Here is a 72,089-nt window from a genome sequence, read left to right as displayed (position 1 = left end):
GATTTGTATCAATGATCTTCCTATCACACTACCTCACTAGAATTTAACGTTTTTTTTATCAGAAATTGATAGAGGAGACAAAATAGAATAACAAAAATAAAATTAAAAAAGATTGTAACATTTTTAATTAAGAAATTAAAATAAAATATAAAATTAATTAAAAAGATTTAGTGACTAATTATATCAAATTAAAATAATTAATTTTATAAATAATATTTACTTTATTTGATATCCTTAAAGAATGTTCCCGAACATTAGCATGGCCCATTTTATATGTATTCATCCTTTGATAAATATCTATGACTGAACATTAAACCCAATATATATATCCATGACATAATAATAGTTTATTTATTGAACAACTATATAAAACTATTACAGTACATATTCATTAACCTCTTAATTAATGTGTGCTAATGCAAATAATTTTTTGCTACCTGTTAAATGAAATAAAAGATGGAAAATACCTCAACTTGCAGCCGCCCAAAATGAATATTGCATATGCAAATGTCAGCTTTGACACAAACTCTCCAACAACTAAAGAAACTATCAAAATTTCAATTAATCGTCGTAAATGGATCCCAATATTTACATATGGAGATTAAATAATATCATTAAAGTGTTCAACATTTTAAATAATAAGTTTTCAGAAAAGGGTTACTAGTTTTACTTATATGAACCTAAATTAACTCACGTATTTTATACGATTGAAACATGATGATTGTTGTTTGAAAGTTTTGAAAATTATCTAAAGTTATGCAAAACAATCGAACTACCGCGTCGCTTCTATAATAAAACAGCTCAACTCTATATTATATGATTATTATTTGTACGGTAGATAATCGATCTAGAAATACATCCTTTGATGATATAAAGACCATTCGAATATGGTATAAATACCACTCGTAATATTTGGTATAATGATCAGTCGTATAATCTCTCAAACCAATAGAAAATCCAATAATTCTCCAAAGAGAATTCAATAAGTTATTTGACCACTCAAAATGATTTCTCAAACAAAGAGAATTTCGAATAATTATCTAAAGAGAAACAAAAAATTAGACTTGATAAATTCTCAACTCAAACGAGGAGAAGTTAACATAATTCTCTAAAGAGAATTTAAGAAAATACTCAGAAAATTCGAGTAGAAAAAAATGGGGAGAAATTGGCGCTTCGACAATTCGAAAGACACAGAGTTATGAGACTAAGGAAGGAAAACCTCAAAATAAGTTTTTGGTGTATTTTGGAATGAAACAAGGAATTTCCTTATATAATGAAGTGAGGAAGTAAATATATAAATAATGTGTGAATAAGAAATTTTTTCAACTAACACACAATGTGAGACTTGACTTAAGAAACTTTTTCAAATTCATATCCCTATATTTGAATATTGACATAATGTTCCAACAATCTCCCACTTGAATTTAAAAAAGTGTTACAGAAGTATCGTCAAACGTTTATAAGATTGTGCATAAACAAATGTGTCTACGACTTGAACCTTTGCTTAGAAAGTAGGTTTCCGATTCAACAAGAGTGACATAATTGTCTTAAACTCTATCTTAGACATCAAACCCGAACACAACCTTTTCTTAAGGTGTATTATAATAGCCCGTGCTTTAATGGCCATGCACATGTATCCCGGTTTGGTGAAGACTCTAGGAATTCTACCTCGTAATTCCATAGGAACCGACCTAAGTTCCACAATCACATAGGTAAGTCTATCAAGAGTACTCCTATAGCATATGTACTCCCTCATACATAGGTAAGTCTATCAAGAATACAATATTTTCATCATCATTCTCAAAATTCAGCATTATTTCTATCAAGAATTCAAGGGTTTGGATCAACATTCATCAAGGGTTCAACCTTTCTATCCTATATTCATCAACATATTCATCATCTAAAGTTTAATTCAACAAAGTTTCAAGCATCATCAATATTCAACAATAATTCACCAAGGCTTTCCATTCAAGAATAATCATTATCATCCACAGTCATATGTTCAACAAGAGCTTGAAAAATAATTGGATTAAATAAGCTTATTTTGAAGTTTTCTGAATTTCTCATCGATAAATTCGTCGACGATTCTCAACACTAACCGGGACAAACCTCCGTTCCTTCGGTAAGATATTTCACCTCTATTTTCCACATTTTACGTAACCACTTATGAATTTGTTAAAACATTTTATCGAACACCTTGCGTGCAATAACGAACTATATATTTTTCTTCAATTTCATCGGCAAATTCTCATCTCATTTATCATTAGAGTTGCATGCTTACTGTTTATTGTGTTCGAATGAAAGTTTGCATCAAAATCAATCTCGAATCGCATGTAATTCGAAACGTAATTATGTCAACCCGTAAAGATATAAGAAATGTACACAAAAATCAGCATTTCAATTTCAAACTAAACCTAAAACGCAACTCTGAACCAAACCCGATGCTGAACAGAAATCTTAACTTCTGAACCCAAAACTCGAATAGAATCAAAATGTACCTAGAACCAAAACCGATTGAGCAGAATCCAAAAGAGTGTTGTTAATTGTAGCAGAACTGTGAGTTATCTCCGGAATTGCATCAGAGAATTACTTTTCCGTTGAGGAAGCACTTATCGTCCGCGATTTCATTGCACATTCATGCTTTTCTTACTGTTATGGTACTGACATGTTCTTTTTCTATTATTTTATTATATTAATTCTATGTTATTTAATTAACCACACTATCTACATACTATTATAGTACTGATATGTTACTTTTTCTATTATTCTTTCATAGTTATTATTATGTTGGTTTATATTATTTCAATTTACCATAAATTATGGTTTCCAGTGTGTTTACTAAGGGATACTCCTTAAAGTCCAAAATTATGGTTTTCAATGGTAGCATAAAATTGATGTGGCCGTATGCATAATTATTTGATTTTTTTTGGTTGGTTATACTATATAAAACATATAGACACGACAATGGATGGATCGGGAACAGTTTTTTACATCCCCAAATTTAAATTTAAATTTCAAAATAATTTAAGTTTTTTGCCCCAATTTTAATGGGAGATGGAAAATTAAAAGTCAAACTTGTCCCACACATATTCGGATTGGATTCGAGTGGCCCCGCCCTCGTCATTATTTATTTTATAAAATTAATTTTTAAAATAAAATATTTATTTTTTAAAAATGAAATTACATTATAAATAATAAAATTAAAAAATATCAAAAAATTTCATATATACATTTTAAATATTTTAAATAATATATCAAAATATTAATCAAATATTTAATATTCTAAATTATTAAAATTAAAATAATAAAATACATAATAAAATTAACCGAATATATTTGAGGTAAGTACTAATATTCCCGTTACTCGGTTCGTCTCCATATTTTATAATAATGAAAAACTCAAACTCAAATTCAAATTCAATCAAAACAAATTTTTTCGATTCGGAACGAAATCGAGCCGATATCCGTGAATATGAGTTATCTTATTATGCCTAAATACCGATTGGGAATAGTATCCTACTATAATGCTTGTCGAGTAGTCGCCAGGTGTATGTATATACCATTAAAACGATTTCATCTTCTAGACTACCTTCGAGAATGTTTAAAAATTAAATGTAGTCCACTTCAAAATCATCTTGTCCCAATTATGGTTCTCCGTCATTCTCTCTTTTGTTCTTTTTTATCCAATTAGCCACATGTCAGTTTTCAATTGGTAATTAAAATAAGATTAAAAAATAATTTTATGTATTTTCTGTAAAAATCATTATAATCATGCACAATTATTTTTAGATTTAATTTTTGTTTAATTTAGAGTCAATCTAATTTTTTGTAATAAAAAAAATTAGTTATCTTGATTAATTATAATTAGGCTTAATTCATAATTTTAATCTTGATTATTCATTCTCCATGACTTTAACTTTGATTATCATTTCTTTTCTAATTTATGATTTGGTTAACTTGTGAATAAAAATGTGTATTGAATAATGTTGGGATAGCATGAATAATCTTTCCCATCCTTGTTTGGTCAATTCACTAATTGACTGAACATGAATCCTTAGGAGTTTAGCTTTGATTAATCCTTTTGGTTAGTTAGTTAGATTTTGAGTTTATGGGCTAATTTCAGACGAAATCACATGATTTTAATACCCTTTTGGTGCTATAAAAGCTAACTTGCAATTATTTTTTGATGTTTCATCTACTCCTTTGCAATATTCATTCCTTTTGCTATGTCACGATAAGACTAAAATCCTCTTTTTAGAAATAAACTAAAATACTTAACAAATACGATGCGAATTGTGCGCCATGAGCCTTAAGAAGTGGAGAGGGATGAGAAGATGTATTCTTATCCTCATTCTAAATATCTTTGGATACGAGACGCATGGCCCAATTGTTCAAAGTATTCGCCTCCATTCATAGACTTTAGCGCAATTCAAATAAAGATAATTTTTCACAATTAAAGGAATAAAAAGGAGGAGGATGTAGATTCCCTCTCTCCGAACGTTAAGACACTACTGTAGAGCTCCCTGTCTGAATATTCGTCTTGATACTAAAATCAATCACAACCAATATAAAAAAAATTATATAATCATTCTCTCTTGGTTCCAATATAACTCCTCTTGGTTTTGACACCCATACTCTCCCTTTATCTTGTTTTCCTTGTTAATCCTCTGGTTTAGGCAAACCCTATTCCATTTTCCTGTTTGCCTTATTAATCCCCTGGTTTAGGCAAACTCTCTTCCCTCATCCCGTTTTCCCTGTTAATCCTCTGCTTTAGGCAAACCCTCTTCCGTTTTCCCACTTGCCTTATTAATCCCCTGGTTTAGGCCAACTCTTATTCTTCTTCACGTTTGCCTTGTTAATCTCATGGTTTAGGAAAGCTCTTATTCTTCTTTTCGTCTTCCTTGTTAATATTTGGTTTAGGCAAACCTTTACAATTCTTTATCCTTATTTCAAACACCACATTTACAATTCTTCGTCCTTGGTTCAGACACCACCTTTATAATTCTTTGTCCTTGGTTCAGACATCACCTCCTTGGTTAAGACACCACCTCCTTGGTTCAGACACCACCTTCCCGGTTCAGAAACCACCTCCTTGGTTCAGACACCATCCTTACAATTCTTTATCCTTGGTTCAGACACCACCTTTACAATTACTTGTCCTTGGTTCAGACACCATCTTAACAATTCTCTGTCTTTGGTTTAGACACCACCTTTATAATTCTTTGTCCTTAGTTCAGACACCACCTTTACAATTTTGTCCTTGGCTCAAACACCACTTTTACAATTTCCTATCCTTGATTCAAACACCACATTTACAACCTTTTATCTTGGGTTCAAGCCAAACAACATTTTGTTTTCATAAAAGAACAATTATAATCCATTCCTAAAGCAATCAGACTAACAACTTAGAGCATCCGAACCAGGATCAAACATCTAACATCAAACACTTCTAGGATATGATTATGACATCGTTCCCCTTAAATTAACCAACAAATACTCATTTTCTACCCCATGAACTACAGAGCTCTGATTTTCTACCCCATGAACTAGAAATCTCTGATTATCTCATTGCATCATGGGAATACGTAGGCACATGATTTCAAAATCTTGGCGAGCACATTAATTAAAAACTTATTTTCCCGTTAATTAAAACCAACCGCAAGTAACCTTTAGATAATAATACCCATATGCACAAAGAACAATCAAAATGGTTTCTGTTGAGTACAACGAATGTGAGAGATGCTAATATATTCCCCTTGCATAACCAACTTGCTTACCCATTTTCTCTTCCATTTGAGTTTTATTGATATTTTTCCTTTCTCTTAGAATAAATAAAACTAAATGGCGACTCTAGTGTATTTCGAGCGGGTGATGCTGTCGTACCCCAAAATTTTCCCTCCTTTTTTGCTTTTTATCTAACCTATAACTTAATATCCATCTCTACTCATTAACGCCTCATTCATGCGCATCATTCAGTCATGTCTAACACATGCTAACAAACATCATAGATTCAAGGTTCGCAACTAATGAAAATCTGGGGTTTGGCCTGAGGATTGTGGTATTACTCATCGTGTGGAGAGAAACCCTAATTTTTGGATTCTTTGGGACCTTGGCTCTTGTGGCCTACATCTTGACATTCATTTGTACATTCCAACCCTAGTCCTTGGCTTTGAGGTTTGTGAACCCTACAGTTTGCATTGAGGTAGTGGAAACCCTAGTTCTGGTTCATGGTATTGATGTGTCGCTTGAGTTGACTTCTCTCTTAGCTTGAGATTCTTGATTGATACACATATTTGAACTTTGACTTAGTAAACCCTAATTCATGGCGTTATGCGATTGATTCAAGGCATGTTTGCAGTTATGTGTCATTGACCTCATGGTCTCATGATCCATTTAATCCGAGTCTTATTTCATTCCCACTTCATCCATTACTTTCATTGTTTTATTAAAAGGTCAAGATTCATTCATGCTTTGATTTATAGTCCCATTGATACAAATTCATTTGATCAAGTCATTTTATGACCCATTAATTCAATTTAATTCATTCATTCAAAGAAAGTCAAGCCATTATGCCTCACACATGACCCCACACATCAAAACAAAGGCAAACACCCATTTAGTATGATAGAAATCGATTACCATGTTTGGGAAATCGATTTACCAACTCCAGTGGCCAAAAAGTACATTTTTGGATGATGGAAATCAAATACCATGGTTGGGAAATCAATTTCCCTGCTCCAGTAGTCAAAAAATGCATTTCTCGATGATGGAAATTGATTTCCGTGCTTGGTAAATCGATTTACCCTAGGACAGTAGCCAAAAAAATCAAATTTTCATGATGTAAATCGATTTACATGCTTGGTAAATCGATTTACCCTGGAATAGTGGGTCAAAATACAACATTTTTCAGCAATAATGCAGTTTCCTTTGCACTCAAAAACAACTCTAATGCTTGCATCAATACACCTTGAAATCTCTACACAATTATGCAGCAACCAACTATAACATTCATGCATTAAACCAAGTATTCCCAACACTTCAAATCATCAACTTTAAGCTATTTTAACATCCCTAACTATCATAACAGTCCCAAACCAAACCACATCAAACTAATTCCAAACCACATCAAACTAATTCCAAACCACATCAAACTAACTCCAAACCTCTTCAAACTAATTCCAAACCATTTCAACTAATTACAAGCCTCATTTAACTAATTCCAAGCCTCACAAAACTAACTCCAAACCTCCATTTGATCCAAACCTGTAACCTATATAAACACAAGGGGGAGCAAAAAATCAGAACTTGATCATTCTCAAATTACTCATTGCAAATTCAACTTTTCTCACTTCATCTTCTCCAATTCTTCTCCCTACACTAAAGCTCAAATCACCATTGGAGCAAGCTTCACATTGAAGTTTGTTATCAATTGAGCTAAACTTCTTGCACTCAACAATCATCCTTACATTCACATAATCAACATCAACAACAATAATTCAATTTAGAATTTTTCATAGTTGATTCTTGAAGAGGAGGAGTTTATAGTAGAGGTAGAAGATTAAAGGTTCAATAGAGCATACCTTTGGTTTTCTCTTCTTCATCTTAATCACCTCCAAATTTCAATAAGTTCCAAGACAATCCTCCGTCTTGTAGGTCGGTGAATCTTCATCTTTGCTTGTTTGTTGAATTTTTGATACCATATTGTAGCTTGTGTAGTGGAGAATCAAAACCCCAAGGTTTGATGGTTTGATTCTCCTCCACATCCATTTAATTTCAGATTTTGTGCTTAGGGTTCTTGACTTTAATTGCTCTCCAGAATTAATTAATTTGTGGCTATAATGGATGAGGGATTAGGATAGAGGAGGTTGAGAGGAGTAAGAAAGTGATGTTTTTTTCTTGATTCCGGCCAACTTCGCCGCCTCCGGCGCGATGGTGCCGGAGCTCCGGTGGTGGTTCATTTTTGACATGAAAATTGGAAGTTTATGTGTAGAGAAGACCAAATGAGTTTGCTAAATTTTTGCACTTCTCTTTGCAATTTCTGTTGAGCTTAACCATTAAGTCCAATAGTTTGCTTTCCACACCCCTGGTTTGCTTAATACTTGCTGAATCCAACTACACTTATTGTTATGTGGGCTCATTTTGTTGGGCCCAAAAACCCCTTTACTGGACTCTGCACTCTATTCAGGATCTGCACCCCCTTGGCCCAACATTTTAATTACCATTTTAATTACCTTTAATTTCATTTTATTTTGTGTTGATATTTTTGGTAATTATTTTGTTAGTATTTTAATTAGGCTTTAGATTTTAATTAGAATTTAGGAATTAATTGGAGTTTTGTATAATTTTTTAATTAGATTTTAATATAGTTTAGTTAGATTAGGAATTAGAAAATAGTTAGATTTTAGTTAATTTTAGAATTTAGCTAATTCTTGAACATTAGGTTAATTTTAGAATTTGGGGCTTAATCAATTTGTAGTTTTCAATTAAACTTTAATTATAAATAAATTTGTGTTCATGATTGGATATTTTTTTGAATTGACCATTTTACCCCTTAGGGGTTTATTTTGTCATTTTGACCATTTAAGTGTGTTCCCTTAGAAAATTTTGACATAGATTTTTAACTAAGTCTTGACTAACTATAACATGATCCCTTAGATTAGTTTGAATAATTCTAACCATTAGATTAGGTCTTACCTAGTTTCTTAAATCAAAACAAACCCATGATTAAATTGATCAAAAGCAATTTTGATCAATTAAATCCTTTGAACTTGTATAACCCCACAATCTAATTTGAGTGACCAAAAGATCCTTGGTCACTTAATATGACTTTTCTTCTAAGTTGTGGAGCTTGAAGTCACATGTCAAGATCTTGAGTCAAGGCATCCTCAGTCATACCAAGCAGCAGATTATACAAATGCTTCAAAGGTGGAAACTACAAAAGCTTATTAATTCAAAGTTGGAATTGTGTGGCATGAGCCTTAAGCAATAGAGAAGGAGTGGGATTGGAGTATTCCTACCCTCATTCTGAGTATCTTTGGGTATGGGACGTATGACTTAGCGCTCATCGTATTCACCTCTATTCATAGACTTTAGCATAATTCTAACCATACGATTGGCAAGTCTCTTTCTCTCTCTCTCTCTCTCTTCACAAAGCAATACAACAAAGCAAGGACTACGTCAACAATTTATCAATCATGAATCAAGTTGCACGATACGAGCCTTAAGCAATAGAGAAGGAGTGAGACTGGAGTATTCCTACCCCCATTCTGAGTATTTTTGGGTATGGCACGTATGACCCAGCGCTCACCGTATTCGCCTCTATTCATAGACTTTAGTGCAATTCGAATCGAACGATTGATAAGGTCTTTATCAACACAAGAAACAACTACAAAGATTCTCCTCTCTCACCTTGAAAGTTAAGAGGAGAATTACATGCCATGAGCCTTAAGTGGTAAAGAAGGAATGAGACTGGAGCTTTCCTACATTCATTCTGGATATCTTTGGGGGCGAGACGTTTGACTCATTGCTTATCGTATCCACCTTTACTCATAGACTTTAGTGTGATTCTTATCAAATAATTATCAAGTCTATTCTCTTTCCATTCATATCACTTCAATTTCAACCATTTAACACATTTTTTCTTGCCTCCAATCATCTTGTTTTCAGCCCTAGTAGGCTGAACTACGAAAGCTCTGATTTCCTTATTGCACTATAAGGGTACGTAGGCAGGAGAACCCAGTTTATTCGCGAGTTATATCTTATTTATCACCCAATCAATCATTCTTAATTCAATCATACCATCTTTTTGAGATCAATCATACTTCTCCTTGGACTCCTTGTCTATCCTCTTAGGACGATAATGACAGTCCACCTCATCAATCGAGAGTTGTTTGGCCCATAACCCAAACATTTAATTCATTCTTTTTCGGCTAAGACGCCACTTTTCTCTTCGATTAAGAGTCTATCCTTCTCTTGGATCCAAGATACGATCCTGATTTGATATCAAATTGTTGATTCCCCAGCAAGTGATATACTATTCTTTGTACTATTTAGTACTACAATCCTTCCTTGACGAGGTGTTTAGACAAATGTCTCTCTTTCTATTCTCGTAGTTCTGAACTACGATTGCTCTGACTTTCTCATTGCACGATAAGAATATGTAGGCACGAGGATGCGAGTCCTTGGCGACCATACTTCTAATTATTCCTCCTTCTCCTTAGGGAATCATTCACATCTTTCACAATCCATTATCTGCTTTCGATCATAAATCGTTCATCCAGTGACACTATTATTCCTTTGACATCGAAGTATACTTTCCTTGGAATTCCATATATACCCTTTTAGGATGCCTAACGAAAAGTCTGCATTTCTATCTAGAGTCGTTTGGCCCGTAACCCAAACACCTCTATGGTAGAAATCTCATTTCTCTTATGGATTCCAATATACTTTCACCTTTCGGTTTCAAATAATACTTCTTCAGTCACTTGTCACCAGATACCCAATTATGTGACTTTGGTCACTTCGCTCCACTCATCTCCATGATTCATTCATATTCTACCTTTATTTCACTCCACGTGATATACCTACTCTTTGAGCCAAATACACTATACCTTTGTGCACCGTCTTGTACCTCCTTGTGAACCAAGAGTTGTTTGGCCCTTAACCCAAACACCTAATTCCTATCTTTTTCGGTTGTTCTAATATAATGATACTGTGTTGTAGGCCCTCACTTGTTGGTTCATACCTGTTTACTCTTGGATTCACATTTTCTCCCCTTGTTGGAGTTCAAATCATACAATTCTTTGGTTCAGACCATACTTTGATCACCATTCTTTTCACCTCCCGCCTCTAGTTCCTTGAACTACGAAGCTCATAATTCTTCATTGCACTATGAGGATACGTAGGTATGAGGGCCCTAATCCTCACAGAGAACTTTATCTATTTCCTTTACCTTATTTCTTTTGCGAGTAATCTTTAGATAACACCTATTCGAACTGGAACAATCAAAACGGTTCCCATGGAGTACCATGGATGTTTGGGGTACTAATACCTTCCCCTTGCATAACCGACTTTCTTACCCAACATATCTCTTTCCCCCGGGTTTTATCTGAAATTCTGGTATCAGATATGAGATTTCGAAGGTAATGTCACGACACTAATATCTGAACAATATAAACAGGATAAAAGATTAAGAACAGTAATTCAAGTGACACAAGCAATTGTTAACCCAGTTCGATGCAAACTCACCTACGTCTGGGGGCTACCAAACCAGGAAGGAAATCCACTAAACAGAATTAGTTCAAAGACTCTCAGTAAACAACTTCAAGTTATAGTCTTTTCACCTAATCTCTACCCGTGTGACTTCTATCTAAGAACTCTTAGATATGAGATCCTACTCACTCCCCCTCAATCACAGCAGTGATGTAAAAACAAATATTACAATGAAAGAAGACAATCTTCAAGAACACATACTTGATCTTGCTTAAAAGCTTCAACCAAGTAAACACACACTCATGCTTCAAAGCTTAGAGTGGACAAATTACAACTCAAAAGTCAGTCCAATTCAATTATCTATGGATGAATGAATGGCTCACAATACACATTACCACACAAGACTAAAACCCTTATTCTCTCTCAATATTTCGTTCGTTATTTCTTATGTGTTAAAACCAGGTATTCCATGCCCTTTATATAGAAGTGTTTGGCTGGGCTTGGACATCATAAAACCCTAAAACTATTTTCCGTTTGCATCTTCTTGTGACAGCTGATTATATCTTGTTGGAAAATAAGTCAATCTGGTTTTAATTACTGATTGAATGGCGCGTTCAATCATCACATCAATCACACATAGATTAGCATAAAAAACGCAATCACACAATACATAACATTCATACTGAATGTTCTGTATACATATGTCTTGACATCGGGTCTGACATCTTAGCAAAATCCTGCACATCCACATTTTAAACACCCTGCAGGAACATGTTATCTTATGTCAAGACAACACTTGTGACAACTTGTGAACACTATAGGTTTTACCAAAATTAATGCCAACACATAGAACCAACAAACTCCCCCTTTGGAAGATTTTGGCTAAAACATACATCAGACCATTTGTTTCACAAGAGTATAATCACAATATCAGTTTTAGCAGCAGAAGTAATAAAACACACATTACTAGCTAAGATAGCAACTAGTAAACACATATTAAACACACATGCGCTTGTGCTCCTCCTCCCCCTCGGTCTGCTCAACACAGACACCACCTTCAACATCACCTGTAACATACACCTCCCTATTTGACATCACCTTTAACATTACCTGTACTAAACAAATTATCTCCAATATACATCCTCTTCAACATCATCTGTCATCTGTCTATAGTGTAGCATAACTACTTTAGCTACAACTACTTTAGCTACTTCTCCCCCTTTTTAGCCAAAAGAGACCAAAGAGACCAACGAGACAAAATAAATGTCTATTAGTCAAACAGAATGTCACACAAATTGTTAGGTGTTACAGATCCACAAACATACACAACTATACATGCTGAGATAAAAATCCAGAAAAACCAAAAAGAACCCAGAAAAGAATACATCAAGGCATCATAACATGATTGCCAAAAGAACCACCAGAACATCCATCACAGCACACCATCAGAAGAGTGGGGGACAACTTCAACAAAACTAGTCAGAGGAGCTTGCATCTTCATCAGCTTCAGAACCAGAACTGTCACTTGTTTCATCTTTAGATTCAGACCTCTCACTAGAGGTTTAGGCTTCTGTTTCCTTGGCATGTCCAACATTATCTCTATCAGCTTACTCCAAGCTTTCAATCAGAGCCTCCAAAGCTTCTTTCCTGGCTTTTGCCACCCTTATCCCTGTATCCAATTCTTTACAAGTTTCTTTCAGTTCAGCAATAAGACCACCTTGTGAGGTTGGCTTCTTCACAGCAGATGTCATGACAATGTCATTGACATGACTGCCTTCAAACAATTTGTAATGAACTGATAGAGGAGGTTTTCTTCTAATAGGAAGATCATTTGTGCTCAGAATTCCAGGTTGCTGGCTTAGGATAATCCCACAAATCATTGAGGGAAAAGCTATGAGCAGCTTCACTGCATTTGTAGAAGCATGTTTGACAATTTGTTCAAACATGAATCTACCATAATCAAATTTCAGCTTGGTTCCAATAGCAAAGATGAACCTTCCAAGGGCATTTGAGATTGTAGAGATGTGATTGGTTGGCACCCAATTTGCTGACCCTATCTTGTGCAGAATAGCATATTTCACAGTCAACTTCCCAGCAGGGAGATGCTTCTTGCTAGGCCACTCCTTGACCTGTCTTGCAGTGATTTTCCTACAGACCTCATTGTCTGTGGCTTCCAATTCACATGCATCTTCTGTTCCTCTTCCTAAAAACTTGTTAATCACAGTTGGAGAAAAATTGATACACTTCCCTCTTACAAACACCTTACAAAACTCCTTGCTTTTTTTTATCAGCAATGTCTTCAGGGATGTTGACCACAAATTCTTTCACCAGTCCTTCATAACACTGAGATAACCCAACAACAATTTTCATTAATCCAACAGTTTTAATAAGGTCCATGACCTCTTTGACTTCCACAACATCCTTGCCCAATTCTCTCTCCACCGCCACCCTCCTTTGGATTACAAATTTCTATTTTGGTGCTCCATCTTCAAGATGGAAAGAAATATTGTCCAGGTGTACAACATCAACTTTTGTAGGGGATTTCCTAACAGTTGTCCTCTTGACAGGGGAGATGTCAGGGACATCTTCTTCAACATCTTCATCTGAGTCAGAAATATCTCTCACTTTCCTCTTCTTTACCTCAACTTTGCTCCAAGACTTTGAGGGGTCTACACCAGTAGCCTTCTTAGCAGTTTTTGCTGACATCGTTTCAGCCACAAACCTTCCCTTTCTAGTCTTCATTCTCTTAGCTACACTAGGCTTCAAGTGATGAAGCAAGATATCATCTTGATCATCCGAACTATCAACTTCTAAGTCAATCACCTTCTTTGCAGAATCATGCTTCCTAGACTGTGAAGCATTGGCAGTAGGTGATGCCACAGATTTCTTACCAGACAAAGTTTGCCCTAATGAGCACAAACCTTCAGCAGCTATATCTTTTTCAGACCAAGAGGAATCATCATCCTTCTCATTGTGAGGTCTAAACTCAGGAGAGGGGTCCCTTCTTGATAGAGGAGTAGAAACTCCCTTTACAGAGTATCCTTCATTGAGAATCCTAGTGACTAGGTTTCTTATGACACGATCAGTGTGATGCATGTCGTCCTTAGAACTAGGAGTATAAGTAAAGCTGAAGGGGATATTGGAACTGTTACCTTGAGTAGGGCATGCAGTGGAGGATGAACCAGGAGCGTCGCCTGGAATGACAGACATGGGAATCACGTCCAAAATATCTTCATCAAGAAGGTCCATAGAAGGCGTTCTATCTTTGTGAGCAGGTTTGGTAGTCTTAGAACCATATGGTGAAGGATGTTGTGACATCTTTTTGTTCTTGTGGAAAGGTTTCTGTTGCCCTAGCAGAGAAGGCTGATGAAGTCGAAGGAAGGTGAAAATGTTTGAGTAGAGGTTGCGTGTGAAAAGGCAGTAGATGGAAGTTCCAATACTAGGTGATGATTTACCATAAATGGGGCACTTTATTTTAAGTGGGCAGACAATATTTTTATTACCTTTTCCACTCCAAATTAATTGCTACAAATTCTCATAGATACAAATCCCTAATTTCCCTCTTAGACATTCAAATTGATTAGCATCCAAAGCCTTTGTAAATATATCAGCTAACTGCATTTCAGTAGCAACATGCTCCAGGGCTATGATTTTATCTTCCAATAGTTCTCTAATAAAATGATGACGGATATCAATATGTTTTGTCCTGCTGTGCTGAATGGGATTCTTAGAAATATTTATAGCACTCAGGTTGTCATAGTATAATATCATGACATCTTGCGTGACATTGTATTCAGTCAGCATCTGTTTCATCCACACCAGTTGAGAACAACTACTTCCAGCTGCTATGTACTCAGCTTCAGTAGTGGACAGAGACACACAATTTTGTTTCTTACTGAACCATGATATTAAGTTGTTCCCCAAGAAGAAGCATCCTTCTGATGTGCTTTTCCTATCATCAGCACTTCCAGCCAAATCAGCATCACAGTATCCAGTCAGCATAGATCCAGATCCATGAGTGTACAACATCCCATAGTCACTGGTGCCATTGACATATTTCAGTATCCTTTTCACTTGATTTATGTGACTGACTTTTGGTTCAGCTTGATATCTAGTACAAACACCTACAACAAAAGCAATGTCAGGTCTGCTTGTTGTGAGATATAGCAGACTCCCTATCATGCTTCTGTAGAGACTTTGATCTACACTAACACCATTTTCATCTTTGGAGACTTTCAGATGAGTAGGAGCAGGTGTCCTTTTATGACTTACATTCTCCATGCCAAACTTCTTAACAATGTTTTTGGCATATTTGCTTTGAGATAGAAAGATAGAATCTTCCATTTGCTTGACTTGTAGCCCAAGAAAATAGGTCAGCTCTCCAACAAGGCTCATTTCAAATTCAGACTGCATTTGTTTAAGAAAATGTTCGACCATCTTATCTGACATCCCACCAAATACAATATCATCAACATATATTTGAGCCACCATGAGTTTTCCTCCTTCATTCTTAACAAATAAGGTCTTATCAATGCCTCCCTTCCTGTATCCATTGTCAATGAGAAACACTGTGAGTCTATCATACCAAGCCCTAGGAACTTGTTTCAAACCATAGAGGGCTTTCCTCAACTTATACACATGCTTTGGAAGATTTGGATTTGTAAACCCTTTAGGTTGTTCAACATACACTTCCTCATTTAAGTAACCATTCCAGAAGGAACTTTTTACATCCATTTGGAACAGTTTAAACTTCAGAATACATGCCACTCTAAGAAATAGTCTAATGGACTCAAGGCGAGATACAGGGGAAAATGTTTCATCAAAGTCAACTCCTTCAACTTGAGTGTATCCTTGTGCTACTAATCTTGCTTTATTTTTAGTAACCACCCCTTGTTCATCAGATTTATTCTTGTAAACCCACTTTGTTCCAATAACATTTATTCCTTCAAGTCTTGGAACCAGTTCCCATACTTCATTTCTCTTGAATTGGCCAAACTCTTCCTGCATGGCATTGATCCAGAATTCATCAGTCAAGGCTTCCTTGACATTCCTAGGCTCAATCTTGGACACAAAACAACCATGTGAGATCACTTCCCTTGATCTAATTGTGACCCCTTTATTTGGGTCTCCTATAATGAGATCTTTAGGATGATCCTTCTGAATTCTGATAGAGGGTCCCTTATTAATTTTGTCAGCTTCAGGTTCAGCTTGAGTGAGTTCACTCTCATTACTTTTGTCTGGGAAATCAGCTGGGGCATCATTTAGAGATGTCTCAACATCGTTTGTGACATCAATCTGTTGATCATCAACCACAACATTGATAGATTCCATCATTACTTTTGTTATGGAATTAAAGACTCTAAATGCTCTGCTGTTTGTTGAGTAGCCCAGAAATATTCCTTCATAACTCTTGGAATCCATCTTCCTTCTTTGTTCACGATCAGTCAAGATATAACATTTACTACCAAACACATAGAAGTATTTGACAATAGGTCTTCTTCCTTTCTAGACTTCATATAAAGTAGTAGGAGTCCCTTTCTTCAAGGTTACTCTATTGTGAACATAGCAGGTTGTGTTTATAGCTTCAGCCCAGAAGTGGTAGGGCAATTTCTTAGCATGAATCATAGCTCTGGCAGATTCTTGGAGAGTTCTATTTTTCCTTTCTACCACACCATTTTGGTGAGGGGTAATGGGATATGAGAACTCATGACTAATTCCTTCAGATGCACAGAATCCAACAAATTTGCTGTTCTCAAATTCTTTCCCATGATCACTTCTGATTCTGATAACCTGACTTTCTTTTTCTCTTTGAAGTCTTAGGCAAAGATCTTTGAATACCTCAAATACATCAGATTTTTCCCTTATAAAATTGACCCAGGTGTATCTGGAGAAGTCATCCACCACCACATAAGCATACTTTTCCCCACCAAGACTTTCCACCTGCATAGGTCCTATCAAGTCCATGTGGAGAAGTTCCAGCACTCTGGAAGTGGTGTCATGTCTGAGCTTCTGATGTGACATCTTTGTCTGTTTTCCAATCTGACACTCCCCACAAACTCTTCCTTCATCAATATTTAAGTTTCAGATTCCTCTGACAGCTTCAATAGATATAATCCTCTTCATTCCTTTAAGATGCAGATGGCCCAATTTTTGATGCCATAGCTTCACTTCTTCTTCTTTGACTAGAGTACACATTGATGAATAACCAGTTTCTTGAGAACTCCACATATAGAAGTTGTCCTTAGACCTGAATCCTTTCATGATCACTTCATTTTCTTTATTAGTAATCAGACATTCAGTTTTTGTGAAGTTTACAGTTAGACCTTGGTCACATAGTTGACTGATGTTGATTAGGTTTGCAGTCAGTCCTTTAACAAGTAGGACATTGTCAAGGTTAGGGACTCCAGGGCAGTTTAGCTTTCCAATCCCCTTGATTTTACCCTTTGCTCCATCACCAAATGTTACATAGCTGGTGGCATGCGGATTGAGGTCAATTAGCAGGTTTTTGCTTCCAATCATGTGTCTGGAGCATCCATTGTCAAAATACCAGTCTTTTTTGGCTGAAACTCTGAAGGAAGTGTGAGCTATCAGGTTAGTAACACCAGTCCTAGGAACCCATTGTTCTCTGTTGACAGGGATGTGATGTTTGGGTCTAGGTTGATGATGAGAAGACTAGGATAGTCATACAACTTAAAGCAGAATGGTTTTATGTGGCCAAATTTTCCACAGTAATGACATCTCCATCTTTGGTGTTTTCCTTTATGTTGTCTTTCCTTATGATGTTGTGACATATGATGTGACATCTTTGGTTTGCTACCAGTGTGACTACACTCAGGTTTGGATTCATTGAACCCAAGGCCAAACTTGTCTCCTGCCATTTTTCCAGTCTGGAGAATTTTGTCTAAGGTGTCAGATCCATTGTTTAGCATTCTGACATACTTTGTCATCTCATCCAGTTTGGAGTTCAAGAACACTGCTTCAGTCTTCAACTTAGAGATGGTTTCCAAGTGTTCTGTCTTTTCATTCTCCAATTGTGTTATCAATTTCTTCTGACTTTCCACTTGTTGACACACTTCTTCACTTCTGTGACACAACTTTCTATAGGTAGTGGCTAACTCATCAAAGGTTACTTCATCATCACTTGAGTCTTCATCAGAACCCCATCTTCCAGTCAAGGCAGTCACAAGATTTGCAGACTCTCCTTCTGTTTCACTTTCATCAGACCAAGTAGCAGCAAGACTTTTCTTATGTTTCTTGAGGTAGGTCCCACATTCAGCTCTAATGTTTCCATACCCATCACATTCATGGCACTGGACTCCTTTTCCTTGTTTGGACTTTTCATAAGATCTTGTTCTTCTTTCAGCATCATTGGACCTACTGATGTCAGATGAGATGTTCATGACATTAGACTTAGACCTTACATCCATCTTTTTCAGAAGTTTGTTGAACTGTCTCCCCAGTAATGCTACATCATTTGCCAGATCTTCATCAGTATCTTGACCAGTTTCTTCCTCTTCAGTGTTTGACATGAAGGCTATGCTTTTGACTTTCTTATCAGATCCATCACACATTCCCAACTCAAATGTTTGGAGGGATCCAATTAGCTCATCCACTCTCACATTGAAAATGTCTTGAGATTCTTCTATGGCTGTCACTTTCATGGAAAATCTCTTGGGAAGTGACCTGAGTATTTTCCTCACTAGTTTTTCATCTGACATCTTCTCACCCAGGGCTCTCGAGGCATTAGCAATTTCAAGGATATTCATATGAAAGTCATGAATATTTTCATCTTCTTTCATCCTCAAATTTTCAAACTTGGTAGTGAGCAACTGCAATCTAGACATCTTCACTCTAGAGGTGCCTTCATGAGTGGTTTTGAGAATATTCCAAGCATCTTTAGCCACCTCACAGTTGTTCACCAGTCTGAAGATGTTCTTATCAACCCCATTGAATATAGCATTCAATGCTTTAGAGTTTCCAAGGGCTAGTTCATCCTCCTCCTTGGTCCATAGTTCCTCAGCCTTCTTATCAGTTGTAACTTCTCCTTCCTTAGTAATAACTAGATGTTCCCAGCATGTTAGAACAACCTTCCAAGCCTTATTATCCAAAGATTTTAGGAAGGCTACCATTCGAGGTTTTCAGTAGTCATAGTTAGATCCATCCAAAATTGGTGGTCTGTGAACAGATCCTCTGTCTCTATCCATAGTACCAGAAAGTAACGTCCCTAGATCTCACCCAGAACCAGAGCAGGATGCCTGCTCTGATACCAATTGAAATTCTGGTATCAGATATGAGATGTCGAAGGTAATGTCACGACACTAATATCTGAACAATATAAACAGGATAAAAGATAAAGAACAGTAATACAAGTGACACAAGCAATTATCAACCCAGTTCGGTGCAAACTCACCTACGTCTAGGGGCTACCAAGCCAGGAAGGAAATCCACTAAACAAAATTAGTTCAAAGACTCTCAGTAAACAACTTCAAGTTACAGTCTTTTCACCTAATCTCTACCCGTGTGACTTCTATCTAAGAACTCTTAGATATGAGATCCTACTCACTCCCCCTCAATCACAGCAGTGATGTAAAAACAAATATTACAATGAAAGAAGACAATCTTCAAGAACACATACTTGATCTTGCTTAAAAGCTTCAACCAAGTAAACACACACTCATGCTTCAAAGCTTAGAGTGGACAAATTACAACTCAAAAGTCAGTCCAATTCAATCATCTATGGATGAATGAATGGCTCACAATACACACTACCACACAAGACTAAAACCCTTTTTCTCTCTCAATATTTCGTTTGTTATTTCTTGTGTGTTAAAACCAGGTATTCCATGCCCTTTATATAGAAGTGTTTGGCTGGGCTTGGACATCATAAAACCCTAAAACTATTTTCCATTCGCATCTTCTTATGACAGTTGATTATATCTTGTTGGAAAATAAGTCAATCTGGTTTTAATTACTGATTGAATGGCGCGTTCAATCATCACATCAATCATACATGGATTAGCATAAAAGCGCAATCATACAATACATAACATTCATACTGAATGTTCTGTATATAGATGTCTTGAAATCAGGTCTGACATCTCAGCAAAATCCTACACATCCACATTTTAAACACCATGCAGGAACTTGTTATCTTATGTCAAGACAACACTTGTGACAACTTGTGAACACTATAGGTTTTACCAAAATTGATGCCAACACATAGAACCAACATTATCGATGTTTTCCCTTTCCTTCTGGAATTAATAAAGTTTGATGGCGACTCTGTTGTATGTTCGAGCGTGTGATACATTCGGGTATATTTCTGCTAGCTTCAGCTGGCGACTCTACTGGGGACTTTGCTTGTAGTTGGGGGTATCTTCTTGAGCATCCCTAGCTTCAGTTGACGAATCTGCTGGGGATACTTCGCCACTTGGAGTACTTCCTAGTCGCTAAAAGGAGTCGAGCCTAGTTTAGGTTGTTCCCTCGCTAGTTTTAGGCGCTTAGCTTTATAGATTTACTCGCTTCTATTTATCATATTTTCTTATTGATTTATATTATGGATATTATCTATTATACTATTGTTGGGATGGGATAGACTACGTGAAAGGAAAGCTCCGTAATCGAGCTTAGTATACACATAGGTTAGACTCGTGGATAGTCGTGTACACCTATGTTTCGCGCGTTGGGTTGTCACGAGAACCACACCCAGACTAGATTCACTTGGGAGTACTTTTGTCCTGTGAGTATTCACTACGGAAGGGTATTTCCATTTCGAGTCGATGACTCTGGGAGGCCTTCTTATGACCACTTTGGAGAATAGTCCATACCTGTGAGGGGGATATGGGTTTTTCTTGCAGGAAGCCATAAACTCTACATACCTTTATTCTCATAGATGTCGAACCTTTGATCCTGCATCAGGCAGTATACGAAGATTATCCAGACTTCTGATGTTGTTAACCTACGTTATTGCATTGTTGTACATATGTTGGAGCTCGGAACTTGGGTTGCTATACCACTAGTCCTTTAAATCTATGGATACTGCATTATCATTTGTATTCCACCCCTAACATATGCATTCATTCATTTGAATTTCATGCATGTTAGCCAGAAAAGTCACCCTATCCATTCCTCCGTCAGAGAGACAACGATTCGCCGACACCAGTCATCCGAGGATCATGGAAGAGACTAAGAGAATTGACATAGCCGACATGGTTTTGGGGATATTCTTGGATAGCATGACAACATACTTCTCAAATCAGGTTGGGATTGATGAGCAAGTTGAAGACAGTCTGAAGCAAGATAACAAACAGAAGGTGGCTGCAAGCGTCCTGCCACTTCTTCCTCAAGAGAAACATTTACTACCACATCATAGGCCTTCCCAAAATAACTAGAAATTAAAGCAGAAGCAAATCAGCAAAGGAAACAAAAATCAAGAAGGGAAGTGTCCTCGCTATAATCCAATTCCTGTGAGTTATGCACATCTGCTACCTATACTGGTTAATGCTGGGGAAATTGTGCCTAAACAGACTGAACCTGCTAAGTTTTCCTACAGCCGTAAGCATGGCCTCATGCCACGTGTGGATACCATGCTGGATACGTAGGGCACTCTACAAAAGTTTGTCATGCCCTCAAGACCAAAGTTCAAGAACTCATCGATCGAAGTCTGTTGTGTTTTACACCCATAACTGCTAAGGTGCTCATGAGAAAGAGTTCAAATACAAGGGTCCTCCAATTCATGTGCAGGTTCCTCCACCTGAGGTTCAACCTGCTGTGCAGTGTCCAAATCAAGGATACCACTCTGGAATGTTGTTGGCCTATATTGGGGCATCGTCTACTGTTGTTGCACCTTACTATGTCTATGCTGGGGCACCCCATACCCCGCTTGGAGTTCATTGTGGCCATACTTCTTATCAGACAATCAATCCTGGCTTGGTGCATTATGCTCATCTACTCCAACCAATGGTTATTCCTCAAATTCATTCCCAGTATCAGATACTTTTGGTTCCTATGTCAAGCTACTCAGTTCCACCTGGTGGCACATCCCAGTATCAACAACCTCCTCGGGCTCAAGCTCCAAAAAATCAACAAGTTGTGCCACATAACCATCAAGGGCAAAGGCTGGTCAGACAGCTTGATAGAAAGCGTCATCAACATGATCAGATCCCTATGACATATGCTCAGTTGCTACCTTATCTTTTCCAACAAGGGGCAATTGTGCCAAAGGAGATACCATCAGTTGTTTATCCTTTTGGTCCAAAGTATAATCTTAATGTGTCTTGTGCGTTCCATGTCGGATACATAGGGCATTCTACTGAGGATTGTTGGAGTTTCAAAATTAAAGTGCAAAAGTTAATTGATCAGAAGGTTTTGTCATTCTCTAAGGCGGGACCAAATGTCATAACCAACCCGTTGCCAGCCCACTATGGACAGATTGTGAATGCGGTTAGCGGTGAGCATTTCTCAGATTCAGTTGCTGCTACAGAGGAGTATCAAGGCTAGCAATATCATAGTGATTCAATTATGTCTCATTTGTAATCTTTTCTTGTTTGTTATGTGTTGTTCATTTGTAAAACTTGTTTGGTTTTCATATGATAATAATAATGAAACAAACGTGCATGTTTTACTTAAATCCATTCGTGTTCACTCATATTTTATTTTTATCAGTATCAAACTGTTTGTCAACTAAAATCGAAAGAGAATGATGCAATTAAGAATACGCAAGATCGTTGCCTCTATGCTTATGAATAAGCCCGTGCTAATGATGTAAGGCATACTTCAATCCCTAAACACCAGAGATATAAGGAAGTTAGTCCCTAGTCAACCCCTTTGAGCTTTGAAGTAGGAGTTTCTTTCTTTATACATATAAACCCTCATGTTAAACCAGGGACAGGGTAGTCTTCAGTTAGTTTAGACTTGCATTCAAATTTCAGAAGGAGAATATCCCATTAAGTGATCAATCATATCATATCCCTCTCAAGAGGATGGAATCGCAAACTCATAATGGTTGTTCCTTACCCATCAAAAGGAGTGAGATAGTCACAACCTGTGCAAAAAATCGAGAAAGCAGTATCACAGTATTTGCTCAAGAACAAAAAGAAAAGATGAAACAAAATGAAAAAATCAAAATCAAATAAAAAGCCCGCTAAGTCAAAAACTTGAAAACAAGATTGACTTAGGCAAAAATTAGGGCACCCAGGTGGGCGGCCGACCCAAAGGATCAACCCAAGAAAAATCAGGGTAAACAAAACAAAAGAATCATAGAGTCAACATCAAAATCATCAACAAAAGAGCAAATCTCTATAACTGCAAACCAAAATAGAAGGTGAGTGACTGTCGCTCCAAATTCTCGTGGGTTCCTTAACCATTTTTGACAATACCCAAAATACTTTTCTGAAAGATGGACGCTTGTTATAAGCTAATTGTACGTAGGACTCGAGAACATCACGAAGAATGGGCGGGTTAAAATAGGTTTTGAGCCTTATATCCTTCCTATCTGAAACTATGAACCAATCCATGTTACAACCCTCAAAAGACCTAATTGAAGCATGGTTTATTTCGAAAGCATACTATGGTAAGATCGCGTTAAGCTGACTCTTAAAGATTTGCTTGTCATTCGAATTGATACTGATATGGCATTCTAAACAGTGATTCATTCACCAAACATCATAATCTTAGTGAACACACTTGAGTTTTCAAAACTTGCATGAGCATGACATTACAATTATCATTTTCAAAATGATCATTTTACATGCGAACAGTCATTTGACATCAAGGAAGATTACATATTGGGAGCATTGATCAAATTCCTGATATCCCATAGCTCAGATCTCTTCAAGTCTCATATTGGGGAAAGCTGCCCCAAGAGCACGAGAAGTCAATCCTTCCCAAGATGGTTGATTGAGGGAATACAATTTCAAGACGTTGGGGAAAACCAATTTGAGATACTCAAATGATGAGGCCACTCCATAACTTAGGACTGGGGTAGTTGGTGCATATATTCAGTGCATTAGGGAAGAGGTAGGCTACACAGGTACAAGCTCTCTCCAAACATAATTCAGAGGTGTTGTAACATCTTTTGAGCTTGCAGTTGGTGTCGGAGAATCACGTATGGATGACCATCATCCTAGCCCAAAATTTCCACCTCCCTCTATATGAGCATCTGGCATAACCATTGCATAAATCATTATCATGCATACACCATTCCGTTTCACTCACGCATAACATTCATAAAGCATAACATGAAACCGTGCAAACAAGAAAATCCCAAAATCAAATTTTATTGACTAAACCAAAGCCCAACCCTAGCTTGGTAAACCACAAAATTCTCATCACATTACATCCACTCTTAACGGGAAAATTTTAGGATACATTAGTATTTAATCCTCTTCTACCTTGAATACTTGAAAAGCTTCCGCAATTCTTGTATTCAGGTTCAAGAAGATTAAATAGGGGCAACTGTCGTATCCCAAAATTTTCCCTCCTTTTTTGCTTTTCATCTAACCTATAACTTGATATCCATATATACTCATTAATGCCTCATTCATGTGCATCATTCAGTCATGGCTAACACATGCTAACAAACATCATAGATTCAAGGTTCGCAACTGAAATTCTGGTATCAGATATGAGATGTCGAAGGTAATGTCACGACACTAATATCTAAACAACAAATAAAATATAAACAAGATAAAAACAAAGAAACAATTGAACAAGCGACACAAGCAATTGATAACCCAGTTCGGTGCAAACTCACCTACTTCTGGGGGCTACCAAGCCAGGAAGGAAATCCACTAAACAGAATTAGTTCAAAGATTCTCAGTAAACAACTTCAAGTTACAGTCTTTTCACCTAATCTCTACCCGTGTGACTTCTATCTAAGAACTCTTAGATATGAGACCATACTCACTCCCCCTCAATCACAGCAGTGATATAAAAATAAATATTACAAAGAAAGAAGACACTCTTCAAGGACACATACTTGATCTTGCTTAAAAGCTTCAACCAAGTAAACAAACACTCGTTCTTCAAAGCTTAGAGTGAACAAATTACAACACAAAAGTCAGTCCAATTCAAACATCACTAAGATGAATGAATGAGTCACAATACACAAGCTCACACAAGGCTAAAACCCTAAAACTCTCTCTCTCTTTATCGTTCGTCTCTTGTGTGTTTAAACTAGGTTTTACATGGCCTTTAAATGGAAGCTTTTGAATGGGCCTGGGCAGCATAAAACCCTAATTCTATTTTCCTTGCGTATCTTCTAAGAAACAACAACTAATCATCCCTTATTGGAAAATAGAACAATCTGGTTTTAAATCAAGTTACTTCTTGAATAGCATATTCAATCTTCACATAATCACACACAACTTTACATGAAAAGCGCAATATTAAGATACATAACATTCAGACTAAATGTTCTGTATACACATGTCTTAACATCGGGTCTTACATCTTAGCTAAATCCTACACAACCATATTTAAGCATCCTACAGGAAGCTGATATCACATGTCAAGACAATATGCGTGACAACTTGTGATAACACTAAGTTTTACCAAAATTGATGCCAACACAAAGAACCAACAAACTCCCCCTTTGGCAAATTTTGGCTAAAACATACATTAGATCATATGTTCATAAGAAATCAATCAAAGTATCAGTTCAACAGCAGTAGAAGTAAACATACACACATTGCTAGCAAAAATAGCAACTAGTAAACACACATGCGCTTGTGCTCAGAACACAACACACCACCCCTTTAGCTAGTCCACACCAAGCACCAGTCTGCTTCACACAGACAAAACACTTCCCCCTCTTCTCCCTCTTTGTATCAAACATCCAACATCATCTCAGAACACTTCCCCCTCTTCTCCCTCTTTGTATCAAGCATCCAACATCATCTATAGCTATAACTACTTCTCCCTCTTTTTAGCCAAAAGAGACCAAAGAGACAAAATAAATGTTTATTCAGTCATAAACCAAAATGTCAAAAGTTAAGGGTTACAAAACCAAGTACATATTCAGCTGTAAGCAAGCTAAGATACAAACCAACAAAACATGAATACAGCAAAACAAAATTGCCAAAATCAAGAAAATCCATCAAAACAACATCAAAAACCATCACATCAATAAACACCATCACATCACCAGGGACCAAAGTCAAATGAGCTAATCAGAGGAACTTGAGCTTGCAGCTTCATCAGCATCAGAAATAGAATTGCCACTTGTCGCATCATTATTTGCAGACCTCTCACTAGAGGTGTGGGCTTCAGCTTCCTTAGCATGTTCAATATTCTCACCTTCAGCTTGCTCCAAGCTTGCAATCAGGGCTTCCAACGATTCTTTCCTAGCTGTTGCTACCCTTATCCCTTCACCCAGCTCTTTACAAGTCTCCTTCAGCTCAGCAATAGTTCCAACTTTCGAGGCTGGCTTTTTCATAGCAGATGTCATGACAATGTCTTCGACATGACTGCCTTCAAATAGTTTATAGTGCACTGACAGAGCAAGTTTTCTTCTACTTGGTAAGACATTAGAACTCAGAATACCAGGGTGTTGATTTAGGATAATCCCACAAATCATAGAGGGAAAGGCAATAGGCAGCTTAACTGCATTAGTAGATGCATGCTTGATAATTTGTTCAAACATAAATCTACCATAGTCAAACTTCATTTTGGTTCCAACAACAAAAATAAATCTTCCAAGGGTATTATCAATTGTGGAAATATGGTTGGTAGGCACCCAATTTGCAGCTCCTATTTTATGCAATATTGCATACTTGACAGTCAACTTCCCAGCAGGAAGAAGCTTTTTAATAGGCCATCCTTTCACCTGCCTTGCTGTAATTTCTCTACAAACCTTATTGTCTGTAGCTTCCAATTCACCTACACCCTCAACTCTTCTTCCCAGAAAATTGTTAATGACAGTGGGAGAGAATGTGATACACTTACCTCTCACAAACACTTTGCAAAATTCCTTGCTGTTCTTATAAGCAATATCCTTAGGAATATTGACAATGAATTCCTTAACTAAAACCTCATAGCATTGAGAGAACCCAACCACAGTCTTCATTAACCCAACAGTCTTTATCAGGTCCATGACCTCCTTGACTTCAACAACATCCTTTCCTAACTCCCTTTCCACAGCCACCCTTCTTTGAATCACAAATTTCCATTTGGCAGCTCCATCCTCAAGATGGAAAGAAATATTATCCAAATGCACAGCAGCAACTTTCACATGGGACTTCTCCACAGGGGTCTTCTTCACAGGAGAGATGTCAGGGACATCTTCCTCGACATCCTCTTCAGACTCAGAAACTTTTCTAACCTTCCTCTTCTTCACTTCAACCTTGCTCCAAGATTTGGAAGGACCAACACCAGCAGTCTTCTTAGCTGTTCTAGCTGACATCAGTTCAGCCACAAATCTTCCTTTTCTAGTCTTTATACGCTTAGCCACACTTGGCTTTAAATGATGAAGTAAGATATCCTTTTGATCATCAGACCTATCATCCTTTAGGTCAATCACATCGTTTGCAACATCATGCTTCTCAGAATAGGAAGCATTGGCAATTTTAGATGCCACAAATTTTCCTTTACCAGACACAGTTTTCCCTAGGGAGCACAAACCTTCAGCAGCCATGTCCTTCTCATAACTGGAGGAATCGTCATATTTCTCACTATGTTGTTCAACCTTAGGAGAGGGGTACATTTTAGACAGGGGAGTAGAGACTCCCTTCAAAGAATATCCTTCATTAAGGATTCTAGTGACTAGGTTTCTTATGACACGATCAGTGTGGTGTATATCTTCCTTAGAACTAGTGGCATGAGTTGAGCTAGAAGGGATACTAGAGCTGTTACCTTGATTGGGGCATGCAGAAGCTGATGCATCCATGAGATGGTTCAAATCAAGGGCCTCGCAGGGAATACCTGATAGATGAACCACATCCAGAATCTCATCATCGTGAAAGTTCATGGAATGAGCGCTAACCTTTTGAGTGGACTTAGTAGTTTTTGAAGCAAAAGTAGTTTGGTGTTGTGACATTTTGACGTTTCTGTGGAAAAATTGCAGTTGCCCTAACAGAGGAGTGTGAGGAAGAAGCGGGTAGTTGGAAGAGTTAGAAATATTTATAGTACTCAGGTTGTCATAGTACAATGTCATGACATCTTGCGTGACATTGTATTCAGTCAACATTTGTTTCATCCACACCAGTTGAGAACAACTGCTTCCAGCTGCTATGTATTTAGCTTCAGCAGTAGACAGAGACACACAATTTTGCTTCTTACTAAACCATGATATTAAATTGTTCCCCAATAAGAAGCATCCTCCTGATGTGCTTTTCCTATCATCAACACTTCCAGCCAAATCAACATCACAATATCCAGACAACACAAATTCAGATCCATGAGTGTATAGCATCCCATAGTTACTAGTGCCATTGACATATTTCAGGATCCTTTTCACTTGGTTTATGTGGCTCACCTTTGGTTCAGCTTGATATCTAGCACATACACCTACAGCAAAAGCAATGTCAGGTCTGCTTGCTGTGAGATATAGCAGACTTCTTATCATGCTTCTGTAGAGACTTTGATCCACACTGACACCATTTTCATCTTTAGACACTTTCAGATGAGTAGGAGTAGGTGTCCTCTTGTGGCTTGCATTCTCCATGCCAAACTTCTTAACAATATTTTTGGCATATTTACTTTGAGATAGAAAGATAGAATCTTCCATCTACTTGACTTGCAGGTCAAGAAAATAGGTTTCTTCTCCAACAAGGCTCATTTCAAATTCAGACTGCATTTGCTCAACAAAATTTTGAACCATCTTACTTGACATCCCACCAAACACAATATCATCCACATATATCTGAGCCACCATGAGCTTTCCTCCTTGATCTTTGACAAATAAAGTCTTATCAATGCCTCCCTTCCTGTATCCATTGTCAATTAGAAACACTGTGAGTCTCTCATACCAAGCTCTAGGAACTTGTTTCAACCCATAAAGAGCTTTCCTCAACCTATACACATGCTTTGGAAGATTTGGGTTTGTGAACCCCTTAGGTTGTTCAACATACACTTCCTCATTTAAGTAGCCATTTAAGAAGGCACTTTTCACATCCATTTGGAACAGTTTAAACTTTAGAATACATGCCACTCCTAACAATAATCTAATGGCCTCCAGGCGAGCTACAGGAGTAAATGTTTCATCAAAGTCAACTCCTTCAACTTGAGTGTATCCTTGTGCTACCGATCTTGCTTTATTTTTAGTAACCACACATTTTTCATCAGATTTATTCTTGTAAATCCACTTTGTTACAAAAACATTTATTCCTTCAGGTCTTGGAACCAATTCCCACACTTCATTTCTCTTGAATTGACCTAACTCTTCCGGCATGACATTGATCTAGAATTCATCAATTAAAGCTTCTTTGACATTCTTAGGCTCAATCTTGGACACAAAACAGGCATGTGAGATCACTTCCCTTGATCGAGTGGTGACCCCTTTATTTGGGTCACCTATAATGAGATCTTTAGGATGATCCTTCTGAATTCTGATAGAGGGTCCCTTATTAACTTTATCAGCTCCAGGTTCAGCTTGAGTGGACTCACTCTCATTACTTTTGTCCAGGAGATCAGTTGGAGCATCATTCAAAAATGTTTCAACATCGTCTGTGACATCAGTCTCTTGATCATTAATAATAACATTGATAGATTCCATCATAACTTTTGTTCTAGAATTTAAAACTCTAAAGGCTCTACTGTTTGTTGAGTAGCCCAGAAATATTCCTTCATCACTCTTGGGGTCCATTTTCCTTCTTTTTTCACAATCAGCCAGGATATAACATTTACTACCAAACACATGGAAGTATTTAACAGTAGGTCTTATTCCCTTCCAGACTTCATATAAAGTGGTTAGGGTCCCTTTCCTCAAGGTTTCTCTGTTGTGAACATAACAGGCCGTGTTCACAGCTTCGGCCCAGAAGTGGCAAGGCAACTTCTTAGCATGAATCATAGGTCTAGCAGACTCTTGGAGAGTTTTATTCTTCCTTTCCACCACACCATTTTGTTGAGGGGTAATGGGAGAAGAGAACTCATGACCAATTCCTTCAGATGAACAGAATTCAACAAATTTACTGTTCTCAAATTCTTTCCCATGATCACTTCTGATTTTCATAACATGACTCTCGCTTTCTCTTTGAAGTCTTTGGCAAATATCTTTGAACACATCAAACACGTCAGATTTTTCCCTTATAAAATTCACCCAGGTATATCTGGAGAAGTCGTCCACTACAACAAAAGCATACCTTTTCCCACCAAGACTTTCCACCTGCATAGGTCCCATCAAGTCCATGTGGAGAAGTTCTAGCACTCTAGGTGTGGTGTCATGTTTGATCTTCTGATGTGACATCTTTGTCTTCTTTCCAATCTGAGATTCACCACAAACTCTTCCTTCACCAATCTTTAATTTTGGGATTCCTCTAACAGCTTCAACAGATATAATCCTCTTCATTCCTTTAAGATGCAGATGACCCAGTTTTTGATGCCATAGTTTCACTTCTTCTTCTTTAGCTAGAGCACACATTGCTGAATAGCTAGTTTCTTGAGAATTCCACATATAGCAGTTGTACTTTGACCTGACTCCTTTCATGATCACCTCATATTTTGCATTAGTAATCAAGCATTCAGTTTTTGTGAAGTTCACATTTAGACCTTGGTCGCATAGTTGACTGATATTGATCAGGTTTATAGTCAATCCTTTAACGAGCAGCACATTATCAAGGTTAGGGACTCCAGGACAGTTTAGCTTTCCAATCCCCTTGATTTCACCCTTTGCTCCATCACCAAAAGTTACATAGCTGGTGGCATGAGGTTGGAGGTCAATTAGCAGGTTTTTGCTTCCAGTCATGTGTCTGGAGCATCCACTGTCAAAGTACCCATCTTCTTTGGCTGAGACTCTGAAGGAGGTGTGAGCTATCAACTTAGTAGCACCAGCCCTAGGAACCCACTGTTTTCTGTTAACAGGGATGTGTTGTTTGGGTCTAGGTTGATGATGAGTAGGACTAGGATAACCATACAGCCTAAAGCAGAATGGTTTTATGTGGCCAAATTTCCCACAGTAATGACATCTCCATCTTTGGTGTTTTCCTTTATGTTGTCTTTCCTTGTGATGTTGAGACGCCTGATGTGACATCTTTGGTTTGCTACCAGTGGGACTACAATCAGGAGAGGATTCATTGAACCCAAGGCCATTCATGTCTCCTGCCATCTTTCCAGTCTGGAGGATTTTGTCTAAGGTGTCAGATCCACTGTTTAGCATTCTGACATACTTCGTCATCTCATCCAGTTTGGAGTTCAGGAACACGACTTCGATCTTCAACTTAGAAATGGTTTCTAAGTGTTCTGTCTTCTCATCCTCTAGTTGGGTTATCAATTTCTTCTGATTATCCACTTGTTGACACACTTATTCACTTCTGAAACACAACTTCCTGTAGGTAGTAGCTAATTCATCAAAGGTTAATTCATCATCTCTGAAGTCTTCATCAGAATCCCATCTTCCAGTCAAGGCAGTCATAAGATTGGCAAACTCTCCTTCTGTTTCACTTTCAGAATTGTCATCAGACCAAGTAGCAGCAAGACTCTTCTTCTGTTTCTTGAGATAGGTCCAACATTCAGCTCTAATGTGTCCATACCCTTCACATTCATGGCATTGAATTCCTTTGCCATGTTTGGATTTTTCCTCAGATTTTGTTCTTTTTCCAGCATCATTGGACCTACTGATGTCAAATAAGTTGTTCTTGACATTAGACTTTGACCTTACATCCATCCTCTTTAGGAGTTTGTTGAATTGTCTCCCAAGTAATGCTACATCATTTGCCAGATCTTCATCAGTATTCTGACTACTGTCTTCCTCTTTCTCTTTAGTGTTTGACATAAAGGCTATGCTTTTGACTTTCTTTTCAAATCCATCACTCATTCCCAACTCGAATGTTTGGAGGGATCCAATTAGCTCATCCACTCTCATCTTGCAGATATCTTGAGATTCTTCTATGGCTGTCACTTTCATGGAAAATCTCTTGGGAAGTGACCTGAGAATTTTACTCACAAGCTTTTCATCTGACATCTTCTTACCCAGGTCTCCTAAGGCATTAGCAATTTCAAGGATATTCAAAAAGGTTGAGAAGACACCATATGAGATATGGAGTGGTAAGAAACCACATATGTCTTACATGAAGATTTGGGGTTGCGAAGTTTATGTGAAACAACAAATTTCAACCAAGCTTGAGCCCAAATCTGACAAATGCTTATTTGTGGGGTATCCTAAAGAAACAAGAGGGTATTACTTCTACAATCCTTCTGAGGGCAACGTGTTTGTCGCTCGAACTGGAGTTTTCCTATAAAAGGATTTTATTTCCAAAGGAATCAGTGGGAGGAAAGTAGAGCTAGAAGAAATTCAAGAATCACAAAGCATTGATACACCTATGGAGGAATTAGAGCAGGAAACACAAGTAGTTGTGGAAGAGCAACCTGCTCAAGTAGAACAAGACCGGCGTAGGTCAAACAGGATACGTCACTTACCTAAGAGATATGGATATCTCATAACTGATCAAGGTGATGTATTACTCATGGATCAAGATGAGCCTGTGACCTACCAAGAGGCCATACCTGGTCCCGAGTCTGAGAAGTGGCTAGAAGCCATGAAATCTGAAATGGATCCCATGTACACAAACCAAGTTTGGACCTTGGTAGAGCGTTCTGTAGGAGTTAACCCTATAGGATGCAAGTGGGTCTTCAAAAAGAAGACTGACATGGATGGTAAGGTACATACCTATAAGGCAAGACTGGTTGCAAAAGGATATAAACAAATTCATGGGGTTGACTATGATGAAACCTTTTCACCAGTTGAAATGCTTAAATCTGTTCGGATTTTACTTGCTATCGCTGCATATCATGACTATGAAATATGGCAGATGGATGTCAAAACTGCTTTCCTTGATGGGAATCTTCTTAAGGATGTGTACATGACAAACCTGAAGGATTTGACATACCAGAAGAAGCCCAAAAGATATGTAAGTTACAAAGATCAATCTATGGATTGAAGCAAGCTTCCAGAAGCTGGAATCTTCATTTTGATGAAATAGTAAAACAATATAGATTCATCAAGAACGAAGATGAGCCTTGTGTCTACAAGAAGGTTAGTGGGAGCATGATCGTTTTCCTGGTATTTTATGTAGATGACGTATTACTCAATGGAAACGATGTCCCTACCCTGCAACAAGTAAAGTCTTGGTTGGGGAAATGCTTTTCTATGAAGGACCTAGGTGAAGCAGCCTATATATTAGGAATCAGAATCTATAGAGATAGATCATAAAAACTGCTTGGCCTAAGTCAGAGTACGTACATAGACAAAGTGCTGAGACGCTTTAATATACATGATTCTAAGAAAGGATTCATACCTATGTAACATGGCCTGTGTCTATAAAAAACACAATCCCCTTCAACTAAGGAAGAAAGGGATCGCATGAATAAGATTCTGTCGCATCCGCGAAAAACAACCGGCGGGCTAAAACAAAACAACACAGAGCCGCCACCGTGCGTTATTTATCCCAAAAGAGGGAAAGGAAACGCTCAGAGTAAACCTGGAAAAAGCATGGTCTCGCGACCAAAGAGAATGGGATCGGGAGTCGGTTACGCAAGGGGAAGGTATTAGCACCCCTCACGTCCGTCGTACTCGACGGGATCCACGCTCTAAAAGAAAGAAAAGGTTGCTAACCAAACATCACACACACACACTGAAAACAACACAGGTGGGAAAGAGGGCAGAGGGCTCGCTAGGATATCGCATCCTATGCCTACGTATCTCGTCTGGAACGAGAATCAGAGCTGCCGTAGTTCGGCTCACGCACGCCGAAACAAAACACACGCACAGAAAGGCAAACATGGAACCCGAACGCCAATCGCTGAACTTACATCAGCTTCCGAACCAAACAAACCCACACTGGAAACCAGATGCCACTTGATGGACTTATACCGGACTCCAAGCACACAACAAAAGGATACGGAGTGCCAATTGCTGGGCTTACATCCGTCTCCTACACACACAAGAAGAAACAAGCAACAAGCTACTAAGGAGTCGGGAACTCGAGCCTAGCAACTGTCAAGCAAACACACACAAGAAAACAAAAAGGGTTTGCCCGGAGAGATCTCGTGCGACCTCCTGCCTACGTACCTCATCTGGTATGAGGATCAGGGCAACGTAGTTCCCCTTAACAGGGGAAAAACTTTCTCCTAACCAGAGACCGGGAAATGACCAACTAAAAGGGAGACTGACTCGAGCCTAATAGTTATCATGTATTCCGCAATTGTCCTAGGTTGAGTTTTCTATCTACTTCCACAAGCAGCAAGCTAATCCTAACCAGGCAAAGCAAAGCATGCAAGCATAAACAAAACAAATCAAACATTCACAGTTAGCACACACTATATACAGACAGATGTGGCTCAATCAAGGGTTAGACTGCCAAAGCAAGTCAACTGTATCAGGGTGGTGTTAGCTCTTAACCCTGACATTGAGAGTCAGGGTGAAGCTGATGAAAGGTGAGTGAAGATCAGACTTCACAGCTCTTATCCCTGGCCAGGGAGAGCTTCAGACAAAGAAGTGTGGGTCCAGAAAGTGGGAACCCTTCTACACTTATGACTCTGACTCAACTGTACAACTGTACAAGGATCTTGGGTTACTATCCTCAAGGCATCAACATGTAATGTGAGCCAAGGGATGACTCAACAGAAGAGCAGGAGATGGATTGCACATCTCTTGTGTCTGCCAATTGCCTTATTCAAGGTCTTTTCCTGCTTGGGGACAAAGATAAACAAGCACAAACATCGCCTCTTAAGGAGGACTTCAGACAGGTGCCTGGCCAAGTAACAGGCCAGGTCTTCCAGACTACATGGAGAAAAGAAATTCTACCTCAATTGGTTAGCACAACCAAGCAACAGCACAAAGCAAGTTCACAAGGAACTATAGCAACTAAAGTACCTGAAATCAATCTAACATAGTCAGTACTCAGCTCAAACAGTTAAACAGACAAGTTAATGATTACACAGTTAACTGTACACAAGCAATGCATCAAGCAAAGCACAAGCCAATGCTCAACACAAATGACTTAGAAACCACCTACAAAACAAAATTAATGTTAATCAACATCATTCACATGAGCAACTTAAACCAAGTGCATTAATTCCTCCATTCCATTTGCCTTTTGTCCTGAAAACACACTTCAAACATGAGAAGCAAACCCCTAGGACAAAGCCTAGGGTCCAATAGGGATCAAAAATTCAAAACAGAACATGAAAATTATCAAAAATCAAGTTCAATCAATTTAGAATCATTTCCAATTGGTCTCATGCTCATATCATCAACCATTATCATTTCATGAGGCAAAGAGTACAAAGCATGCAATTTAGAACCTCAAAGGACCAAACAGAAAGATCCAATCCAAACTCAATCCAAAACAATTCAATAAATCCCCAAAAAACTCACAGCTAAACAGCATTCATAACATGTCAATCACACCAAATTTCAGGCCAATTGGACAATGGGAAGCAAGTCAATTAAATTCATCAAGTTAAAGCATGCTCATACAAGTCCAAACAAGGCACAATATCATGTATCAACTTCCAGAAAGCATAAAACAGTGTAGGAACATGATAAATGCACCAAACTAAAACCATGACAAACTTCAATGTGTCTATAATCACTCCACAAAATTTCAAGTCCATACAATACATATCCAGAAATTCACAAATCAATTAAAAACATGACTCACAAAAGGTCCACATTTGATCAAATAGAAAGGAAATTCTCAATCAAATTGGAAACACATCCAAAAATTCCATAAAAATTCACATGTGAACCTGACATTCAGAAGTATCAACATGCAACATTTCAGCTTATTTCAAGTTCATATGGCATGGTAACAAAATTCATGAAGTCAGACAAGAAATGGTGTGACACAAATTGTCACACCTAGGTTCAAATGATCATATCTCACAATCCAGGAACTCAAAAATCACAAACTCAAAGCCAAAATTTTCATTTAGGTCTCTAGAATAAGCATGCAAAATTTCAGCTCCATCCAGTTAAGCATCATCATTTCATGATCAAAATACCAAGCAAGGTGCAAGCAAACACATGTTCATGCAAACCCTAGGCCATTCCAAAAACCACACGTGCACAATTTCCACAAAAATCACCAAAAAATACTAGAGATTACAAGGATCATGGTGAAAAAAATTTCAGTTAATTTGGACAAGTATTCTGTGAGATATGATTTTTTCAATTGGAAGAAAAATTAAAAAATGATGTGAAATGGCATGTGAAATCATGTATAGCATATGAAGAAAAAATGCAAATGCCGTGGTGGAGAATCGAAGCGCTACAGTAGTTTATTTTGAAAAATTAGCGCGCCACTGTAGCACTAACACCAAACACATGCTGAAACGCGGAACTGAAGATCCAAGGCGGTTTTCTGGAAAATTTCACCACATTCATACGCGTGTTCATACATTCAAACACTCAAGAACAAATCCTCACCAAAATCAACAAACCATATATCATTGGAAAGCTCTCCTAATGTACATCAACAATATCACATTCATTAAGCCTAATTCATCCTAATTTAACCGGATCGATCCAAAACATAATCATGCATGAAAGTTCAAATCAACATAACTCTCTCATTTCTCAACGAAAATTAATGATTCAACTTGCAGAATTCTCTACTAAACAAGATCTATCCAAATCATCAATCAATTTCAAGAATTATTGAAGTCGAAAACTCACCTTAATTTGAGGACAGTTGCGAATTTGCATGTTTTTGGCCTTGGAATTGCAAAACAGATGCGCTATGACTCTTGTATAGGTGAATGGAACAAGTCTTGTTGCTCAATTACGCACGATCTTGATGAAATCTTGAATTGCCATTGTTGCACCTCACTTTAACAGTCCAAAATTTGGCTTGGAAATGAAGAAATCTTGCTTCAATTAGCTTCAATAATGCATGTAGATGATGAATTGATGAAGAACAATGCAAGGTTTGTGGAGATTTTTGGAAAAAAAGTGAGAGAGAAAGTGAAGAGGTTTTTGTGATTTCTAGATCTAGATCTTGATTCTGTTGTTGCTAATCAGAAAACAGTTACAATTATGTTTATATATGCATTGTTAATGATGTTAGTAATCATGATTAGTGAAAATGCAATGAATTAGTGAAAATGCAATTTCATGCTAAATGGCAATCTGGTCAATTCACCCACACATGTGCAATGCAATGTAACAGTGGAATTTTCTGGTTTGAGCAAGTTTCAAGTGGCATTTGTGAGCTGGTGCAAAAGGAATCATGTGAAAACAATGAATATTTTACAAAAACACCTTTTTCCCTCCATTTTTCAAATTAAGTCCACTTGAAAAATGGACTTTTTATGTGATGATTTTTGATGAAATGTAATGATGCAATGTGATAGTACATGTCAAATGGAGTTTGCTCAAAAAAGAATCACCCAATTTGGCCAAATGGTTCATGAGTTATGCCACTTTGAAGTTCAACTTTTCCTGAAAATGATTTGATCACAACTTGCCAACCACACATGAGAAATGAGTGTTCTTGGACTTTTTGGAAAGGTGAGAGCAAGATCTACAACTTTCATGTTGAACAAAATTTCATTTGAAACATTTTTGGACACGTAATTTTGAGGAGAAAAACTTTCCATTTTTGGCAGTTTTCCATTACAAGTCACTTTCTATTTTTGGAAAGTTTCCATCTGACTTTATTTTCTTCATTCTTGATGTTTGAAATGTCAAATGAAACTTGTTTAGACATGAATGAAGTGTCTCTAACTCTCTCCCACCTCCAAATCCATCATTTCAGGCACAGTTGACCACAGTTGACTTTTTTGACTGATAGATGAATTTTAGCTTTGACTGATCAAATTGAGCCTCAAACTCCTGATGAAATGGATCAACCATGAAACCCTAGCTTCCATAAGCTTAATATAATCAATAAATGATCTCCCATCTCAATATAGGCCCCATCTCCTTGCTAAGTCCTGATTGGCCCAATACAACTGATTAGGGTTGACCAGAGGTCAAAACCCTAATCTCAAGGTATCTGATCAATCTCTTGGTGATGACAAGACCATGATGATGATGATGTACCATTTCAACCAAGATAAAGCTCAACCCTCCTTGAGGAACCAAGAAACCCTAATTTGAATCACACATCCTCAGATGATTAATGATCAGTCCATGAAACCTTAACTTGCATCTTAACCTCTTTATCTTCTGATCAAGACTTAGGAGGATGACTTGTTCCATGTAACCACATGATATGCAAATATGCAATGACTAATGACCTAAAAAATGATATGCAATATGCTAAGCTAGTCCCAAGAGAGGAGGGCAAATTTTGAGGTGTTACAGCTGCCCCTATTCAATCCACTGTGAACCTGTCGATATGAATAGCCTCGGCTTTCAGATGATCAGGATGAAGAGTGATTGAATACCAAGAACAGACGAACAATTTGCACTCTGATGAGAAAATAATTAACAATGTCTGTCAGAATCGGCAAAGAAACAATCTTGAAGAAAAATCCGTCTGGTACGGCGAAAGTCGGCCTGATCACCGAAACAGAAACGTCGACCTGGATACCAAAATAAATGGTAACACAGGGATAACCATGGCCTGAATACCACATCCGCTGGGGATTATTATTACTCTTCTTTCTTTTTTTTTTGCTTTTCTTGAACCCCGAAAATTTTCTCTTTTTTCGTTTTCTTGAACCCCGAAATTTTCCTTCACGCCAATGACCCCGGATCACTGCATTTGAACCCCGACATCTTATTTGCCAAAATAATGAACCCCATTCTCCATTTGAACCCCAGTCGCCTGACGATAACTTGTGATCGCCATTGTGAACCCCGTTCTCCAGAAAATGCCGCAACATTTCCCTTTCTCCGTTTGAACCCCGCTCTCCAGAAAATGCCTCAACATTTCCCTTTCTCCGTTTGAACCCCGTTCTCCAATTTCTCGTGATAATTCCGTTGGCAACGTCGGAAATAACACCAAACACCACTCTGAGGGCGACATATCAGAGGGTACACCTTCACGAAAGGAAGGTAACATGTGCATCTCTTCCTCAGAAGACACCCCTAACGACCTCTATCGGCCTCAGCCAAAGTCTAAGGTGACACATGAACGGAAGATAATCCCGATGACCTCATCCCGGATATAATCTTCAACTCCAATCTCCATTTGAACCCCAGAAAATGCCTCAACATTTCCTTTTCTCCGATTGAACCCCGTTCTCCAGAAAATGCCTCAACACTTCCCTTTCTCCGTTTGAACCCCGCTCTCCAGAAAATGCCGCAACATTTCCCTTTCTCCATTTGAACCCCGTTCTCCAGAAAACACCTCGTGTCTCCTTTTCTCCATTTGAACCCCGATTGTCGCGCTGATCGCGTAACGTCCTTTGATTTCATTTCCATCTCCGTCTGACGGAAAAGTTTCCTCCAGTATCGCACTACTGGAAAACCTTGCTGATCTGACATCATGATGCTAAACTCCTCAGAGTAACACTTTCAACCAGACACTGACTAATGACTGGGAAGAAACTCGACGTTTACTGGACATCGAACAATGATGTTTACTTGACACCAAAGAAAACTCGACCAGACACTTACTGATGACTGGGATAAAACTCGACGTTTACTGGACATCGAACAATGATGTTTACTTGACACCAAAGAAAACTCGACCAGACATTAACCAATGACCGGGAGGGAACGCGACGTTTACTGGACATCGAACAATGATGTTTACCTGACACCAAAGAAATACTCGACCAGACATTAACTGATGACTGGGAAGAAACTCGACGTTTACTGGACATCGAACAATGATGTTTACTTGACACCAAAGAAAGCTCGACCAGACAGGGATCGACACGACACTTACTGGTATCGCAAGGATGACATCCACATGTCAAAACCAGGCAGACGCTTGCCAGGGACTAACTGGGAAATACTGCTGCTCCAAAATCATGATGTTGAACTCCTCAGAGCAACATCTTCAAACTTCCGTCTCGCACGACAAAAATCTTCCTCCAATATCGCGCTACTGGGGAATACCGTTGACCCAACGTCACAATGCCAAACTCCTCAGAGTATCATCTTCACTGACCGGCAAAACCCATTTTCAGATGGTAACCACGGCTTGAGTCGCGCTGATCGCGATCTTCATTTCCATCTCTGTCCGACGGAAAAGTTTCCTCCAGTATCGCACTACTGGGGAACACTGTTGATTTTCCAACTAGCGGAACCACTTCTCAAACGGTAACCACGGCTTGAGTAGCATCTTCACCCATGGGCAAAACCATATCTCAAGCGGTAACCTCGACTTGAGTTGCGTTGATCGCGATCTCCATTCCCATCTCTGTTCGACGGAAAAGTTTCCTCCAATATCGCACTACTGGGGAACATTGCTGATCTGACATCACGATGCTAAACTCCTCAGAGTAACATCTTCACCTTCGGGCGAAACCCATTCTTGGATGGTAACCAATGCTTGAGGTTAACTTATGCTTGCAATGCTAATGTTGATCTTCCAACCAGCGAAACCACCTCTCAAATGGTAACCACGGCTTGAGACTAGCTTATGCTTGCAATGATGATGCATGACTCTTTTTTTTCAGCGTAATGCTCCACAAGTATGGAAATGCTACGCGAGTTATTATGCGATATGCTATGCCTATCTACATGATGAATGTATAAAAAGTATCCCCCTCAAGGGACTCTCCTGGGGAGCTCGAGACACTCTACTGAGGAACTCGCCAATACTCCGATCTCCACCCCGCTGGGGAAATAGCACTGCTGCTGGGAAAAAGCAACCCTTGCTGGGGAAAAACCTCCTTTGCACCCAATCCGCTCGAGGAATTGCTGGGGATAAAACCACCAATGCACTCTGTGGGGAAACACCAGTCTTTGACTTGCTGGGGATGCAACACTCCCGACTCTGCTTGCGAAACCACCACAGATACCTCCGCTGGGAAATAACAACCTTCAGTCCTGGCGACTGGGGAAGCATCATTCTAAAACCTGCTGGGGATAACCATCCTGACCCTGCTAGGGAATCCACAGACCTTGAATCTGCTGGGGAATTAGTCATTCCGACTCTGCTTGGGGAGGAGGACAGTCTGGTACTGCACACCCGACAACTCGTCGAACCATGGTATTCATATCCAACTCCCATGTCAACTATCCAATTTTGAGAATTCCCAGACTCGTCTGGACCTTTTCTGCTCCATCATCTTGTATTCCCCACTGTTCCGCGCTCGACGGAGAGCAAACTCCTGGGATTTATACAAACTTTTCAATCTTCCGACTTTGAAGAGTCTTCTTGATTAATTCTCAAGGATCGTCGTACGTCTCGTCGTCTTTTCATCGTTCCTCAATTCATTCGTCCCTGACTGGACTCCGCGGGGATTCTTTTGTCAAAGCTTCCACATCACAACCTGCAAGTGAGTGAAAATATCTAACAGCACCTGCAAAAGAGATCGTTAGACAAAACCGTGCCCCAGGCGTGTCAATATTTCAACACATGGATCACTCAACCTTCCGAATAAGATTTCAAGTTTTCAATCTTATAAACATGCATTGGAAGGGACCTGTATGTCTTAAAATGCAAAGATTCTTTATCAAAATAATTGGATGTTTTTGCAATCAAAACGGTAATGAAAAACAAAAACAAAATTATTTGACTGAATATGCATTTTATTGATATGGAAAAGCGTGTGGCTCAAATTGAGCAATACAAAGGAAACAATTCCTGAAAAGAGGTAATTGCGCACAAAAGGAAAAATTTATCCTAATGGCAATGTGAAACCGCGATCTCATCGAATTCCAACTCGGTTACACCCCATATGTCCTCAGACTCTCCGTACTTTCTGCCTTCTGAACAAGACGTTTCCGACTGATCCCTACCGGGTATTATCCATGATGCTTTAACCAAAGCGCAAACGATCATGCCAGACGCAGTTGTTCGTTTCAATCCCTCTTTTGCCTGGACCGCCCTTTCGGGTTTTCAGTCCACCGGGATACCCTTTTTTGCCCAAGTCGCCCTTTCAGGTTTTCGACTTGCCGGGTGTACAGTTTTTCTTTTTTATCCCTAATTTTTGCCCGAACCTTTTTCATTATTTTTCTGGTTCGCCGGGATGCCCATTTTTGCCTGGACTATTTTATTCTTTTCGTCCAGCGGGTCTCTTTATACGAAGTATTTTTTAACTGCGTCCGCATTCACAGGGGATGGAAAATCCTCGCCATCCATGGTTGTCAGCAACAAGGCTCCGCCAGAGAAAACCTTCTTGACCACGAATGGACCTTCATAATTGGGTGTCCATTTGCCCCTTCGATCGCTTTGAGGAGGAAGGATCCTTTTCAGCACCATATCACCTACGTGATATACCCGAGGTCGTACCTTTCTGTCAAAAGCACGCTTCATCCGTTGCTGGTATAACTGCCCATGACAGATGGCTGCCAGCCTCTTTTCTTCAATCAGGCTTAACTCTTCATACCGAGTCCTTACCCATTCAGCCTCTTGCAATTTCACGTCCATCAGGACTCTCAAAGAGGGAATCTGGACCTCAACTGGTAACATAACTTCCATTCCATACACAGCTAGAAAGGCTTTTGCCCCAGTAGATGTACCGAGGTACAATACCCAGGACACAAGCTTCGTACTTAGCCACCATTGTTGGTGCATTCAAATGTTATCCGGGCCACAAAAGAAATATGGGACCTTTTTGGCGTGACCAAAACAACACCAACTCCCACCATTAACCCCATCAGACATCAGAACCCGTTCGGATTCGGGGTCAGGCCCCTCCTCCGGGATCGGTTACTCTCAATCTTTCGATTTGAGCACCTCGAGATGTCCTCATCAGGGAACTCAAACTTCCTTGGTTGATAATCCTCAATGGGTTGTTGGGTGAGGTAATCAGACAATACACTCCCCTTGATTGTTTTCTGAGCGGTATACTGTATATCACATCAGTCAGCATTCTTTTGCACTCTCACAACCCGTCCGGTCACTGATGGCTTCTCAGAAATGTACTTGATCAGGTCCATCTTGAAATCCACAAAGTGGTATGAACCAGCATACACTGTCTCGGTCGGCGAGCAGCCTATGCCAAAGTACATCAAGTTTTCTCGAACAGTGAATGTATTGTTTCACCGTCGGTAAACTTTTTGCTAAGGTAAATTGCATGCTCTTTTCGACCAGACTCGTCATGCTGCCCCAGTACACACCCCATAGACCCCTCGAGGGCTGTCAAGTACCAGATTAACAGTTGTTCCTTCCATAGGAGGCATCAGAATCGGAGGTTCCTCTATCCATTCGAGAGATAATAGATAGAGGAGATGTGAAAATATGCAGAGTACCTACACTTGACAATATTGTTGACCCACTGACAAAGCCTCTTGCGCAGCAGAAGCATGATGGCCATACTAGATCTATGGGCATTAGGGGTATGCCTGATTGGCTCTAGTGCTAGTGGAAGATTGTTGGTGTAAGCCCTAGAGGCCAATACTTTTGGTACTTGTATCAAATTATTTATTAATAATAAAAGGCTTTTTCTTTATTATGTTTGTTTAATAAGGTCCCTAGAATAGCTAGTCCGTTTAATGTATTTAAGTGTGACTTAATCATGGGATCACATTAAACATAAGGACACTATTCTTAAAGTATCCGTAGTCGAGCTTTATTGTGAAGTGGGATAACATTAAAGCATTAAGACTATTATGTATATAGACTGATGATCACATCTCATGGATCATGGATAAGGAGTTATCAAGTCTTAAACATAGGTATGAATATTAAGAGTAATATTTATACTGGATTGACCCGCTATGAGAATACTATATAGAATATTATGCAAAGTGTCATAAGTTATTCTCATGGTGATAATGGTGTATACCACCCTTCGACCTAAAACCACTATGGACCCTAGATGTAGAGTCGAGTGCCTTATTGCTGATCAAACATTATCAGTAACTGGATGACCATAAAGACAGTTGATGGGTACTCCACGAAGCATGCTAAGGTACATGAGTGACCTAGATGGAATTTGCCCATCCTGCGTAATAGGATAAATGTTTATGGGCCCAATATTGATCTGGACAAGGATGACACGATTTATGCCTTGTGTTCAATATAGGCATAAGGGCAAAAGGGTAATTGTACACATAAGTATTATCACAAAAGGATTTATCAAATCACATGACATTTTCGTGTCTTGGGTATCAGTGATGTGTTGCTAGATACCGCTCATTGTTTATTAGTTTAAATACGTGATTTAATATAATTGTCAATGCCACGAAAACCTACAGGGTCACACACAAAAGGAAGGATTGATGAGAGATAGAGTAACTAAGGAATACTGTAATGTACGATGCACTTAAGTGAATTGTAGAACATCGTAAGGTACGATGTACTTAAGTAGAATACGAAATATGGTAAGGTATCACACGCTTAAGTGATTTTGGCATATTATAAGATATGGGCCACATACACTTGAGTGAGCTTTTTAGCTTGCAGCCCACATAAGTGGTTCTATAAATAGAACCCTTGTGTAGAAGCATTTGAGCAGTTGCAATTTCATTTCTCTCTCTCTCTCTCTCTCTCTCTCTCTCTCTCTCACTCACTCAAAGTCTTCACTCGTAGCAACTAGCATTGTACATCAAGTCTTCACTCGTAGCAACTAGCATTGTCTCGGTCGGCGAACAGCCTATGCCAAAGTACATCAAGTTTTCTCGAATAGTGAATGTATTGTTTCACCGTCGGTAAACTTTTTGCTAAGGTAAATTGCATGCTCTTTTCGACCAGACTCGTCATGCTGCCCCAGTACACACCCCATAGACCCCTCGAGGGCTGTCAAGTACCAGATTAACAGTTGTTCCTTCCATAGGAGGCATCAGAATCGGAGGTTCCTGCAGCTTTTTCTTTTATTCTTTCAATGCCCCTTGGCAATCATTATTTCACCTGACCGTTTGATCTCTTCTTTTCAACAGCTTGAGTATAGGTTCACAGGTGGCTGTTAGAGGAGATGTGAACCATGACATGTAGTTCAATCTACCTAATAGACCACGAACCTCTTTCTTCCATTCTCGGTTCAGGCATTTTTTTTTAGCAAGATCAACCTCGATTCCTCTCTTACAATGAACCCCAACATCTTACCGGACCGCACTCTGATAGTGCACTTATCTGAATTCAACCTCAGTTTGAATTGTCTCAACTGGTCTACTTAGCTTGGCCAGATCTGCCAGATGCCCCTCTTCTGCTTGGGACTTTGCTATCATGTCATCAACATAGCATTCGATTTCATGATGAATCATATCATGAAACAAAGTCACCATGGCTCTCTGATAAGTAGCACCGACGTTCTTCTTCTCCAGAGGACAGTCTTGTTTCCATGGTAGCTTGTGCACAACGACCTTGGTATCCGACCCTGGCATATCCTGACATGACCAGGCGAAGGTATCCACATGCTCTTTCAACAAGGCTACCATTCTGCTTTCGACTCGCCTCTGAAACGGCCCCAATTTTCATTTCCTTTCTGACCTCGGCGGTGCTTGGAATAACAATCTCGCATCGCTTCACGTGCGGCTGAATCACCTTCTCCTCTTGTTCTGACAATCTGGCTAATTCCAGCAGATCACAATCTTCTTCGCCTTCTTCTTCGGCTTGATAGATCGGATTGTCGAAGTCACATAGAGGTGTAACCAAATTGTTATCAATGAGATCCGGAGAATTACTTTTCGATGTCGGAACGAGACAAATCAAATAGGGAAAAAATGAAAACAAACATTGCCATTTTTATTTGTTTTTAAACTGCAAAAATAAATGAAAAACAGGGAGCACCGCTTTTAATTTGAAAAACATCCATTTATTTATGATGCAAAAATGTTGCAAAATGAAACATGAGGTAGCCCTTACAATGAACCATTACGTGTCGGGCAACACGTATGGCTTTCATGCAAATAAAATCTGAAAACAGAAATATTACTCTTCCAGTAGAATGACAGTGATGATCTGTTAGGCCTTCCAGCTTCCTGGTACGCACGATTTTATCCACGACTCCAACTCACGGTCACTGTCAATCTCTTCACCCACTGTACATGCGTGATCTGGATCCAGCACTCCGGCACTGACAAATGCGAGCGGTGGACGACGTCCTCTGTTCTGCTCAAACGAGTCTTGACCTTCCTGATAGCCAATCCCGAACATATTTGCCTTTACCATAATGCCTATGATCTTTCCCCAGCCTGGGATCCCTCCATTTCTCACCACTTCCACAGCCTGTTTATAAGAAGAAATGGACGGCTTTTTCTCTTTCTCAACCCCAATGGCATTTTCCACCCTGACGGTTTCAGCTGCCATACTGGGTGCTTTATATCTTGCATCGTCCATTTCTACTTTCATCATTCTCTGGATCGTTTCCCCAATCACAATACACCCCTTTGTGGCGACGGCCGCACAACAATTATCAACACGAGGGAATGCTCCACTTTTCATCAGACGTTTTGACCACAGACATTGGAGCTTTTAACTGATCCCCATTCATCAACCCGATCGTTCTCCTATCCTCAGAAATTGCATTCATCCCCAATTGACCATGCGCGGGCATGTGATTAGCATTAACATTTAGAGATTGTGCAAAATTAATGGCCTTGGAATCCACCAGGTCCTGGACAATATGCTTAAAAGCTTTACAATTCTCCACATTGTGTCCAGGGGCACCAGAGTGAAATTCACATTTGGCATTCTCATCATACCCAGCAGGCCTCTGATCAGGTTTCAACGGAGTCAACATCCTTGGCCGCACCAATCCAAGATCCTTCAACCTCTTCAACAGAAGAGCATACGCCATGGGTGGCCTATCAAATTGACGATCAACCCCCTTTCCTCTCACTTGGTTCCCAGCTCTCTGTGCTCTCTGTTGAGGTGGCGGCTGTTGCGGTGGTACATGTGGATTACCAACAGGAACGGTTACAGCAGCAGCATAAGGGTGATAACGATCCTTACCGCGTTCCTTTTTTACTGGCACACCACTTGAATTTACCTCTTCCTTGAGCGGACCACTGCCAGAGGGTTCCTCTACTACAGAGCCAGAGGGGTTTGTCACTTCGGATGGTGGAGCCTTTCCCTGAACTTTCTCCGCTAGCAGCCATTTCTCAATCTTCTCCACCTTTTCAGCAATTGCCTTCTGCCCCAAGGCGAGCCCCTGCACGACTTTGAACAACTCCCCCATCATCTCTTTCAATTCGAGAATGTCGGCGTTGGGTGGATTCATCAGTCTGGGTTTGTTGAGTCTGGCAGGGTATCTGAGCGGAAAAGCTGTGCGCACCGGTTAGATACTGACACCTACAAAACAGCAAACAGGTTAATATGCATGAATGCAACGTCTATCCATACGAGGAAGCTTCTATCTTTCGATCCTGGTTTCATCGAGACAGATAAAATTTCGACAATAACATTCTGACATCAGGATGTCTCTCAACCAGAATCTTAATCGAGAATGTACCCTGAGTATGGATAGACATGAGTTAGATGCCGATGAATGCAAAATGTGGATGATGCTGATGCGTGAATGCAATGCACTGTGCCATCCTCCAAGTCCTCTGATCATCTGTTGCTCTGAGTTACAGCCCTGATCTCTGAACCGATCATAACCATCTGAAGGAACTGAGCAATCATAAGTCCGACCCAAGGGTTCCGAAATAAACGGAAGACAGATACATCATCATCATCACCAAACAATCTCTGAGCAGACAACCACAATCCTCTGAATCAGCCCGGGGAATCCTGAAATAAACGGATCCCCACTGATAAATAACACGGACAACACTTCGGCGTCTTAGAAATAAATGGCCATAAATCCGACTTATAAATAGGACTCTGATCAACGGAACCAATAGTCACCATCAAAGTCACCATCTGAACATGCATCTGTAAGAATCACCCTCCCCTCACAGGTAAATTCTAATCAGGTCATCCTAAGGCGGATAATAGTCTCGACAATCGGGCAAAGATACTCAACGGGTTTGCCCTTTCGGGTGTGCCGTTGTAGCTCCCTTAAGATCGTCTAAACCAAAGATCCGGGAAATGATCGGTCACCGAAGTCAATAGTCCAAAAGAGGTAACCCAACCAAAGTGGAAAACCCCACTGAGGAAAAGCACTCTCAGATGAACCTCGTCCGGCTTGTGGTATGTCACGTCGCAACAACATGCTCAACCAACATGTGAGGAACGTGAGACCACACTAATCCTAGGTGTGTACTCGGGCCTGGGTTTTAGCCCCACTCAGAACACCCACCCCAAAACAGAGGAACCACCTGCACAGAGGACGGCAACATGATAGTATGATGCATGCAAATATTTATGCAAATATATACACAGTCAGAATAATAAATACAATAAATAAAGCACAAGCAACCTAAACTATCCTAGAACGCTAGGAGAGACTCGCTTAGGGAAGATGGACCAGCAACAGGTCAACTTCTGAATCCCCAGCAGAGTCGCCATCGCATCCGCGAAAAACAACCGGCGGGCTAAAACAAAACAACACAGAGCCGCCACCGTGCGTTATTTATCCCAAAAGAGGGAAAGGAAACGCTCAGAGTAAACCTGGAAAAAGCATGGTCTCGCGACCAAAGAGAATGGGATCGGGAGTCGGTTACGCAAGGGGAAGGTATTAGCACCCCTCACGCCCGTCGTACTCGACGGGATCCACGCTCTAAAAGAAAGAAAAGGTTGCTAACCAAACATCACACACACACACTGAAAACAACACAGGTGGGAAAGAGGGCAGAGGGCTCGCTAGGATATCGCATCCTATGCCTACGTATCTCGTCTGGAACGAGAATCAGAGCTGCCGTAGTTCGGCTCACGCACGCCGAAACAAAACACACGCACAGAAAGGCAAACATGGAACCCGAACGCCAATCGCTGGACTTACATCAGCTTCCGAACCAAACAAACCCACACTGGAAACCAGATGCCACTTGATGGACTTATACCGGACTCCAAGCACACAACAAAAGGATACGGAATGCCAATTGCTGGGCTTACATCCGTCTCCTACACACACAAGAAGAAACAAGCAACAAGCTACTAAGGAGTCGGGAACTCGAGCCTAGCAACTGTCAAGCAAACACACACAAGAAAACAAAAAGGGTTTGCCCGGAGAGATCTCGTGCGACCTCCTGCCTACGTACCTCATCTGGTATGAGGATCAGGGCAACGTAGTTCCCCTTAACAGGGGAAAAACTTTCTCCTAACCAGAGACCGGGAAATGACCAACTAAAAGGGAGACTGACTCGAGCCTAATAGTTATCATGTATTCCGCAATTGTCCTAGGTTGAGTTTTCTATCTACTTGCACAAGCAGCAAGCTAATCCTAACCAGGCAAAGCAAAGCATGCAAGCATAAACAAAACAAATCAAACATTCACAGTTAGCACACACTATATACAGACAGATGTGGCTCAATCAAGGGTTAGACTGCCAAAGCAAGTCAACTGTATCAGGGTGGTGTTAGCTCTTAACCCTGACATTGAGAGTCAGGGTGAAGCTGATGAAAGGTGAGTGAAGATCAGACTTCACAGCTCTTATCCCTGGCCAGGGAGAGCTTCAGACAAAGAAGTGTGGGTCCAGAAAGTGGGGACCCTTCTACACTTATGACTCTGACTCAACTGTACAACTGTACAAGGATCTTGGGTTACTATCCTCAAGGCATCAACATGTAATGTGAGCCAAGGGATGACTCAACAGAAGAGCAGGAGATGGATTGCACATCTCTTGTGTCTGCCAATTGCCTTATTCAAGGTCTTTTCCTGCTTGGGGACAAAGATAAACAAGCACAAACATCGCCTCTTAAGGAGGACTTCAGACAGGTGCCTGGCCAAGTAACAGGCCAGGTCTTCCAGACTACATGGAGAAAAGAAATTCTACCTCAATTGGTTAGCACAACCAAGCAACAGCACAAAGCAAGTTCACAAGGAACTATAGCAACTAAAGTACCTGAAATCAATCTAACATAGTCAGTACTCAGCTCAAACAGTTAAACAGACAAGTTAATGATTACACAGTTAACTGTACACAAGCAATGCATCAAGCAAAGCACAAGCCAATGCTCAACACAAATGACTTAGAAACCACCTACAAAACAAAATTAATGTTAATCAACATCATTCACATGAGCAACTTAAACCAAGTGCATTAATTCCTCCATTCCATTTGCCTTTTGTCCTGAAAACACACTTCAAACATGAGAAGCAAACCCCTAGGACAAAGCCTAGGGTCCAATAGGGATCAAAAATTCAAAACAGAACATGAAAATTATCAAAAATCAAGTTCAATCAATTTAGAATCATGTCCAATTGGTCTCATGCTCATATCATCAACCATTATCATTTCATGAGGCAAAGAGTACAAAGCATGCAATTTAGAACCTCAAAGGACCAAACAGAAAGATCCAATCCAAACTCAATCCAAAACAATTCAATAAATCCCCAAAAAACTCACAGCTAAACAGCATTCATAACATGTCAATCACACCAAATTTCAGGCCAATTGGACAATGGGAAGCAAGTCAATTAAATTCATCAAGTTAAAGCATGCTCATACAAGTCCAAACAAGGCACAATATCATGTATCAACTTCCAGAAAGCATAAAACAGTGTAGGAACATGATAAATGCACCAAACCAAAACCATGACAAACTTCAATGTGTCTATAATCACTCCACAAAATTTCAAGTCCATACAATACATATCCAGAATTTCACAAATCAATTAAAAACATGACTCACAAAAGGTCCACATTTGATCAAACAGAAAGGAAATTCTCAATCAAATTGGAAACACATCCAAAAATTCCATAAAAATTCACATGTGAACCTGACATCCAGAAGTATCAACATGCAACATTTCAGCTTATTTCAAGTTCATATGGCATGGTAACAAAATTCATGAAGTCAGACAAGAAATGGTGTGACACAAATTGTCACACCTAGGTTCAAATGATCATATCTCACAATCCAGGAACTCAAAAATCACAAACTCAAAGCCAAAATTTTCATTTAGGTCTCTAGAATAAGCATACAAAATTTCAGCTCCATCCAGTTAAGCATCATCATTTCATGATCAAAATACCAAGCAAGGTGCAAGCAAACACATATTCATGCAAACCCTAGGCCATTCCAAAAACCACACGTGCACAATTTCCACAAAAATCACCAAAAAATACTAGAGATTACAAGGATCATGATGAAAAAAATTTCAGTTAATTTGGACAAGTATTCTGTGAGATATGATTTTTTCAATTGGAAGAAAAATTAAAAAATGATGTGAAATGGCATGTGAAATCATGTATAGCATATGAAGAAAAAATGCAAATGCCAAAATGGAAATGCCGTGGTGGAGAATCGAAGCGCTACAGTAGTTTATTTTGAAAAAGTAGCGCACCACTGTAGCACTAACACCAAACACATGCTGAAACGCGAAACTGAAGATCCAAGGCGGTTTTCTGGAAAATTTCACCACATTCATACGCATGTTCATACATTCAAACACTCAAGAACAAATCCTCACCAAAATCAACAAACCATATATCATTGGAAAGCTCTCCTAATGTACATCAACAATATCACATTCATTAAGCCTAATTCATCCTAATTTAACCGGATCGATCCAAAACATAATCATGCATGAAAGTTCAAATCAACATAACTCTCTCATTTCTCAATGAAAATTAATGATTCAACTTGCAGAATTCTCTACTAAACAAGATCTATCCAAATCATCAATCAATTTCAAGAATTATTGAAGTCGAAAACTCACCTTAATTTGAGGACAGTTGTGAATTTGCATGTTTTTGGCCTTGGAATTGCAAAACAGATGCGCTATGACTCTTGTATAGGTGAATGGAACAAGTCTTGTTGCTCAATTACGCACGATCTTGATGAAATCTTGAATTGCCATTGTTGCACCTCACTTTAACAGTCCAAATTTTGGCTTGGAAATGAAGAAATCTTGCTTCAATTAGCTTCAATAATGCATGTAGATGATGAATTAATGAAGAACAATGCAAGGTTTGTGGAGATTTTTGGAAAAAAAGTGAGAGAGAAAGTGAAGAGGTTTTTGTGATTTCTAGATCTAGATCTTGATTCTGTTGTTGCTAATCAGAAAACAGTTACAATTATGTTTATATATGCATTGTTAATGATGTTAGTAATCATGATTAGTGAAAATGCAATGAATTAGTGAAAATGCAATTTCATGCTAAATGGCAATCTGGTCAATTCACCCACACATGTGCAATGCAATGTAACAGTGGAATTTTCTGGTTTGAGCAAGTTTCAAGTGGCATTTGTGAGCTGGTGCAAAAGGAATCATGTGAAAACAATGAATATTTTACAAAAACACCTTTTTCCCTCCATTTTTCAAATTAAGTCCACTTGAAAAATGGACTTTTTATGTGATGATTTTTGATGAAATGTAATGATGCAATGTGATAGTACATGTCAAATGGAGTTTGCTCAAAAAAGAATCACCCAATTTGGCCAAATGGTTCATGAGTTATGCCACTTTGAAGTTCAACTTTTCCTGAAAATGATTTGATCACAACTTGCCAACCACACATGAGAAATGAGTGTTCTTGGACTTTTTGGAAAGGTGAGAGCAAGATCTACAACTTTCATGTTGAACAAAATTTCATTTGAAACATTTTTGGACACGTAATTTTGAGGAGAAAAACTTTCCATTTTTGGCAGTTTTCCATTACAAGTCACTTTCTATTTTTGGAAAGTTTCCATCTGACTTTATTTTCTTCATTCTTGATGTTTGAAATGTCAAATGAAACTTGTTTAGACATGAATGAAGTGTCTCTAACTCTCTCCCACCTCCAAATCCATCATTTCAGGCACAGTTGACCATAGTTGACTTTTCTGACTGATAGATGAATTTTAGCTTTGACTGATCAAATTGAGCCTCAAACTCCTGATGAAATGGCTCAACCATGAAACCCTAGCTTCCATAAGCTCAATATAATCAATAAATGATCTCCCATCTCAATATAGGCCCCATCTCCTTGCTAAGTCCTGATTGGCCCAATACAACTGATTAGGGTTGACTAGAGGTCAAAACCCTAATCTCAAGGTATCTGATCAATCTCTTGGTGATGACAAGACCATGATGATGATGATGTACCATTTCAACCAAGATAAAGCTCAACCCTCCTTGAGGAACCAAGAAACCCTAATTTGAATCACACATCCTCAGATGATTAATGATCAGTCCATGAAACCTTAGCTTGCATCTTAACCTCTTTATCTTCTGATCAAGACTTAGGAGGATGACTTGTTCCATGTAACCACATGATATGCAAATATGCAATGACTAATGACCTAAAAAATGATATGCAATATGCTAAGCTAGTCCCAAGAGAGGAGGGCAAAGTTTGAGGTGTTACAGCTGCCCCTATTCAATCCACTGTGAACCTGTCGATATGAATAGCCTCGGCTTTCAGATGATCAGGATGAAGAGTGATTGAATACCAAGAACAGACGAACAATTTGCACTCTGATGAGAAAATAATTAACAATGTCTGTCAGAATCGGCAAAGAAACAATCTTGAAGAAAAATCCGTCTGGTACGGCGAAAGTCGGCCTGATCACCGAAACAGAAACGTCGACCTGGATACCAAAATAAATGGTAACACAGGGATAACCATGGCCTGAATACCACATCCGCTGGGGATTATTATTACTCTTCTTTCTTTTTTTTTGCTTTTCTTGAACCCCGAAAATTTTCTCTTTTTTCGTTTTCTTGAACCCCGAAATTTTCCTTCACGCCAATGACCCCGGATCACTGCATTTGAACCCCGACATCTTATTTGCCAAAATAATGAACCCCATTCTCCATTTGAACCCCAGTCGCCTGACGATAACTTGTGATCGCCATTGTGAACCCCGTTCTCCAGAAAATGCCGCAACATTTCCCTTTCTCCGTTTGAACCCCGCTCTCCAGAAAATGCCTCAACATTTCCCTTTCTCCGTTTGAACCCCGTTCTCCAATTTCTCGTGATAATTCCGCTGGCAACGTCGGAAATAACACCAAACACCACTCTGAGGGCGACATATCAGAGGGTACACCTTCACGAAAGGAAGGTAACATGTGCATCTCTTCCTCAGAAGACACCCCTAACGACCTCTATCGGCCTCAGCCAAAGTCTAAGGTGACACATGAACGGAAGATAATCCCGATGACCTCATCCCGGATATAATCTTCAACTCCAATCTCCATTTGAACCCCAGAAAATGCCTCAACATTTCCTTTTCTCCGATTGAACCCCGTTCTCCAGAAAATGCCTCAACACTTCCCTTTCTCCGTTTGAACCCCGCTCTCCAGAAAATGCCGCAACATTTCCCTTTCTCCATTTGAACCCCGTTCTCCAGAAAACACCTCGTGTCTCCTTTTCTCCATTTGAACCCCGATTGTCGCGCTGATCGCGTAACGTCCTTTGATTTCATTTCCATCTCCGTCTGACGGAAAAGTTTCCTCCAGTATCGCACTACTGGAAAACCTTGCTGATCTGACATCATGATGCTAAACTCCTCAGAGTAACACTTTCAACCAGACACTGACTAATGACTGGGAAGAAACTCGACGTTTACTGGACATCGAACAATGATGTTTACTTGACACCAAAGAAAACTCGACCAGACACTTACTGATGACTGGGATAAAACTCGACGTTTACTGGACATCGAACAATGATGTTTACTTGACACCAAAGAAAACTCGACCAGACATTAACCAATGACCGGGAGGGAACGCGACGTTTACTGGACATCGAACAATGATGTTTACCTGACACCAAAGAAATACTCGACCAGACATTAACTGATGACTGGGAAGAAACTCGACGTTTACTGGACATCGAACAATGATGTTTACTTGACACCAAAGAAAGCTCGACCAGACAGGGATCGACACGACACTTACTGGTATCGCAAGGATGACATCCACATGTCAAAACCAGGCAGACGCTTGCCAGGGACTAACTGGGAAATACTGCTGCTCCAAAATCATGATGTTGAACTCCTCAGAGCAACATCTTCAAACTTCCGTCTCGCACGACAAAAATCTTCCTCCAATATCGCGCTACTGGGGAATACCGTTGACCCAACGTCACAATGCCAAACTCCTCAGAGTATCATCTTCACTGACCGGCAAAACCCATTTTCAGATGGTAACCACGGCTTGAGTCGCGCTGATCGCGATCTTCATTTCCATCTCTGTCCGACGGAAAAGTTTCCTCCAGTATCGCACTACTGGGGAACACTGTTGATTTTCCAACTAGCGGAACCACTTCTCAAACGGTAACCACGGCTTGAGTAGCATCTTCACCCATGGGCAAAACCATATCTCAAGCGGTAACCTCGACTTGAGTTGCGTTGATCGCGATCTCCATTCCCATCTCTGTTCGACGGAAAAGTTTCCTCCAATATCGCACTACTGGGGAACATTGCTGATCTGACATCACGATGCTAAACTCCTCAGAGTAACATCTTCACCTTCGGGCGAAACCCATTCTTGGATGGTAACCAATGCTTGAGGTTAACTTATGCTTGCAATGCTAATGTTGATCTTCCAACCAGCGAAACCACCTCTCAAATGGTAACCACGGCTTGAGACTAGCTTATGCTTGCAATGATGATGCATGACTCTTTTTTTTCAGCGTAATGCTCCACAAGTATGGAAATGCTACGCGAGTTATTATGCGATATGCTATGCCTATCTACATGATGAATGTATAAAAAGTATCCCCCTCAAGGGACTCTCCTGGGGAGCTCGAGACACTCTACTGAGGAACTCGCCAATACTCCGATCTCCACCCCGCTGGGGAAATAGCACTGCTGCTGGGAAAAAGCAACCCTTGCTGGGGAAAAACCTCCTTTGCACCCAATCCGCTCGAGGAATTGCTGGGGATAAAACCACCAATGCACTCTGTGGGGAAACACCAGTCTTTGACTTGCTGGGGATGCAACACTCCCGACTCTGCTTGCGAAACCACCACAGATACCTCCGCTGGGAAATAACAACCTTCAGTCCTGGCGACTGGGGAAGCATCATTCTAAAACCTGCTGGGGATAACCATCCTGACCCTGCTAGGGAATCCACAGACCTTGAATCTGCTGGGGAATTAGTCATTCCGACTCTGCTTGGGGAGGAGGACAGTCTGGTACTGCACACCCGACAACTCGTCGAACCATGGTATTCATATCCAACTCCCATGTCAACTATCCAATTTTGAGAATTCCCAGACTCGTCTGGACCTTTTCTGCTCCATCATCTTGTATTCCCCACTGTTCCGCGCTCGACGGAGAGCAAACTCCTGGGATTTATACAAACTTTTCAATCTTCCGACTTTGAAGAGTCTTCTTGATTAATTCTCAAGGATCGTCGTACGTCTCGTCGTCTTTTCATCGTTCCTCAATTCATTCGTCCCTGACTGGACTCCGCGGGGATTCTTTTGTCAAAGCTTCCACATCACAACCTGCAAGTGAGTGAAAATATCTAACAGCACCTGCAAAAGAGATCGTTAGACAAAACCGTGCCCCAGGCGTGTCAATATTTCAACACATGGATCACTCAACCTTCCGAATAAGATTTCAAGTTTTCAATCTTATAAACATGCATTGGAAGGGACCTGTATGTCTTAAAATGCAAAGATTCTTTATCAAAATAATTGGATGTTTTTGCAATCAAAACGGTAATGAAAAACAAAAACAAAATTATTTGACTGAATATGCATTTTATTGATATGGAAAAGCGTGTGGCTCAAATTGAGCAATACAAAGGAAACAATTCCTGAAAAGAGGTAATTGCGCACAAAAGGAAAAATTTATCCTAATGGCAATGTGAAACCGCGATCTCATCGAATTCCAACTCGGTTACACCCCATATGTCCTCAGACTCTCCGTACTTTCTGCCTTCTGAACAAGACGTTTCCGACTGATCCCTACCGGGTATTATCCATGATGCTTTAACCAAAGCGCAAACGATCATGCCAGACGCAGTTGTTCGTTTCAATCCCTCTTTTGCCTGGACCGCCCTTTCGGGTTTTCAGTCCACCGGGATACCCTTTTTTGCCCAAGTCGCCCTTTCAGGTTTTCGACTTGCCGGGTGTACAGTTTTTCTTTTTTATCCCTAATTTTTGCCCGAACCTTTTTCATTATTTTTCTGGTTCGCCGGGATGCCCATTTTTGCCTGGACTATTTTATTCTTTTCGTCCAGCGGGTCTCTTTATACGAAGTATTTTTTAACTGCGTCCGCATTCACAGGGGATGGAAAATCCTCGCCATCCATGGTTGTCAGCAACAAGGCTCCGCCAGAGAAAACCTTCTTGACCACGAATGGACCTTCATAATTGGGTGTCCATTTGCCCCTTCGATCGCTTTGAGGAGGAAGGATCCTTTTCAGCACCATATCACCTACGTGATATACCCGAGGTCGTACCTTTCTGTCAAAAGCACGCTTCATCCGTTGCTGGTATAACTGCCCATGACAGATGGCTGCCAGCCTCTTTTCTTCAATCAGGCTTAACTCTTCATACCGAGTCCTTACCCATTCAGCCTCTTGCAATTTCACGTCCATCAGGACTCTCAAAGAGGGAATCTGGACCTCAACTGGTAACATAACTTCCATTCCATACACAGCTAGAAAGGCTTTTGCCCCAGTAGATGTACCGAGGTACAATACCCAGGACACAAGCTTCGTACTTAGCCACCATTGTTGGTGCATTCAAATGTTATCCGGGCCACAAAAGAAATATGGGACCTTTTTGGCGTGACCAAAACAACACCAACTCCCACCATTAACCCCATCAGACATCAGAACCCGTTCGGATTCGGGGTCAGGCCCCTCCTCCGGGATCGGTTACTCTCAATCTTTCGATTTGAGCACCTCGAGATGTCCTCATCAGGGAACTCAAACTTCCTTGGTTGATAATCCTCAATGGGTTGTTGGGTGAGGTAATCAGACAATACACTCCCCTTGATTGTTTTCTGAGCGGTATACTGTATATCACATCAGTCAGCATTCTTTTGCACTCTCACAACCCGTCCGGTCACTGATGGCTTCTCAGAAATGTACTTGATCAGGTCCATCTTGAAATCCACAAAGTGGTATGAACCAGCATACACTGTCTCGGTCGGCGAGCAGCCTATGCCAAAGTACATCAAGTTTTCTCGAACAGTGAATGTATTGTTTCACCGTCGGTAAACTTTTTGCTAAGGTAAATTGCATGCTCTTTTCGACCAGACTCGTCATGCTGCCCCAGTACACACCCCATAGACCCCTCGAGGGCTGTCAAGTACCAGATTAACAGTTGTTCCTTCCATAGGAGGCATCAGAATCGGAGGTTCCTCTATCCATTCGAGAGATAATAGATAGAGGAGATGTGAAAATATGCAGAGTACCTACACTTGACAATATTGTTGACCCACTGACAAAGCCTCTTGCGCAGCAGAAGCATGATGGCCATACTAGATCTATGGGCATTAGGGGTATGCCTGATTGGCTCTAGTGCTAGTGGAAGATTGTTGGTGTAAGCCCTAGAGGCCAATACTTTTGGTACTTGTATCAAATTATTTATTAATAATAAAAGGCTTTTTCTTTATTATGTTTGTTTAATAAGGTCCCTAGAATAGCTAGTCCGTTTAATGTATTTAAGTGTGACTTAATCATGGGATCACATTAAACATAAGGACACTATTCTTAAAGTATCCGTAGTCGAGCTTTATTGTGAAGTGGGATAACATTAAAGCATTAAGACTATTATGTATATAGACTGATGATCACATCTCATGGATCATGGATAAGGAGTTATCAAGTCTTAAACATAGGTATGAATATTAAGAGTAATATTTATACTGGATTGACCCGCTATGAGAATACTATATAGAATATTATGCAAAGTGTCATAAGTTATTCTCATGGTGATAATGGTGTATACCACCCTTCGACCTAAAACCACTATGGACCCTAGATGTAGAGTCGAGTGCCTTATTGCTGATCAAACATTATCAGTAACTGGATGACCATAAAGACAGTTGATGGGTACTCCACGAAGCATGCTAAGGTACATGAGTGACCTAGATGGAATTTGCCCATCCTGCGTAATAGGATAAATGTTTATGGGCCCAATATTGATCTGGACAAGGATGACACGATTTATGCCTTGTGTTCAATATAGGCATAAGGGCAAAAGGGTAATTGTACACATAAGTATTATCACAAAAGGATTTATCAAATCACATGACATTTTCGTGTCTTGGGTATCAGTGATGTGTTGCTAGATACCGCTCATTGTTTATTAGTTTAAATACATGATTTAATATAATTGTCAATGCCACGAAAACCTACAGGGTCACACACAAAAGGAAGGATTGATGAGAGATAGAGTAACTAAGGAATACTGTAATGTACGATGCACTTAAGTGAATTGTAGAACATCGTAAGGTACGATGTACTTAAGTAGAATACGAAATATGGTAAGGTATCACACGCTTAAGTGATTTTGGCATATTATAAGATATGGGCCACATACACTTGAGTGAGCTTTTTAGCTTGCAGCCCACATAAGTGGTTCTATCAATAGAACCCTTGTGTAGAAGCATTTGAGCAGTTGCAATTTCATTTCTCTCTCTCTCTCTCTCTCTCTCTCTCTCTCTCTCACTCACTCAAAGTCTTCACTCGTAGCAACTAGCATTGAGATTGAAGGAATCCGTTCGTGTGGACTGAGTAGAGGCGTTGTCATCGTTCAACATTCGTGATTTCTCCGTAGATCTGCATCAAAGGTTACAATTGTCACAAGAGGTAACGATTCTATCACTAATCATGCCCATTCGTAAGGATCACTAAAGGAGAAATTTTAAATTCCGATGCGTTTTGGATCGATCTTCTCCTTCAACAAATGCTCAACATGTTCCTCTTCATCAATGGATTTGGTAATCATATCATCAACATAAACTTCGATCTCTTTATGCATCATATAATGAAAAAGAGTAGTCATTGCTCTCTGGTAAGTTGCACCGGCATTCTTTAAACCGAAAGGCATCACTCTATAACAGAATGTTCCCCAGGATGTAATGAATATGGTCTTTTCCATATCCTCGGGTGCCATCTTGATCTGATTATATCCAGAAAATCCGTCCATAAACGAAAAGACTTTGAATTTAACTGTATTGTCTACCAACATATCAATGTGTGGCAGAGGGAAATCATCTTTCGGACTAGCTTTATTTAAATCTCTATAATCAACATACATATAGACTTTTCCATCCTTCTTCGGAACAGGCACAATATTGGCCACCCACTGCAGATACTCAGTAGTAACAAGGAAACCAGCATCAATCTGCTTCTGCACTTCTTCTTTGATCTTCACTTCCATATCAGGATGAGTTCTCCTTAATTTTTGCTTGACTAGCGGACATTCTGGCTTCAACAGCAATCTATGTTCCACAATCTCAGAATCCAAACCAGGCATGTCTTGATAGTGTAGCGGTGTATTCGTTACTATATGATCTATTGGTTAAATCATAAGCAAAGTATACAATAAACATAGAGTCGCCACCGCACTTTTATTTATCCTAAGGACTGGCTAAAAAGCGAACAAAAGCCTAAGAAGTTTTACTCGTAGAAAACTAATGAAAAAGATCAGAGATCGGGGTAAGGGGTAAATTACGTAATGGGAAGGTGTTAGGCACCCACTACGTCCTAGGTACTCCTAGGGAGCCCTTTTCACACTTGTTGTATAAAATGTTTATTTGTTTTGACATATTGTGCAAACACGAATGGGATGATGAGAAAAGAATGTACAAATTAATTATTTTTGTGTTTGGATGGATAACCATTGCCTACGTACCTTTACAGGATCAAAACCTCGTAGTTCGGCTAAAAGATTTCCAAAAATTAGTGAGTTCAATTTTAAACACAAGCCCTAAGGTTTTACGTTACCCACGGGAGAAAACTCAACCTTAAGAAACAACAAGTCCACCATGTGAGAAAAGCTTCAACTTGCTAGAGAGGGGTTAACCCTATAATAAGCAAGGAAGACTTACAATTCAATCAACTAAGGACAAATAGGTGAGATTAATATCAACCAACTAGGGTAAATCAAACCTATAGCTAATGTATGAAAACTTAACAAACATGGACAAAGCCACAAAATCATTTGAATGGGTGAAGTTATTTGGATTATTTACAAAAAGGTCAAAGTATGATTAAAGTCAATTCAAAATGAATATTTACAAAAATGGGGGGTTTGGAAAATCATGGACTTAAGGTCCAAGTTTCTAATTTGGAAAGAGGTGAGAATGTTTGCACAACACTTATTTCAAGTTTTTAAAAGTATGTGTGAAAAGTTTAGGACACAATGGGATGAATGGATAATGGAAGAGTGAATGTAAAACTTCTTAGGAGGGTCCACCTCTTGAAATCATATAGAAGATGATTCAAGTGGGTCCTTAGGAATAGGCTACAAATGAGCAATAATCTGAACATGGTAACAGATGAAAGTAAATAAAAGCGGATACTGGATGCCACTCAATGGTCTTATACCTGTCTCCTAAAACAAGTAAGGATATCAGAAGCCACTCTATGGACTTACACTAATCTCCATCAGAATAAAACAAAAAAAACAAAACAGGGAAGTCAACTGCCAATCTATCTGGACTTATGTTAACCTCCACAGTATGATCCTAGGAATACAAATGCCACATCACAGGGACTTACAATGAATCCTCACATACAACAACAATGCTCAAACAAAGAGCAAAGAAGATATGAGTGACCAGTGAGGTCTTACACTCTATCTCTTCCATGTCATAGGAACAAAAGCCAATCAATATGGACTTACAATTGTCCTCAATGGGAAAACATCAATGTCACAAGGACAAAAGAAATGATCATGCACTGATGGCAAACAAAGATAATAAATGCACAACGACAATCAATGATAGTAAATGCACAATGGCAATCAAGTAATCATGTATAAATGAGTCAAGTAATCAATCACACAAATTCAAGTAACACACACTATAACCATTCAATGAGGCTCAAGCAAAAGGGTGAGGCATTAAAGCCAACTGTAATAGGGTTCAAGTTGCTCTTAACCTTGCCATTGAGGGGCTAAGGTGAAGCAGATGAAAGGATATGAGGGGTGTGCCTCATCACTCTTATCTCTGGTCAGAGAGAGTATTGAATATCAGAAGGTGTGGGAGTTCAGAAAGTAGGAACTCTCTCCACATTTTATTGACTCGATAGATCTTGGGTTGGGATCTCAATGCTACAACCATGTAATGAGAGCAAGGAGAAGACTCACAGAATAGTGGGAGATAGGCTACATATCTCTTATATCCACCAATTGCCTCAAATGAGGACTTTTCCTGCTTGGGACAAACATAAACAATCACAAACATTGCCTCTTAAGGAGGACTTCAGACAGTTTGCCCGGCCAAATAACAGGCCGGGTCTCCAGACTACATGAAGAAGAAAGTGCAATACCTCAATGCAAATTGCTATTTAAGCAAAGCAATGAAAGTTCTTAAGAGAACTGAGCAACTAAGGGTACCTGAAATCAGTCAAATATAATCAGCATCCCAACATAAACAAAACAACAACCTAATGATCAATCAACAATCAAACAATAATGTGCATAACACCAAGTCCATATGAACCAAGCACCCTACAACACAAACAAATTAGTATACAATGATCAAAGGAAACAACTCAATTATGAATCAACCTCCTTAAGGCATTAGCTTTTTAACCTGAAAAGTCAAAGTCAAGCTCAAACATAAGTAACAAGACCACTAGGCCAAGCCTAGGGTCCAAAGGAGGGAAAAAATGTAAAACAGCAAGTAAAACATAATCAATGTCAAGATAATTCAAATAAGAAGAGATCCCAATTGGTTTCACATCCAAACTAGGCACTAATTTCATTTTATGCACAAATTAAGGCAAAGTAAGCAATGTTGAATCACATATGGACAACCAGAATGATTTCAATCTAAAAAATATCAAAACAGCACAGTAAATTCCACAAAAATTATATCCTAAACAGAAGGTATTCAACAAGCTACATATCAATTTTCATGCCATTTGGACTAGTGGAGCTATGGGAATTAATTCAACATGTCAAGGCATGCAAAAACACAACCAAATCAAGTCATAAAATGTACACCAACTTCAATCAAATGGTAAACAGTGATATTAAATGGGAAATGAGTAGGATCAAAGCCAAATGAAAGCTATACATGTCAGGAACTACTCCACCAAGTTTCATATTCATAGGATTAGGGATGAGGATTTGGCAACATGTGAAAAAATGTTACACAAGCAAGGCCCTAAAAATGCTAATCAGTAAACAAAAATCCCAATCAATTAGAAAATGGATTATTAAAATCCACAAAAATTCATGTTGAAAGTTAACATGTCAAAGGTATCTCATGCAAAAAATCAGAACCATAGGCCTAATGGAAGCATGGAAAAATAATTCATAAACTCAGCATATCAAAGTGTGACACATATTGTCACACTCAAAAAGAATTAATCACATCTAACAAACCAGAGGTCCAAAAATTACAAATCATATGTCAAAATCTCCAGGAGAGGGTCAAGAATCATCCTATAAAATTTCAATTCATTTGGATAAGGCATGGTCATTTTATGATTAAAAATAGCAAAACATATGAATATTGCACACATTATGAACATCCCTATGCCAATTAAAATTTTCTACCAGGCACAACTTTAATTTCTATGCCTAAAAAAAAGTAGATTAAAAATGGAGATCATCAAAAAAAGTCCCAAATTAATTGGACTAAGTATGATTAATCTATGATTTTTTAAAGTTTGTAATAATTATTGAATATTTATTTAAGACTTAGAATGAATTTAATTAATTAATTAGGAGCTAAATGGCAAATTCGTAATTATGGCATCCAAGGCCAAAACGACGCCGTGTCAATAATGCGCTGGCGACGCGTGAATGGATGGAATATGGCGGTAAACAGGTTTTGAAATTGGAAGCGTGGTTCAGCGGATCGAACAGCTACTTGTTCATCGTTTTTTTTCCAGAAATCCACCAACAAGCTCAAGAACACATGAACTACGAAACCTAACCAAAATTCACAAACTCGTATCCGTTGGAAAGGTCTAACCGAGTAGAATACGAATATCATAGTGAAATCGTCCAGAACTTCCTATATGGAGCGAATCGATGGAAAGAAGATCTTGCATCTAAACTTTGATCTTAGATTTCTCTCTCATAAGCTAACGATTTTCAATTCTACAAGTTGCTACGTGATCCATAATCTATGCTCTACAATAACCACAACACAATTCTGAAAATGGCGATAGTCGAATCTTAACCTTCTTGAGGAGCAGTGATGGAATCGATGCGCGTTGCGCCTTGAATCGCAGAAACAGATGCAGCAAATCGTCGTGGAAGGTGAATGATGAAGGGAATCCAGCTCAAGAACGCTCGAATCAACAGATTTTGCTAACTGCCATGGAAGAACCACCTTACAACAGCTGCGAATTGGCCATGGTTTTGCTTCGATCCTCACCAACAGAAGTTCAATATCACCTGCAGGTTATGAATTAACAGAGAAAACGCACAAAGATTGATGAGATCTTGATGAAAAATCAGAAAAGTGTGTTATGGAAATTGGAGAAAAATGAGAGAAAATGAGAGTTTTTGCTTTTGGATTTGTGAATTGTGATTAGTGTCCTGAGAAAACAGTTATAATTAACTATATATACTACCACTTAATCCAACAATTAATCATGATTAAGCCAAACTTGGTGATTAGCAAATGTAGCTCATGTGTATATCTTGGCCTTTTTGCCCTTGGATACTTAGAAGCAATGCAACAGTGGTTTATCACTTTGAACAAGTCACAAAACTCATTTGGAAGCTAATAGAATTGGTCCCATGTTCATTGAATGTATATTTCTCAATTTCACTATGTCATGGCACTTTGTTCATTTTTCAAGTTCATTTCAAAAGCCAAATTTCAAACCATGAAGCCTTGGCATGTTATGATGATTCCAACCATTTTCAAATGTCATTTGTGAGGTGTTGCAAAAATCCCCACTCAAAAATTCCAATTATTTCACAAGTTGGACAATTTTGCCCCTGGTTCATTTAACTGTCCAGTTGAAATTTGACTTTTTGTATTGACCTTTTTTGAAGAAATCCAATTATGCACCATGAAAGTACATGTCAAATGGAGTTTGTGCATATAAAGAACATCCAATTTGGACACTCCATGTGGAAGTTATGCCCCTCTGATTATGGGTCATTTTTGAAATTGAATGGACCATAACTTGCCAACCATACATGGGAAATTCAAGTTCTTGGACTTTTTGGAATGGTGAGGACAAGATCTTCAACTTTCATGTTGGACAAAATTTGATTTGAAGCTTGTATGATGATGTAAAGTTGAGGAGCAAAACTTTCCATTTTGGGCAGGTGAGAATTACAGGTCATTTCCATTTTGGGAAACTTTTTGTCTGACTTCAAATCCTTCAACCTTGATCTTTGAAATGCCAAATGAAGCTTATATGGACATGAATGAGACCTTTCCAACCATCTCACACCTCCCAAATCCTGATTAAATGCACAATTGACCACAGTTGACTTTTGTTGACTTTTCTAGAGTTTTGGATGACTGGGCCATGTTCTGATGAATTTCAAACCTCTTTTTCTCGAGATCTTGCTTCCAAATGATATCACAAGTTATATGAACTCTTTATGAATGATCATGGTGTCCAAATTCTTCAAGAATGGCCACCATCTATTGCTCAATGCCTGATTTGACTGATTGACTGATGATTGCTTCAGCTGCAAGCAACAAGGTTAGATGACAATATTTTTGTACTTTTGGTTAGTAAACATATGAAAAGCAATGATATACAAATGCAATACATGCTTGGTGATCAAGAACCATACTCACAAGGTATCCCACCCACTAGGAGAGAAGCTAGGGTATGCAATGATCCTTGAGGCCATGATATGATATGATATGGGCCATGAGGGATCTTAGGGCCAAAATTGGGGTCTTACAGATAGGACCAAGCAAACACATCTGAATACTCTCGGAGAAGATCAATCAACCCCTTCTTAACTTCTGGACACAGTTGAGATCCAATCTTGATTTCCTTTACATCATCTTCGGAACCCAAGTTGACTAACTCAATCTGCTATTCGAATGGCTGAATGGCTTTTTACTCGTGCTCAAGTAGACGAGACAATTTATCAAATACTTCTTCATCACTTCCTTCCTCGGCCTCAACCACAGGGAATTCAAAGTTTGGCGAAGAAGTAGGATCATTGTATTCAATGGGTTTAGAAACCAACCTGCATAATGATTTGATATTTTGATTTTAGATAAGTGATTTGGTGACCAAATATTATGCAGATGGACAATTATATTTATTTATGTTTTTCGTGATTACCATTTTCAGAAGAAAAAAAAAACATCAGAGATGTGGATGAATATAATTGCATTTTATTAATGATCAAAATTGAAAATGCCAAACAATGTTCACTTCTCCCTTAGGCATAGGAGAAGGATTTTTAAAAACAATAAAAGCAATTACTTAGAACGATGCATAATAACAGGAACATCGACAACCGTCCAATTGTTGCAAGCTTTTCCATGCGTCACAAAATTGGTGCAGTCTTCATCTTCATCCCCCTCGATCACAGCAGCTAAGTGTTGTTCATTACCGTGAATGAACCCTCCGCTACGGATATGGGTTGCACATCTTCAGCTCTAATCTCATATGAACCTTGTTGGAAACCTAAATCGGCTCTGCTCTTGTTTTCGACGACCTTTATCATCTGGCCCCACTGATCAGAATTACCGTCTTCAACAATCTTTTGCACATCTTTGAAGGAGGACATGGGTGCCCCAACTCTCTTTTCCTCAACAATAGATAGAGCTTGGAACAGAGTTCCAATCTCATCCTCATCTTCTACATAAGAGAAAGACGACAGGTGGCTTACCAACAAAGCCTTCTCCCCACCGATGATAACAAGCTTTCCATTCTTAACAAACTTCAACTTTTGATGTAGTATTGACGTAACAGCTCCTGCCTCATGTATCCATGGCCTTCCTAACAAGCTGCTATAGGCTGGGTGGATATTCATTACTTGGAAAGTAATTTGGAAATCACTCGGACATATCTTCACAGGAAGGTCCACCTCACCAATTACAGTCTTGCGAGAACCATCAAATGCCTTGACGATCACGCCACTATATCTAATCGGAGCTCCTTGATACGACAATCTGGACAGAGTTGACTTGGGACGTACATTCAATGAAAATCCGGTGTCAACCAACACATTTGGCAAAGCATCCTCCTTGAAGTTCATTGATATGTGCAACACTAAGTTGTGATTTCTACCCTCCTCAGGGAGTTCTTCATCACAAAAGCTCAAGTTGTTGCAGGAAGTGATGTTAGCCACAATATGATCAAACTAATCCACCGTAACATCATGTTCCACATAAGATTGCTCCAATACCTTTTGCAATGCTTCTTTGTGCGCTTCAGAGCTCATGAGCAGAGACAACATTGAAATCTTGGAGGGAGTTTGGAGCAATTGCTCCACCATATTAAAATCTCTCTTCTTGATTAACCGGAGTACCTCATCATTATCATTAAGCTTCAAACCGCTGGATTCACCAGAATGACGCCTTGGAGTGCTAACCGGACCCACTACAGGCACATCCACTTTCTTGCTGACAGATACATCTTCTACACTCTTTGGAAACACAGGCCCCGAAACACGACCGCTACGGGTCACCTTCGTAACATCAACAATGCTCACAATAGAACTGGTCGTAGATAATGGAACCTCTTGACCATTCTTTAACATAGTCGCATGATACTGGTACGGGACAACTCTATCGGATGCATATGAGACGGGGGTCTCTAACCGTATTACCAACGGCGATACCGATCTATTGCTGATACTGATACTGCTGCTACTGTCAAACTGAATTATTACTATTTATGGAATCTTGAATACTGGCACTATAACATTCACATCGTCACCCAAGTGACAGGACTGAAGAATCTGGATCATACCTTCATCCATCAACCTCTGGATGTCTCTCTTCACAACCACAAAAGCTCGGGCGTTAACACTGCAAATTGCACAACCATCATGGTCATGCTCACAATCACTTACCAAACAGATATCCTTGTGCATCCTCACCAAGGATCTTCTAATGAAACAGACATCATATACCTTGAACTCCCCAGGACAGCCATCTACCATGATAATAGAAGGATTACCATGAGCATGTAGTGGGTTAGATTTGACATTAGGCGCACGATCCTCAAAGGACACCATCCCACTTTTGACCAACTTATGGACTTCGTATTTCAGGGGGTAACAGTTCTCAATATCATGGCCAGGAGCCCCTTGGTGAAAGGCACAGTGAAGCTCTAGCTTGTACCACCATGGAAGTGGTTCTGGAATCTGTGGAGGATTTCTTGGTTGTAGAAGGTTCTTGAGAACCAATGATGGATACAATTCAACATAAGACATAGGAATCGGGTCAAAAGAGACCTTCTTCCTCTCGAAGTTCTTTTGTTGTTGATGATTGTTGGTATTGTTGTTGTTGTTGTAGTTGATTGTTCTTTGCGGTGGCTGTTATTGACGTTGTTGTTGAACGTGCATTGATTGATTATTGGAAAATACTGAGATAACAGATGATACTTGATGATGATGTTGACAGGGTTGTGGATTCCTTCTGACACGAGGCCTCCTCTGCCTCCCAACTGATACTGCATTAGTCTCGCCTTCTTTCCGTCGGGAAAACCCACTGCCATACTTCTTGCTAGACGAAACCTCCTCTTTAGACAACCGTCCCTCTCGAACTCCTTCTTCTAGTCCCATCCCCATCTTTACCATTTCGGTAAAATCACTAGGGGCACTGGAAATCATCCACTCATAGTAAAATAAGCTCAGGGTCTAGAGAAAAATCTTGGTCATCTCCTTTTCTTCCAAAGGAGGGGTAATCTGAGCGGCAAGCTCTCTCCATCGCTTGGCGTACTCTTTGAACGTCTCCTTATCCTTTTGAGACAATGACCTCAACTAGTCCCTATCCGGCATCATATCCATATTATACTTGTACTGCTTCACGAAAGCCTCACCCAAATCATTGAACGTGCGTACACTCGCACTATCCAAACCCATGTACCATCTCAGCGCGACACCAGTCAGACTGTCTTGGAAATAATGAATCAGTAACTGATCATTATCAATTTGCGTCAACATCTTTCTAGCATACATGATGAGATGACTGACTGGACAGGTATTCCTTTTATACTTTTGAAAGTCAGGGACTTTGAACTTCATCGGGATCTTAACATTAGGAACCAAGCAAATTTTCGCAACACTCTTACCAAATAAATCTTTTCCCCTCAAGGTCTTCAACTCCTTTCGTAGCTCAAGGAATTGGTCTTTCATTTCATCCATCTTTTCATAAACATCTGGACCCTCAGACGGCTCGGAATGGTAGATGGTGTCCTCAACACGAGGCAGAGTGTGAACAACCGGTGGTGGCACAGACATGACTGGGATAGATGCCGGCATGGAAGCAAAAGTAGGCGCAAATCCCCCAGGCACAAAGTTGGGCAGCATTCCCCACGGGAATCCGGCAGGCATGGCGGGAGCGAACTGAGTGGCTGACACAGTTGAAGAAACAACCTCTGAAATGACCGTCCTCTGAGGAGGAGGAGTTGCAAGCATTAGAGAAGATTGACTTTGAGCAGCTAGGACTGACTCCATCATGGCAGTCAGGCGGGCGATCTCGTCCTTCAAGTCTTTGTCCTCTTGCTCTAAGTGGTCCACGATTCTCGGATGATTGGTGCGGGTATTGTATCGATGAGTCAGCTTGGCTGAAGCACAGCAGAATAACCAATAAGACATATGGCGAACAAGAAACTTGCTATGCAAATGATGCATGAAATACGATGCTTGATTATTTTCATTTTCAAGGAACATACTATTTTATTTGCAAATATATAATAATAACAATTGCACAATTTGATTGACCATAAAATCTCTTTTATTTATATAATTGGAAGGATTACACTGGGTACAATTTCAGAAACCAAAATACAAATACAAGAGAAAATGAAACTAATCATCCTAAGGATCCCTAACAACAATTTCATATGATCGGGCCGTAGACGCGTATTTCCTTCGGATGCGTCGGATCTCGGACTCAAAAGAAGTCTTCATCTGAGTCTTCTCGAGGACAAGCTGATCAATAATCTTTTTCTAAGAAATGGAAGGCTAAGGCATATTAGAGGACGATGAAACCTCCGACTCTCTCTGTCTTTTCATTACTTGGTCTTCAAGAAGCTCAATAAGTGCATCTTTTTCCTTGGACTCAAACTGCAACTCCTCATGCTTTCGACTCAAAGCATGGAACCTCTCTTCCCACATTTCCTTCTCTTGCTTCATCTTGGCGAGTGCGTCTTCCAACTCCTCTACATCTTGGTTAGGGAGAGTTAATGGCTCAGCCACAACCATAGACATGGGTCTCTCACAAGCATACGACATCTTCAACTCCAAAGCCCTCTTCTTCACCCAAAGAGTGTAAGCTTCCAAAGCTACACAGTTGCATGGACCAAGCTCGGATCTTCCTTTCCTATGCACATTATGCCAAACATGCACAATCTTATGCTTCAAACATTGGGGATCTTTACCCTCTTGATAGAAAAAACCTTCTAATAAAGTGTTATTAGGTTTGTCTCTCAAGGGGAACCCAAATTCACGACGGGCCAAAGCAGGGTTGTAGTTGATTCCTTTTTGTGTACCAATGAGAGGCACATTAGAGAATTCAGCACAACAATCAATAATCTCCAAGCTACCCAATGAAGAATCATACCATACTATATCATCATTAGTGAGAGACATGAGTCTCTGAGACCACCTTATATATTGTTTATTCTCCACAAAAGTAGGCGCCCGAGGCAAGTGCGAAATAAACCACTTGTACAGAAGAGGAACACAGCACACACTAATTCCACCACCTTTGGAATTCCTTATATGCAAAGAGAAATACATATCACCCAACAAAGTAGGCACAAGATTACCAATCAAGAAAATTCTAATGGCATTAACATCAATAAAACCATCAATGTTAGGGAACAAGGCTAAACCATAAATGAGCAACACAAAGATAGCTTCAAAAGCATCCACACTACTGGCTTGAGAAAAGGTAGTAGCTTCCTTGATGAGGAACTCAGAAGTCAACCCAAACATTCCTCCTTTCTTCACCCAATGAGCCTCTATCTCAGACTTCTTCAAGTGGAGAGCTTCAGCTATGATATGAGATCTGGGAATCACTTCCAATCCACTAAAAGGCACTTTGCTATAAACGGGTATTCCTAAGAGATGGGCATACTCCTCCAACATAGGCACAAGTTGATAATCAGGAAAAGTGAAGCAACAGTAGAGAGTGTCATAAAACTGAATTAAAACACTCAAACGTCCTTCGACCACATCAGTAGATAACACAAATAGAAACTTCCCATGATGTTGCTTGAAGTCCAAGGGATCTTATACAAAAGATGATAGCTTCCTTAACTCTTTCAAATCTGGACATCTGAAACTGTACTTCTTAGTGTTCCTTCGTCCATAATCCATGGTCTGAAAATATTTGCAAATAAAACCTCAGTTC

General features: G+C 39.4%; 1 protein-coding gene across 1 annotated transcript; it reads right to left on the bottom strand.

Annotated features, from left to right (window-relative positions):
* Positions 1-26,229: 26,229 nt before the first annotated feature.
* LOC127131242 (uncharacterized) lies at positions 26,230-68,263 on the bottom strand. Its single transcript, XM_051060173.1, has 7 exons — positions 68,033-68,263; positions 47,283-47,529; positions 28,063-28,131; positions 27,577-27,951; positions 26,863-27,492; positions 26,570-26,682; positions 26,230-26,244 (listed from the first exon to the last, which is right to left on the bottom strand). Exons 1-7 carry the CDS (start codon positions 68,261-68,263, stop codon positions 26,230-26,232), a joined length of 1,680 nt encoding a protein of 559 aa, XP_050916130.1.
* Between the last annotated feature and the right edge of the window lie 3,826 nt (positions 68,264-72,089).

Source organism: Lathyrus oleraceus, chromosome 3, assembly GCF_024323335.1.
Source record: "Lathyrus oleraceus cultivar Zhongwan6 chromosome 3, CAAS_Psat_ZW6_1.0, whole genome shotgun sequence".
NCBI classification, from domain to species: Eukaryota; Viridiplantae; Streptophyta; class Magnoliopsida; order Fabales; family Fabaceae; genus Lathyrus; species Lathyrus oleraceus.
The sequence above is the reverse complement of the archived record's forward strand: the minus strand, read 5'-3'. Positions and strand labels throughout refer to the sequence as shown.

Excerpts from the sequence above, each read along its gene's own strand:
- LOC127131242 (XM_051060173.1), bottom strand. The coding sequence starts at position 68,263 with ATGTTAAAGAATGGTCAAGAGGTTCCATTATCTACGACCAGTTCTATT. Across the intron at positions 28,132-47,282 it reads TGCTGTAACCGTTCCTGTTG|GTATTCCCTGCGAGGCCCTT; the intron begins GTAATCCACATG and ends TTCATCTATCAG. Across the intron at positions 27,952-28,062 it reads TTCTGCATGCCCCAATCAAG|GATATTCTTTGAAGGGAGTC; the intron begins GTAACAGCTCTA and ends TCCTTAATGAAG.